The 52,530-nt window shown below is 42.5% G+C and overlaps 1 protein-coding gene across 2 annotated transcripts; it reads right to left on the reverse strand.

Moving 5' to 3' along the window:
• Positions 1–7,621: 7,621 nt before the first annotated feature.
• Positions 7,622–47,771, reverse strand: LOC117345546 (FXYD domain-containing ion transport regulator 7-like). 2 transcript variants are annotated; one of them, XM_033914353.1, is made up of 6 exons: positions 47,606–47,771; positions 34,220–34,255; positions 23,519–23,593; positions 12,744–12,777; positions 12,557–12,594; positions 7,622–9,827 (listed from the first exon to the last, which is right to left on the reverse strand). In XM_033914353.1, the coding sequence occupies exons 1-6, from the start codon at positions 47,634–47,636 to the stop codon at positions 9,766–9,768; spliced, it is 276 nt and encodes a 91-aa protein (XP_033770244.1). In that variant the 5' UTR covers positions 47,637–47,771; the 3' UTR covers positions 7,622–9,765. The 2 variants fall into 2 exon arrangements, with proteins under 2 accessions (XP_033770244.1, XP_033770242.1); XM_033914351.1 differs by having other exon boundaries at positions 12,557–12,597.
• Between the last annotated feature and the right edge of the window lie 4,759 nt (positions 47,772–52,530).

The following is a 52,530-nucleotide window of genomic DNA, read 5'->3' on the forward strand; positions in this document are numbered from 1 at the left end:
TCCTGGAATCTTCCATTCAGCCCTGTCCAGACTCACATTCTGCTTCAAGAAGGGCACTAATTATTGAAGAGATTTCTTAGTTGTCTGTAACACTATTTTGATGAAGATATATCATCTCTATGATTTTTCAGCAGGCTTCTGAGGATTTTGATACCAATTATCTTGAGGTTTACCTTGGCTCGGTAGATAGTACATGCAAGGAAATTTCCACTGATCTCTGCATATTGTCTCACACCCAACCTGTGATAGCTGGCCACAAGAGTTCAATTGAGAGCATGAATCACTCACTCTGAACTGTCCCAGTTCAAGAAATTTCTAAGAATACAAATAATAGTGACAATATGGCCACCAGGATAACAGTTACCAGGATTCCGATTCAATGCAAATTGAACATAACACTGATTCTGTCAACATAAGAGGCAAATGAAGGTTCATGAGATTCTCGCAGGAAGTGTTGCCCATTGGGAGTCTCCAGAAGACATTCATCTCAAGGAAAATATCTGTTCTACCCATCAGTAATGCACCACACAGAATAGCCAGGGACTGGGCACTATTACTATAGAAAGAAAACTTGGCTAGGGTTACCAGATTTTTCATCAGTAAAATCCAGACCCCTAGACCTGCCCCCAGGCCCGCCCAGTTCCACCCATCCCTGTTCTGTTACACCTCAGCTCCGCCCTCAGCTCTGCCCCCTGCTCCACCCCCCCCCCCCCCACTGCCTGTTCATTGCAAATGCCCAGATGTGATGCGATGACATCACGTGAATCCACACATGCATGTGGCATCACCGTGTTGCATCCACTCATTTGCGGATACCCCCTCCCGATGCAAATTCTTTTCAAAATCCAGACAAACTGCCGGATTTTGAAAAGCCATCTGGACCCCTGGACATGTTCTCAAAAGGAGGACCATGTCCGTGGAAATTCGGACATCTGGTAACCCTAAAATTGGAGATAATTTTTTAAGATGCTCTATGTAACATTGTGGGGCTTGTTAAACAGAGTTATTCTGGGTGGATACAGCAGAAACATCTTGCTTTAATCCTCTTTTAATGGTTAGAGGAGTACCCTTATCTACCCCTCCTCCACCCCACATGAGATTAAGAACCTTGAGGTCATAAATGATGTTACGCTGACCCTGGAAAGCCAGACTACTGCAGTTGTCAGGATAGCCTTCTTAAAGCTACATGTAGAAATACAGTTGAGGTCTTGTGTGTATAAATCTGACCTCAGAACTAGGATACAGATGGTGTTTTTGTAACTTCTGGATTGCATTAATGCACTGATTCACAACCAGTGTGTTGGGACACACTGGTATGTCCCCAAAAGATAGGAAGTGGGTCACAAAACATTGGGTGTGGTTAGCAAGCCTGTGCTTCTTTTACAACCATCACTATCTGCAAGTTGGGAAGACCAGCAATTTTGAAGGTCAACGGATTGCAATTCCCAGCAAGTGGTTTATATCATTCATGGTCGGTGTGACCTCCTATATGTAGGCTGCACCACTTGAAGCATTAAAACTAGGATAGGGAAACACATAAGTAGAATTCGATCTGGTATACAGGAAGCCCCTTTGGTATCTCACTGGCATAAGTATCATCACGATTTAGCAGATATAAAATACTCAGTATTGGACACAGTCATTAGTACCAGAGGAGGTGATATAGCACACATACTATGGATAAAAGAAAGAACAGAAATGGATTTACACTCTTAATACGCTTCATCCATATGGACTCAATAATGAAATTGAGTGGCTGTCTTTTCTTTGAAACATTTTGGAATGTCACCATTGGATGTTTCTTTGTATGTATGGTTTTTCGTTATTCTCCTCTTACCACTGTTTTGACAACTATGAATGTCTGATACGCTTCCCCTAGCCTTCACAGCAAACGTCTGATGTCATCACGTAATACCACATAAAGGGAGTCTCCTCCCCATTTTATGAAAAACGGAGTGGAGGACAGCGTTCTCAGAGCAAGCATCGATACTTAGCAGTGGTATGTACTGGTTTATGCGTTCTTTTTCACATGGTGTGCCAAATGAAAATTGTTATATTGCATTGCAGTGTGGTTATGCAGTTTTAATCCACACAGTATATGTTGATTGAAAATCTTTTTGTATTATAGATATGACTGCAGATCACGGAGATTTTCTAATTTGTTGTAGTTCTTTGAATTAAGAATTTTGAAAGTTTTCATCGGGTCTCCTGAAGCAGATCTCGAAATGGGACCACATTGGGACCCTTAAACTCGCTGCCAAAAGCTATGGGGGCTCATAATAAAAAAAATTAAAAAAAAAAAAAATCTAAAAAGTGGCCTAAACAGGTACTTGGACGATCAAAAAGCCTGATCGTCCAAGTACCCATAATCAAAGCTGGTTTTAGACGTATCTAAAACCAGCTTAGGCCTTTCCCCTGCCTCTAAACCCATAGAGTGAAAAGAGGCATTTTTAGAGGAGGGTAAAGGGTGGGAGGTGGGCTGACCTAGACATAGGCATACAGCAGGTATAACCAAAAGTTTAGGCAGGTTGCCTAGTTGGCACTTATACATTTTGACTTAGACCAAGTCAAAACAGGTATAAGTGCCGATGGCGGCCCGGCAACTTACCCACCCCCACCACAACCATCGGGGCAGGAGAGATACCTCATCTCCCCTGCTGCAATAGCAATACCACCAAGTGCCACCAAATGCGGCACTTGGTATCCCTAAAGCGGCAGGAGAGATGACCCATCTCTCCTGCAGCGATACACCCCTCCCCCCAAGCGGGCCAGGAGAGAGCCCAAGCCCTCCTGACCCAGCCGATTATGATCGGGGCAAGAGGGAGCCCGAGCCCTCTTGCCCCGCGACCCTCCCCGACAACATCGGCGCAATAGGGAGCCCAAGCCCTCTTGCCCTGCCAGCCCTGAACTTCCCCAACAACATCAAAGCAAGAAGGAGCCCAAGCCCTCTTGCACGAGCCGCGCCCTCTCCCCGCCAAAGATGATCAGGCCAGGAGGGACCCCAAGTACTCCTGGCCAGGCGACCCCCCTACCCCCACCCCCACCCCCACTAAGATCCAAGCAGGAGGGATCCCAAGCCCTCCTGCAACCCCCCCACAACCGCCCCCCCCCAAACTCCTGATTGGCCCGCTGAAAACCTCTCCCCACCCGACAACCCATGAGACCCACACCGACCCCATCCCCGACACCCCCGTACCTGAGAAACTTTGGCCAGACAGACGGGTCCCAAGCCCATCCATGTGCCTAAGGGCCCGCTCACAGGAGGGGCCTAAGGCTACTGGGCCAATTCTGGTTGGCCCAGGCACCTCAGGCCCCACCTGTGGGTGGGTTTTGAGCCGCTTGAGCCAATCAGGCCCTAAGGTCAGCCATTCGGGGGATGGCTGGCCTGCCGGATGGACGGGTTTGGGACCTGTCTGTCCGGCCAACATTTCTCAGGTACGGGGGGGTGTCAGGGTGGGGGTGGGGTTGCGGGGTCGGCGGTCAACACTTAAGGCCTTAGGCCAAAAGGGGACTTACACGTTTTTTTTATTATGCCCCTCTAAGTGAATTGCTTATTACATTCAAATGATCCAGTGATGTTTTGGTTTATTTGCAAATCATGATTTACACAAAGTATTTAACAATATGAAGACAAGAAATGAAATATTTTGAATAATTGAAACAGTATGTCATTTTTTCCATCAAGTCTCAGAGAGTGATCATATATATATATCTATATATATAAAATCGGAGGTATGTATGTGTGTATGTATGTGTGTGTGTATGTGTATGTGCCGCGATCACGCAAAAACGGCTTGACCGATTTGAACGAAACTTGGAATGCAGATCCCTCACTACCTGGGGTGATATGTTCTGGGGGTCTCGCGGCCCACCTGCACACGTGGGCGGAGCTACAAACAGAAAATCAGATTTCACCCATTCATGTCAATGGAAAAAATGTAAAAAGCTGCCATTATCACTATAATTCAAAAACGGCTTGACCGATTTCAACGAAACTTGGTATGCAGATCCCTCACTACCTGGGGTGATATGTTCTGGGGGTCCCGCGGCCCACCTGCACACGTGGGCGGAGCTACAAACAGAAAATCTTACTTCACCCATTCATGTCAATGGAAAGGATATAAAAAGCTGCCCTTCTCACAGTAATTCCAACTATTAACCCCTTTATATGACACTATAACCACTAGGGACATCTTTTCTATTCTACCACAGACACCATACATATAGAGTTTGTATGTTCTAACTGTGTTTGTAACTGTTTCCTTCATGCACCCCAGTTCATAATGTTATTACATTACATGAGTACTCACATATGCTGAACTAGGCACACAGGTTCCATTCTGAACCGGGAAAAAACTGCATGGAGTTTCTTTTCAACCTGAGTTTCCATATATTGAGTTGTTTAAATCAATACTGAAACTTTTGGATGCCACTTATTCCAACAGATCTTCCTTTTCAGTTTAAGAGATTGCTAATTCCAGTGAGACTTGCATTCATTCACCACTATAAAGTATCTTTATTTGAATCCATTTACAGTGTTATTGCTATAATTAAATACCCGTGCAACGCCGGGGCATCAGCTAGTATATATATATATATATATATATATATATATATATATATATATATAATGTATATACAAACTCGCAATGACTGGAAGGTGAACTCTGTCCGTGAGGGTGATTATTCACCTCTCTTTTGGAGTTTCATATCTCTGAGCGTATCACATAATACTGATTACTCTCTGGAGATAGTTTTATTACTGAAGTCAGTCTTTTTCATAGATATAAAGATGGATGCAGGGCAGAAAGTGAAGGAGAGAAAAACAACAAATGGTAAAGAAAGCCCTTGAAACAGAGTTAAGAGGAAGAACAAAGAGAGACTGGGAAAAGATGAGTAGAAAAAATAAAATCACCAGACAAAGATAGAAAAAATGATTTTATTTTCAATTTAGTGATTGAAATATGTCAGTTTTGAGAATTTACATCTGCTGTCTATATTTTGCATTGATCAGGAAGAACTGTCTGCTCTCCTTCAGACCTTTTGAACCCCCAAATGGCCCTTGCTTACAAATTAGCAAAGACCACTGCAGTAGAAGATTTCAACATATTGCTCACATTAGACCTAGATTCTTTCCCTGGGAGGTGACTTCTAATGTGGAACCTGTAGCCATAGTTTCAGTTATTCTCCTCTATGTATATCACTTTTACTCATTAAGTTGGGTCTGTTACTAAGGCGTGCTAGCCGATTTAGCGTGCGCTAAATATTAATGCGTTCATAGAATAGTATAGGTTTCTACCGTGGCCCGGAGCACTAAATATTCTGACACTGCTCCAACACTCATAGAAATTCTATGAGCATCAGAGCATTTAGCATCTCTCCTCCCTCACAGTGTAACATTTCTCCCTCCTCTCCATCACTATCATGTCCAACAATTCTCCCTCTTTCTTCCTTTCTCCATATACATCTCTTTCCCTCTCACGCCAAACACTTATGTCCAACAATTCTCCGTTCCTTTACCCTCCCCCACCAGAGCATTTATTTATCTCCCTTCCCACTACCCCAACTGTGCAGCATCTCTCTTTTCCTCCTTTCCTACCCCCCTCCCGCCCATTAATTTGTCCTTCCTTACTCTCTCCCAGTATGTACAGTATCTGTCATTCTCAACCCCCTGCTCATCTGTCCTTCCTGACTTCCCAACTCCCTACCCCCTGCACCCAGCCCCTCCCTGCCAGACACTACACCCAGCCCCCTTCCCTCCCATCAGGCACTGCATCCAGCCCCCTTCTCTTCCCTGTCTGGCTCTGCACCAAGCCCCTTTCCCTCCTCCCTCCCCTGCCTGGCTTTGCATCCAGCCCCCCTCCCCTCCCCGGCTCTACACCCAGCCCCCCTCCCCTCCCCTCCTCCCTCCCCTGCCTGGCTCTGCACCCAGCCCCCCGGCTCTGCACCCAGCCCTCCTGCCCTGTCTGTGTACCTCCTCTGATTCCTGGTGGTCCAGAAGTGCAGCGGTCAAGGGGCCCCCGAATCCTCTTCTAGCCCACAAAAAAATCTTCCCTCCTTCCCTCTCTCCTCCCCCCAGCTCATCGCCATGCAGAGCACCCTACCCCACCTGCAGTCTAGGTAGGCCCCACCTGGGTAGCATACCTGATGTTGCTGGGGGTTCATGGGGTGGTTGAGGACAGAATCAAAGCCCCCTAATTTCTGCTCCTTGCAGCATCCCTAAGAAAATACTGTGAGCTGCTATAGCAACTATTTTCTTAGGGAAGCTACAAAGGACAAGAGCAAGAAGGCTTTGCGCCTGACTTCACAAACTACCAGGGATATTAGGTAGGCCTAGGGGTATCTACCTAAACCACAGGGGAGGGTTTGGGGGATATTCAGGGAACTGAGTTGGGATTCTGCATGGCGGCAAGCTGCAGGGAGATAGGGGAGGGAAAGAGGGAATTTTTTCTGGAACCAGGAAAGGGATTGGGTGGCTTTAAAAAGAGCAGAAGGGTTATGCAGGTCCTGGCCAATATTCAGCCAGGACCCAGATAGCAGTCTTATGTGGGACCCCAGTTGAATATCTACTGAGATCTGCACATAAGCTCCGGTGGCCAGCATTGGTCGTATTAGCCCCAGATATTCAGAGCCGGGGTCCGAACACTAACTGCCACTGATAGAAAAGCGGCCAGTACATGTTTATATTTTCCATGTTTTGCAGTTATTGAAACATAGAAAAATAAAGGCAGATAAAGGTTATATGGTCTATCTAGTCCAGTGATTCCCAACCCTGTCCTGGAGGAACACCAGGCCAATCGGGTTTTCAGGCTAGCCCTAATGAATATGCATGAGAGAGATTTGCATATGATGGAAGTGATAGGCATGCAAATTTGCTTCATGCATATTCATTAGGGCTAGCCTGAAAACCCAATTGGCCTGGTGTTCCTCCAGGACAGGGTTGGGAACCACTGATCTAGTCTGCTTAACCATGCTACCTACTATCCCCTCCTATCCATAAGAGATCCAATGTATTTGTCTCAAGCTTTCTTGAATTCAGATAACTTTTTGTCTTCACCACTTCCACTGGGAGGCCATTCCAAACATTCACCACCATTTCCATGAAAAAGTATTTTCTGAGGTCCCTGAATCTATCCCTTTTAACCTTCATCCTATGCCCCCTCATTCCAGAATTTCCTTTCAATTGAAAGAGACATGCCTCATGTGCAGTAATGTCATGTAGGTATTTAAACAATCTATCATATCTCCCCTCTCTCCCCTTTCCTCTAAAGTATACATATTGAGATCTTTAAGTCTGTCCCTGTATGCCTTATGATGAAGACCACTGACCATTTTAGTAGCCTTCCTCTGAACCAACTCCATCCTGTTTATATCTTTATGAAGGTGTGGTCTCCAGAATGGTACACCGTATTCTAAATGAGGTCTCACTATAGCCTTATACAGGAGCATCAGTAGTCTGCATTTTTGCATAATTGTATTAAAGAAATTGCTTTAAGGTTCTTTGGTCAGTAACTAGTTATAAGCTAGTGTAGGATTACTAAGACACCAAAACAACAGAATAATATAAGCTTTTATTAAATCAAATTTGAAAGATTTTGTGAAATAAAACCTGCCACCTCCATCAATCCTCCTCTTTTGTCTTTGTGCATAAGATGATAAGGGACACGTTTGATATACTTAAACAATTATTTGTTTTTGAGACAAAATTACTCTAAAACTAGAGCAAGCTTTGCAGCCAAAGAGAACATTTTGTTTAATACTGTTTGCATTGTTATAAGCACAAAAGCCTTACAGACAGAGATAAGATATGTGCAAATTCTTGCAGTGCATCCTACTGATGCAATAGTCTTATAGATGCAAACATGCAGTCAGCTCAGTTATCCTATTCCTGGAACAAAATTTTTCTTCCTCCCCTCGCTATCAATTTTACTACATGCATACTATACTGGGATAAAAGAATGACAAAGGCCTTCTCTGATGTGAAATGAAACAGCCAAAGCCAGCATGGAAACACAAAAGATTGGACTCTGGTTTCTGCTGAAATGCCCAATTCTACAGTGATTTATGAAGATCAGGGCAGTCACATAAGGCAAGAGTTGCTCTCAATACTCTCCCTCTTCCATGAGCTTCCAACACCCTTCCCCTTCTATGAGCTTCTTAACTTGCTTGCTCAAAAGAGCAGTGTGGTGCCTAGGACAATTGCATTTCTTACCCATTCTTTGCAGTGATCCTGGTCCTAAGGAATGCTTAAGGGTAGGATAAGAGCACTGGGGGAGGAGGAATTGTGGGTGAGAGATAGGAAGGGAATGGATAGGGCATTAGGAGGGATAGGGAAATGTGGGGGAAAGATAGGCAGATACTCAAGGACTGAAGAGTATTTGGGAAAGATAGGTGGAAGATGGGGAAGGCTAGGTGAGTATGGCTGAAAGAGACAGGGAATAGTGAAAAATTGGGAGAGGCAAGGGAGTATGAGTATAAATTAGGCAATACAGAGTAAGGACCAGGAGGGATAGGGAGAAATGAAAGTGCCCTAGCCAGGGGAACAAGGGGTGGAATGTGAGGCATAATCTGGATTTGATAAGTGCACTTGTTTTGGCTGTCCAGTATTTGCTAGTTGTAAAAATAAAATATTTTCATAAAAACAAAGAGAATGAACGTACAAAGACAGGCATCTAAAGAGATGTGAGACAGTATAGAGCCCAGGGAGAGAAGGTACTATATACAGATTGATACTATAGGTATACATACACCAAAGATATTATGGGATAGATACTGTACATAAAAAGATAACTGTAGATTAATATCATGTTGATAATATTGTTAGATAAGATACCATAGACATTATAGAATAAGTTGTACAACAAAGTTACACAACTGTGGACCTCAAGGGTCACACATGGGTCCAGTTTTCAGGGTAATAAAACCCTTGAAGTTACCCTGATCCTTAGTCAAAAGTATGTTTTGTAGATATCCTGAACACCATGTCTGTTTGTAACCCTTAGTTACTGTATGCACCTCTACTGTAGATAAATACAGTGGTAGACAGATATAAATATATACATTGATATTAAAGCAATATATAGTAAGAATTTATAATTAAGATAGATAATATACAAAAGAGAAAATATGAGAGATCCAGATATATAATAAATTAAATAATCTTATAACCACTTTTGTATAGCATTTTAAAGAGCTCCTAAAGTGTTTCCTGGATTGTCCAAACATTTCATGACCACAGATGGACCCATCAAACTAGCCAAAGAACAAAGATCTTAGGTTGAAATAATCAACAACGGGGACAGAGAGGTGAGAGACTGGATGAATAGGGTTGAATGCTAGTAAATTACATAGCTCAGGACAAAATGTGCCTCCTAGAATCAACAGGAAAGTTGAAATGATACGTGGCCAAAGATGGTAGCCAGGAAGTACACCTACCTATGCAATGGTGTTCCTTGGATAATCTACTGCAGAATTTTGATAGCTGTAGTTTTGTGGCACAACTCTTCCTTTGCAATAGGTCACGCATGGAGCCATCCTGTTGGTTGGCTGGTGGCCCCATGGGTTGTCATACATTCTATTTCCCTTTGCAGTTGAGAAGTTCATGTGTGTAGAAAGAAATATTCCAATGAAGAAATAGTGAAGATGTCAGGAATCCCACCCATTCTCTAACCCTTCACTGACATCTTCACCCATACCACCAAAATTAGAGCCCTTATGCTGTTAGAAGGACTTGGTTCTGTCCAGGTCCAGTGATCCAGCCCGTGGTTAGTTCGTAACTTCAGCAGTTCTACAGCAGCCTCGAGCTTCAGGCAGGGCAGTGCCAGGAGCTGAGTGAGGAGAGAAGACGGGAAAGCAGCACAAGGGAACATAGAGAAAAAGAGAGAAAGAAACAAACAGAAAGAAAGGGAGACATAAAAAAGATGGAGGGTGAAAGCAAAAAGAAAATGAAGGGATGATGAATGGACATGAAGAAGTAGGAGCAGTGAAAACAAAGAAAATAGGGGTTGGAAGAGATGCAGAAAGGACAATGAGAATAGCAAGAAAGTGAGACATGGGTAGATATGCAAAAGGAGAGATAAAGAATGAGTAATAGAGGTGAGGAGATAAAATGGGAGAAGCCAAAGACAAAGAAAGAAAAAGTTGAGATATCTGTTTTCTTCCAGTTAATCATTATTCCACAATTTCCTTTATCTTATTCCACACCTTCCATAACCCATTACTGCAGTGCATGCTATCTGTACAGAAGTGTGAATTGTACTGGCATAGCACCTCTTTAGTGCATTTTCTTTGCTGTCTGTGGCTCAGTTAAACTAAACATAAACTTCCATTTGTATAGAAATCGATTATTCTAATTTATTTGAGTCTTGGCATGATTCGATTTATTGCAGTCTTAGAGAACATACAAGGTAGGCAAATGTTAATATCAATGTGTTAATACTAAACACAGGGAAAATCCGCTGAAATATATTTGTTTCAAACAAAGAATTCACACCACTGGGTCTTGCACTCATTCCACCCTATACTTTAAAAAAAATCATGGGGAAAAGGCCTCAGATTCCCACAATACAACCTTATCTAAACACATACAGTAAGAGTTGGCACAGAATGCACTTCTTGTACCTGTTTGGGCTAGCATCAGTCATTGACCAGATAAATTCCAGATAAATACATCTTTCAAGAGTTGAAGCTAAGAGGTAAAGATAGCACAATATCACAGTTGAAATGAGCATATATTCTCAGAACAAGTTCCAGTTGGGATAGCTCACAGAAGATAAGTGCTTTTTATTTTTCCACATTATTATACACGACATAAGGACCAAGCTTTATAGCTTTTTTACCCTTATCTATTATTTTTCTCCTTTTTACGGTGCTCTTTTCCTCAAAGATTGTAGTTCTTGCCCTTCTTCCCCAACTGTGTGAAGTTAGTCCATATATTTTGTTATGTGTTTTATTAACCTATCCTGGTTTTGTTTAGTACTTCTATTTTTAATTTGTTTTTATGTAATTTTTAATATTGTAATAATAATAATAATAATAACTTTATTCTTATATACCGCCAACAATCTTGCGACTTCTAGGCGGTTTATAATAAAGAGAAACTGTACATACAGCGAATTACAGAGTATAGCAGTGTACATCTGATAACAGGAACATTAATGATAATAACAACAGTTCGTATGCTGCAGGGCCTTGATGTGCAATGCGTCTTACAAAGAATTAGAAAAATTCCATAAATTGAATGGGATATTCATAGTTTGTGATTGGGGTTAGCAGTTTACAAATTCGGTTTTGGGAATGATATTACGAAGGGGGCTATTGCGAAGGGGGCTATTGTCCTGGTTCATTACCTAGGTGTTTCGAGAACAGGTACGTTTTTAGGTGTTTTCTAAATTCTCCATAGTCATTTGTGTGAGTAATTAGTTTTTCTAAGTCTTTGCCCCATAAGGCTGCTTGATACGATAGAAGTTGTTGGTGGTATCTCTTATATTTGCATCCTCTAGCCGGTGGGGAGACGAACTTCAGGTGTGTACTTCTCTCATGTCTGTTGGATGGGAATGAGAAGAGGTACACCGCCTAGGAACTTGATTAAGTGGTATAAAATTTTTTTAATAAACTTGAATTTAAAGACTGGAGGACATTCATAAAGATGTATTTATCTGGGTGTTTTCTGGCCAATCAATAATGCAAGATTGCACAGATATAAGAAGTGAAATCTGTGCCAACCTTTGCCCCCCCCCCCTTCTTTGTGGAACTCTTTCAAATGTACCTACGCCTGGAACAATCATACCCTAAATTTAGATCTGCTGTGACCCATGGCAGGAGAGATGCCCAATCTCTCCTGCCGCGGTTCGTGCCAGTTCGGGGGGAGGGGTGATAGCCATCGCGATCACAGCAGGAGAGATGCCCAACCTCTCCTGCCGAGACGCGACCCTCCCTCCCACCTCTGAACCAATATGGGCAGGAGGGAGCCCAACCCCTCCTGTCCACGACGACCCCCCCTAAGATACCTCATCTCTCCTGCCGCAATCCTCACCTCAAAGTGTTGCGGTTCATGAGATGAGGCATCTCTCCTGCCACAATCGTTGCGGTGGGGGGTGGGCAGGTTGCCGGGGCCGCTGAGTTGATCACAGCAGCCGCGATCAGCTCAGCAGCCCCTTTTCGGAACTTATACCTATTTTTACTTGGTCTAAGTCAAAATGTATAAGTTCCGACTAGGTAACCTGTTCAAGGTTTTGATTATACTTGTTGTACGACTAAGTCTAGGTTGGCCCACCTCCCGCCCTTTCCCCTCCTCTAAAAATGCCTCTTTTCACTCTAGGCGTTTAGAGGCAGGGGAAAGGCCTAAGCTGGTTTTAGATACGTTTAAAACCAGCTTTGATTATCGGTACTTGGACAATCTGGATTTCTGATCGTCCAAGTACCGATTTAGGCCCTTTTTTGGACTTTTTTTTATTATGAGCCCCATAGCATCTAAATCCATGCACCTAAAACAGTCAAGAGTTAAACCTTAACCTGGCTGCTAAACACATGGTTCTCAAGTCATGCCTTGGCTTACTTTGGGTGTGCCCAAGCTGTGTGTCATCCATCCCACTGCTACTACAAGACAACAGACGGAAGAGGGAGAAGAAGAGGAAGACAGAGAGAGAGAGAGAGAAGAGAAATGAAGTAGTACTATTAACTAATAAAACAATAAATTCAGTATCATGAAATAGAAACGCAAGTCTAGTTTTAGAGATACATACTTCAAATTATTCTTTTTGCACCTCAGTTTGCTACCTAGAGAGAGACAGAGCCAAAGAGAAAAATAAAGAGAAAGTTGCTTATTAATTTCCCCACACTGGGAAGAATTATTCACAAATGACACCATTTTTGTATCAGTATCATTTAACTGCCTGCCAAGTGTAGACTCTTTAGCAGAGCAAAAAATCACACAAGAAAGTAGGGGGAATATATAATAATTTGTGCTAAGAGCTAAATGCCAAAGTGCCAAGGGTAGCACCAGGTTAACTGTCAACAGGGGTGTAGCCATGAATGGGCCTGAACGGGCCTGGGAACAGTGATACACCTTGATAGCGTAGGCTCCCACAGTCCTGCCTCATTCCTTCAACGGGTCAGCACCCATGCTCAGCAATTCTCTCTTTTCTTCCACACACCCCCATGCAGCATTCCTCCTTCCCTCCTTTGTTCCGCTCCACTCTATTCTTGCTGTAATGGGACAACAGCAGCTATTCTCACACGTTGCCTGCCACTAATCCAGAAGTCGAACTTCTGCCTTGTCCCGCCCTCTGTTGCAGTTTCCTGTTTCTCTATACAGCAGAGGGGCGGCTTCTGGGCTTTGGGCAGGCATTGTGTGAAAATTGTTGCTGCTGCCTCATTGCAGCAAGAAGAGAGTAGAGCAAGATGAGAGAGGGAAGGAAAGATGATGCGTGGTAGAGGGAGAATTGCTAGAAATGGGGTGGAAGGAACTGGGGAGGAAGGGAGAGATGCAGCAGTGGGGTATGGGGGAAAAGAGAGATGATGCATGGGTGGGGAAGATAGAAAAATTGCTGGACATAGGATGGAGGGGACTGGGGAGGAAGCAGAGATGCAGCAATGGGGTGGAGGGGAATGAAAGATGTTGAACCCAGGGCACAAAGAAGGGGGGGGAGAGAGATGGTGGACAATGAGAGAGAGGGAAAGATGTTGGACATGGGGGTGGATCAGAGGGAGGGAGAGATATATAGAAGGTGGAGAGGGGAGAAAGAGGAATATGTTGGATCCAGAAGCTGAAGGGAATGATGGAAAGATGCTGGACAATGGGAGTGAGAGAGGAGAGAGAGAATGACGGTCAACTGGGAAGAGAGTAGGAAGAAAGAGTGAAGAGACAAGGAGATGAGAGGCTTTGAGGATGGGGAGGGGAAAAAGATGGAGCAGATGCTGAACTAGAAAGATGGAAGGAGGAAGACTTGGGAATGGCGTAACTATGTGGGAGAGGCCAAAAGGAGGAAGAGTAAGTGTCAAGGAAATGAATGAGAAGATATTGATTACAGAGGGTAGAAATGTGGTAATGTGGAGTAGATTAAAGATGAAAAGGAAGGAGTGAGATGAGGAATGGGAGAGCTAGTGCATGAGATGGAATTTGATAGGTAGCCGAAATGTAAAAAGAAGAAAGGTGAGAAAGAGGAACAAATATAAGTTGACATGCAGAAAAGAAAAGAAAAAAGAGAGGAAAGAGCTAAAAAGGAGCCATAAATATGTCAGAGGCAGGTGTAGTGAGGAAATAGAAAAGATAAATAGACATCAGCCACTTGAAAGAGAATTAGCAGACAACAGACCGGAAAACAGAAAAGAGAAACTGAAAACAACATGATTGAAAAATAAAATGTCCAGTCAAGAAAAATACAAACAAAACTTTTTATTTTGAATTTTTTAAATGGAATGTGTTAGCTTTGGGAAACGTGCATAGCAGATGTCTGTATTGTGTTCAGTAGAAAGGGAAATGCATTTCTGTTTTTATTTCTCCAGTGTTGCAGTACATACTAAGCTTAACTTCTTAGGGTTCTCAGTTCATCTTTTATTTATAAGAAATATTTTTATTTCTTATTTCTGAACCCTTGTTCTATATTTGGTGAGTCTATTGGTGTGATAGTAATAGTAGATGGTGAAATTGGAGGTGATCAGCAAGGAAGATCCTTCTTTATTTTCTAACCTGGGCCCTAGCATGTCTAACACTGGTCCTGACCCTTGCTATATAGCTGGTGAGGATCCACAAGCATCCCCAACTGATGGCCTGCTCAAAAGAAGGCCAGAACACCCTTCTATCAAGCTCTGCAATTGGTGACAGCATCCTTGAGCCACAACCAGTGCCCTCTTCTCTGCCCCCCTGTTCTTTCCCTGCTCCCCTTGCCATGCTTCCACTTTCCCTACCCCACCATACATCTTTAACTCTTCACAGAGCACGAGCAGCATCTCTAACCTGCTGCCAGTGTCAACCTCTGCTCTCCTTCTGATGTCACTTCCTGGTTCTGCAACCTGGAAGTGATTTCAGAAGGAGAGCCGAGGCTGGCAAGAGCAGCTGGTTGGAGATGCTGCTCATGCTGGCAGAGTTAAAGAGGTACAGGGGTTGGAGAGGAGGAGAGATGCCGGCACCCCCATGCTCCCCTTACTATGCCACTGTATGTCAGCATTAGTGGCTTAGGGATGTTGCTGCTGCCTTGCCAAGCTTGATAAAAATGGAGTTCTGGCTGCCTTCACAGAAAGTCTTCAGCTGATATAAGCTTGGGAATCCTCATTAGCTAAAATATTTATATTTAGAGGTGTTGGTAGAGCGTGGCAGAGAAAAATGTGTGCCCATCTACCATGGGATCAGGCCTTCCCACAGTGGCTGTCTGGCTATGCCACTGACTGTCAGGCAGTGGAAAGTGATGGTGCAAATACAAACAAATATACATGTATATATAAACACAGTTTAATATTTACAATATGACATATTAATGTTCCCTTTTATCAAGCCATGTTAAGGTTTTTTATCGCTGGCCACTGTGGAATAGGTTCCAGCTCTATGGGTGCTATGGGTGCCTAAGCACAATATTTTTGGGACCTCATGTGACCAGGGCCAGAGTGCAGTCCACCTCCCTCCCTTCCCCTCACCTTCCTGCAGTGGTGTACCCTAGGTTCAGCCCATAAGGGGATGTTCCGAGGCCGGCATCATAAACATCTTCCAGCAGCAGAAATGCTCACAAATCGCTGCTCTTGTTGAATTCAGGCCTTCCTCTATGCCGGGTTCCACCTACTTCCTGTTTCTGCAAAGGCAGAACCCAGCAGAGAGGAAGGCACAAAGCCAATAAGAGCATCAAGTTTTGAACGCTGCACTGCCAACCGGGGAGGGGGTGACAAAGAGAGGGAGGGGAGTGGAGCAGGAGAGAATTGCTGCACCAGACTAGGGAGAGGGAGGGAGAAGGAAGAGTAGAGGAAGGGACAGAAAGAAATGAAGAAGGAAAGGAGATGACAGATCATGGAGGGAGAGATGCCAGGGCATGGAAGGAAGGAAAGGAGACAGGTTCCAAACCAAGGGAAAAGGAGGGAATGAGGAAAAGGAAGGAGAAGAGATTCCAGAGCATGGAGGGGGAAGGAGAGATGGAAGAGAAGGCAAGGAGAGATGCCAAGACAGTGGGAGAGAGAAAGGAAGGAGACAGAGATGCCAGACCATGAGGTGGGGTGGGAAGGAAGGAAGGAAAATAAGAGAGCGGTGAAAAAGTATAGGAGAGGGGGTGGAGACAGAGAGATCAAAATGGAGAGGGAGTGAAGCAGGAATAAATAATGTCCAAAAGAGAGAAGCTTATGGATAGACAGCTTATGGAAGGGACATAGAAAGAAGGAAGATGCCATATGGAAGAGGGAGAAGGTGGACAGTGGATGGAAGGGGCAGAGAGAGAGGGTAGATAATGGATAGAAGGGGTAACGAAAGAGGGCATACAGTGGATGGAAGGGACAGAGAAAGATGGCAGAGGCTGGATGAAAAGGGCAGATGCTACATGGAAGGAAGAGAGAGGACAGACGCTGGATAGAAAGGAGAGAGTGATGAGAAGATGATTAAAGAAGAAACAACAAAAGGTAGAAAAGATACATATAAACACAGATTATTGTTGTATCTCTGTTTATATGTATGCTTCATTGATTGTACAGTCCTTCTTTGAAGTGAACCTCCTGGAACTTATGGTTGGGTGGTATACAAGAATAAAGATTATTATTATTATTTTGTTGTTGTTGCTTTAGAATAAAATAGTATTGTAGTTGTATTGATAAACATTTATAAACAGAATACAGAAATAAGGTAATCTTTTTATTGAACTAATTTTAATAAAATTTTTGCTAACATTTAGAGTTCAAATCCCCTTCCTCAGGATAGGATATCATAACAGCAGTATACTGTACTGTCCTGAAGAAGGAAGTTTTGGCCTTTAAAAGCTAATTGAAAAATGGATTAGTCCAATAAGATGGTATTTTTTTATTTTCCATTATTGTTTTATTTCTATTTGTTAATTTGTAAAGTGGTGATTGTTATTTGTCAATATTTTCAAATTTACATCTGTTATCTTTATATTTTGCACAGTATTAGGGGCCATGTGTCACTGTTTCTGGGGTGTTTCACTGTATAGAGCAGTGTTTCTCAAATTCTTCAAGCCAAGTACCCCCTAAGTCTAACAAATATTAAATAAGTACCCCTGACCACCCAAGCTCTGCCCCAGACCTGCCCAAGTGCAGCCCTAGACCCCACCCCCATTACTAATTGTAATACAATTTCTTCTATTCCTTTTTCATATACGCACAATATACACAGCAGATATAAATTCTCAAAATTGACATTTCAATTACTAAATTGAAAATAAAATAATTGTCCCTACCTTTGTTGTCTGGTGATTTTATTATTCTAATAATCTTTTCTCAGTCTCTGGTTGCACCTCATTCTATCTGTGCTCTTAACTGTGTTTCCAGGGCCTTCTTAGCTATTGACTGTTTTTCGCTCCTTCATTTTCTGCCCTGCATCCATCTTTGGTATTAACCTTTAACATTCAACTTTTTAAAAAGTTTCTGCTTTCATCTCCAAATCTGCTTTTCCATGTCTTACCTACACTTCCTATCTCTCTCCTTCCCATGGTCTGGAATTCCTCTCTTTCCCTCCCCATTTCCGTGGTCTGACATCCTTCCCTCCCTTCCCCCCATCATGGGCTGATATCTCTCTCCTTCCTTTCCCCTCTTCCTATAGTCTGGCAACTCTCTCCTCTCCATCCCACAGTCTGGCATCTCTGTCCTCTCGTTTTCACAGTCTGGAAACTATCTCTTCTTCCCACAGACTGGCAACTTTCTCCTTCCTGCAGTCTGGCAACTCTTTCTCCTCTCCTTTCCTTCCATTCCCTGGTCTAGCACCTCTCCCTTCCTTGAGTCATCTATCCTCCCCCCCAGTGTAACATTTCTCACCCCTTCCTCCTTTCTACCCCCTGCAGTCCATCTCCCTTCCTCCATTGCCCCCTCCCAGCCCAACATTTCTTCCTCGTTTCCCTCCACCAGTCCAACATTTTTTCTCTCTACCTCCTGCACACTTCCTCTCGTCTGCTCCTTATTACATCCCAACATCTCTCTCTCTCCCTCCATGAGTCCAAATTTTCACTCTATGCCCTCTCACCCTTCCCCTGAGCGTGACATTTCTCCTTCCCTACTTTCTGCCCTCCTTATCCAAAATCTCTTCCTCTCTCTCTCTCTTCATGAATCCAACACTTTCTGCCTCCTGCAAGCTTTTTTTCTTTCTCCTTGCCCTTTCCGTCAAGTGTGACATCCCTTCTTCCCATCCATCCACCCCCAGTTCATCTCTCCCCAATCCCACTCACAGTGTGCTTTCTCCCCATGCATCATTTTTCTGTCCCCTCCACTCCAGGTCCATTTCTCCCTCTCTCATCATTCACCCCTCCTACAAAAATTTTCCTTCCTTCCTTCCCTACCCCCAACCTTACTCAAAGCTAATATGAACCATCTCACCCTCCCCTCCAGAAAACAGAACCTCTCCCTTCCCTCCCCTTCAAACCCAACAGCACCTTTCCCTTCCCTTCCCCTTCTGCCAGGTCCAGCAGCACCTTTTTTCCCTTCTCTTTCCTTCCTTCCTGGTCCTTCTCCCTCTCTCATGTCCAGGAGTACCTCTTTTTCCTTCCCTTTCCCTCCTCCCCTGTTCAACAACACATCTCCCTTCCCCATGTACAATAGTACCTCTTCTTCCTTCCTTTTCCCTCCTCTCCTGACAAGCAGCATCTCTCCCTCTCCCTTCCCCATGTCCAGCAATACCTCTCCCCACCCCCAGCAGCAGCTCACTGTGTGCTTTTAACTTTCCCACACAGCTGCCGCTACTGTTAGTTTAGCCACATTTCCATCAGGCAGCCTTGGGGCCATTGCAAACCTGGCCCGCCTTCAATGATTAGAGGATAGTAGACTTGGGGGTAGGTCAGTAGAGTGGGCAGACCTGATGGGCTATGGCCCTTATCTGCCGTCATCTTCTATGTTTCTATATGTTTCTATGTTTCCTCTTTCATTGGAATGGGCTAGCCTAACAAAGGCCCCGAGGATGCCTGATAGAATTGTTGGCTAAACTAACACCAGTTGCAGCTGTGTGAGGAAGTTAAAAGCACACAGTGAGCTGCCACTGCTAGTCTCAGGGAGGGGGGCTGGGGAGAAAAGACAAGATTTGCAACAGCAGAAGGCATACAGCGCTGAAGCTGCATACCCCTTGACAATGGTATGTGTACCGCATGCTGAGAACTTCTCTGGTATAGAGTATGGCTTCTTGGCAGTTAAGTTTAACTTTTATCTACATATTTCTAGTTTTAGTTTGTGATTACTTATTCCATACTGGGTGAGGGTGTTTCTGTGTTTTGTATGTATGAAAAAGACATTGTTTTCTGTTAGCATTGACTGTGCAGGATTGATCTATATTAATCAGGTTTGTTTAGTTTTACAATGCCCACTGCAGTGTTTGATATGTTGTCTTTTCCTCATGGATTATTACTAAAAATATTTTTTTTCATTTAGGGGAGGGGGGTATTAAAAAATGATCAGCCCCGGGTGTTGAATATACTAGGTACACCAATGCCTTCCCAGTCTCTTTCAAAGTTGAAATCTTATTTTCCAGCGGGCCCCAGCATGGCAGTTATTGTCACAGGTTACCAGTGCTGCCTCGAAGCTTTCTGAATACTGCAATCTGCCTCCCTCTCCAACTTCCTGTTTCTACTTGGGTGAATAATGGCAGAAGGAAAGCTTTGAGGCAGCACCAGCAGCCTATTAGAATGGTTGCTGTGCCAGGGCCTCTCTGAAAAAGATTTCAACTTTGAAAGGAGACTAGGAAGGGATGAAGGAAGAAGGATAGAAGGTGAATAGATGCCTGGCCCATGGAGCCCCTTGGAGCTGTTTTAAGTTAGCCCAAGGGTGGGGAGGGATGAGAGCAGAGGGAAAAGCAGCAGATGAGGTAGGGGAGAAGTTGCATAGCAAGGGGCATAAAGGAGGAAGGGATGGATAAATGTTATACTGGGAGGGAGGAGAGATTACTCAAGGAAGGGAGAGATGTCAGATTCCAGAGATGGGTGATGGAAGAAAGGAGAGATAAGATGCCACGCCAGGGAATGGAAAGGAAGGAAGGGACAGAGATATGCCAGATTGCAGGAAGGAGAGGAGAGAGATACCAGACTGTGGGAAAGAGAGGAGAGAGATGCCAGGCTGTGGGAAGGAGAAAAGAGAGAGATACCAGACCAAGGGAAGGGGGGAAGGATGGCAAGAGATGTTGAACCACGGGAAAGGGGAGGGAAGGACAGAGAGATGTTAGACCATGGGAGAGGAGAGAGATGCCTGGGTGTGGGAAGGAGAAAAATGCCAGGCTATAGGGTGTGAGGGGGGAAGACAGAGATTGCAAACTATAGAAGAGGGAGAGAAAGGGAGGAGACTGTGCACAGGGATGGAAAGGAAGGAGAGAGACAGGGAGGATATGGTGCACAGCGATGGGTGTAGAAGGGAAGATAGGTAGAAGAAATGCTTCTTATGGATGAGAATAGGGGAGAAGAAAGAGGGAGGAGATTGTACACATGGATAGATGGGAAGGGACGGTAAGACATGGAAAAGTAGATAGATTTTGAGAAAAATGGAAGAAAGTTGAATGTTAAAAGTTAATGACAAAGATGGTTGTAGGGCAGAAAGTGAAGGAGAGAAAAACAGCAAATGGATAAGAAAACCCTGGAAACACAGGAGAACAGACAGAAGGAAGTGCAACCAGAGCCTGGGAAAAGATGATTAGAAAAATAAAATCACCAGACAACAAAGGTAGGGAAAATGATTTTATTTTCAATTTAGTGATTGAAATGTGTCAGTTTTAAGAATTTATATCTGCTGTCTATAATTTGCACTGTTTAGGAAGAAATTATTTTCTTTCTATTTCTCTGGTGTTCTAGAGTCTGGCATCTTAGGGTTTTGTTTGTGTATATTAGTACTTTTAGTTTGTGGTCCTGTATTTGCATAGAGGTATCTCTGTTCTGCATGTGTGACCAAGGCTAGGTGTTCTGGTAGAATGAATGTTGAGAAGCATACAGTGTAGTTTAATTTTGTAGTTAACCATTATATATTGTTAATATGATTATATATTGTGTGTATATACATGTATATGAAAAATGGAAAAAATAACATTACAATTGGTAATATTATTATGGGGGTGGGATCTGGGGTGGAGCTTGGTTGGGGTCTGGAGAGGAGCTTGGGTGGGTCTGGGGTGGAGCTTTTGAGCACCCCCAATCATTTTGATAAGTTGGCTCCTATGCACTGCGGTAAAAGCTCCGACTCTCATAGAACCACTTTGAATTGACTCCTCAGTCATTAGTAGGAGTATAGAAGTTTTTAATAAACAAACATAATTACTGATGACATGAATTACCTTCTCATTTTTGGAAATTTGTGGATGTAGAAGCACTTGAAAATTTTGTGGAACTAATGATACCATGGTCCCATGGGTTTAAAGTAATAAAATATGCCAGTCAGTGAACAGAAGAGAATATAGGAACCAATTAATGCCCATAATAGAACCATGAAGACGTCATACTTCAAATATTAAACTTCATACAGAACAGCTTCTTTCCCTTTCAGCAAAGGCAGATCGTGTTTGACAAACTTGTTGCACTTCTTTGAGGGAGTAAACAGACAGATAGACAAGGGCGACCCGGTCGACATTGTATATCTGGATTTTCAGAAGGCATTTGACAAGGTTCCACATGAATGACTACTTCGGAAAATTGCAAGCCAAGGAATCGAGGGTGAAATACTCATGTGGGTGAAATACTCATGTGGATTAAAAACTGGCTGGAGCATAGGAAACAGAGAGTGGGGATAAATGGAGAATACTCAGACTGGAAGAGTGTCATCAGTGGGGTGCCGCAGGGCTCGGTGCTTGGACCGGTGCTCTTCAACATCTTTATAAATGATCTGGACATTGGTATGACGAGTGAGGTGTTTAAATTTGCAGACGATATGAAGTTATTCAGAGTAGTGAAGACACAGGGGGATTGCGAAGATCTACAACGACATAATCAGGCTCAAGAAATGGGCATCAACAAGGCAGATGAGGTTCAACATGGATAAGTGTAAAGTGATGCATGTAGGTAACAAAAATCTCAAGCACAAATACAGGATGTCCAGGCAAGAGACTTGGGAGTTATGATTGACAAGTCGATGAAGCCGTCCGCGCAATGTGTGGTGGCGGTGAAAAGGGCAAACAGAATGCTAGGAATGATAAAGAAGGGTATCGTGAACAGATCTGAGAAGGTTATCATGCTGCTGTACCGGGCCATGGTGCGCCCTCACCTGGAGTACTGCGTCCAGCACTGGTCGCCGTCCATGAAGAAGGACATGGTACTACTCGAAAGGGTCCAGAGATGAGCGACTAAGATGGTTAAGGGTCTGGAGGAGTTGCCGTACAGCGAAAGAGTAGAGAAACTGGGCCTCTTCTCCTTCGAACAGAGGAGATTGAGAGAGGACATGATCGAAACATTCAAGGTACTGAAGGGAATAGTAGATAAAGACAGGTTGTTCACTCTCTTCTAGGTAGGGAGAACGAGAGGGCACTCTCTAAAATTGAAAGGGGATAGATTCTGTACGAATGTAAAGAAGTTCTTCACCCAGAGAGTGGTATAAAACTGGAACGCTCCTCTGGAGTCCGTCATAGGGGAAAAGACCCTCCAGGGATTTAAGGCACAGTTAGACAAGTTCCTGCTGAACCGGAACGTACGCAGGTAGGGCTAGTCTCAATTAGGGCGCTGGTCTTTGACCAAAGGCCGCCGCTTGAGCGGACTGTTGGGCTCGATGGACCACTGGTCTGACCCAGCAGCGGCAATGCTTATGTTCTTGTAATGTTTGAATCAGTTAATCAGTTGTCATGTTCCAGCATCTGCAGTGCTGAGAAGTGCAACTGAGTCACTTTCTGCTAAATGGACACCAGGGGTGTCTGTCAAATCATACCACTGGATTTCCCTAGACTGTGAGTCAAGAACAATGAAAAGAATCTAGCTCCATAGGTATCATGAGTTTCTGAACATAAGGTCGCAAGATAGTTGGCGGTATATAAGAATAAAGTTATTATTATTATTATTATTATTAAAGTTTCACTATGCTCCCTTTCAGAGTTCTATTTCAAGCATTGACCCTCATAGTATCTTGTATATTTTATTATATTTCTGACACAAATTCCACCCAATTTGCAGGTGTTTCTGATCTAGAGATTTCCAAAAATAAGATGGCTTCCAAAAGATATGCAACTTCTCTGCCACAAAATGCTTACATTATGATATTTATTACTTTTGACCTACAAAAGTGAAGATAATTCCAGAATGTACCGCCGTGCCTTGCCTAACTTAGCCCAGCACTTCTCCCAGGGTATTGTGGCTGTAAACTCCAGGTGGGGGAAAGGGAGAAGGTGGAGGAGTTCTGTCAGTGCCAAACTAAATTTAGTTGACTTAGTACTTACTGAGCGCTACTACAATACCAAGGAAACACAAAACAACAGCAAGGATTAGCCCTATCATCCGGAGGGTCTCGTAATCTGCAAACCAGAGAGTACCACATTCAGTATGGGGAACAAAGACATGGCATGCATAAAACATTCACTGTTCTTCATGGTCTCTTTGCTTTGTTTCTCTGAATCATTGCTTCTTGCCTTTCTTTTCTCTATATACTCCTACATCCTTCATATCTCTGCTTTACTGAAGGAGGTGAAACCTTTATGTAAAGGAAATCAGCCCACTACCCACCCTACTCTATAAAACTTACACACCCTATAATGGACCAAAAACCTCTAAATGAAAATTTAAGTAGGTAACTATTCCCATCCTATTGTTTTAACCTTTATGTTTTTTTATTTGTTTATGAATTGTAATTAAACCTGTCTTCCTCTTGTGTCCTGTAGTGTCAGAGTTTTAACAATTATGTGGTTTGTTGTTTTTTTATTTTTATTTTTTTACCCTGATTTTATCATTATTTGTAAATCTAATCTAATCTTCATTTTATATACCGAATCTATTCCCTAAGGACCTCGACTTGGTTTACAGTTCGTTAAAAAATGAAACATAACAAGTAAAAACTGTGGGATAAAAACAGAAATTGGTTAGATTAGATGGATGGAAAAAGTTAGAAAAAGTATGTTGAATTGCTTATAATTGCTATACGACAGCTAAAATCAAATTAACTACACTTCCGCCTTCGTATTTGCGGGGGTTAGGCGCAGAGCTGGCCCACGAATATTAAAAAACCGTGAATAATATTTGGGCCGGTTTTGCCCCTAACCCCTGCTTCCCCCGGCTATTTTAAGCCCTGAAAGCACCCCCTTAAGCCTTACCTTGTTGTCTAGCGGATTTACAGGCAGGAGCGATCTTACCACACTCCTGCCCCGTGCAGATCGCTCACAGGAAATGGCTGCCTTGAGCTCCCGTAGTCTCTCGAGCCATTTCCTGTGAGCGATCTACATGGGGCAGGAGCGTGGGACGATCGCTCCTGCCCTGAAAACCCGCTAGACCACCAGGGGGGGCTTACAGGGCTTAAAATAGCCTGAAAAATGAAAATGAATTTTGTAGTTTAAAACCACGAATAAGCGAATCTATAGATACGGAATTCGCAAATACAGAGGGGGAAGTGTATTGTGAAAACAACCAGGTTTTTAAACGTTTTCAAAATTGAAATAATTGATCTACTAGTCTTAGAGAATCTGGAAGTCCATTCCAAATTCTCACCAACTTAAAAGTAAAAAATTTACTATGCTTGCAATCAAATCAGATTTTTAAATAAACTTGGAACTTACATACATTAAGGGGTCCTTATATCAAGGCGCAGTAGGGGTTTAACACGTGGAATACTGCACGTTAAACTGCCTGCCGCGCTAGTCGCTAATGCCTCCATTGACCAGGCATTAGTTTTTTTGCTTGCCGCAGGGATTAGCGCGTGATGAAATGTCCGATACGCTAACCCCGCTAGCGCGGCTTGATAAAAGGAGCCCTAAAGGTTTCATCTACTTATGTGCCTAAAATTCACATTCAGAAGTACTTCTTAGATTTAAAGACAGACATTTTTCTATTTTTTTGACTATACAGTAATATTCATTCCTACAATATAACTTGTGAAATACTGGTACATTGTCACAGTTGCAAAAGTGAGGATGTCCATCTCTTCAAGCATCCATCTCTTTGGTTTATGTAGTTCTGTGACTTGTCTGATATATTACATCAAATGTATATTTTAAGTCTCTGGTTTGTGGATTATCTAACATCCTGTCTGATCTGGCAACACATGCTGGTAAATATCCCTTTTTTTATATATAGTTCAAACATTCTATTTTATATAATTGACAAAGGGAATACATTATCTAAATGTAGATTATGAATCAGTATACATTGCTTGAAAATTTAACAAAAAACAAAGGGACCATTTTACAAATCTGCAGTAGAGATTCCCATGTGGCAAATGCAATGCAGCCCATTCAATTCCTATAGGCTGCATTGCATTTGCCACACCAGGACTTGGTACTGTGACTTTGTAAAAGGGGCTCAATGAGAACAAAAACAATACTCACTAAGAAAATACAGTAAATGAAAGGAATCCAAGTCAGTCCAATAACAAAAAAAAATTGTAAACAAAGGGAATGTCATGTGTTAGAATTATTGTAAAAATTTAGATTTGAGGTATATATATTTGGTGGAGTCTAGGGAGTTAACTTTCCTGCAATGCCCTAGGGCACGCCCAACTTATATTTTGGTGTCTTTTAAGGATATTTTGTCTTGGGGTTTTTGCTAAAGTGTTAGAATTAAGACAGATCACCACAGGTTTCCATATTTTCATTATAGTCAGATGTTTTCTTGGTCTTTTTTCCAGATGCTTTCATTTCAAATTTATAAGCTAGTCAAACAAAAAAAGTCAAGGATGGTGTCTTTTCAACCGGTAATCAAGTTTTAATAAACAATTAAAAAGTCCCAACAAGGATCCCTGTTTCGGTGTGCAAGAACACCTTCCTCAGGGGACACTTGAGTAGTTCACTCAAGTAGCAGGTAACGAAGTCTCACTAAACATACCGTATTCCACAAAAAAAAACCCTGAATTTAAAGATAATGGGTTCAATTCAATCACTGGACGGATAGCATTTTACTCACCACTGATAGCATTAGTCCCAAATACAATGTAATACGATATTTGTTCCTGGGCAACAAGTATAATTTCCTAAAAGCTCATGCCTAAAGAGTAAAGTGAATGTCTTTTATTTCCATAAAACTTTGCTTTTGTGACCAGAAGAGTCAAATTATGTAATTTACCTGAAAAGCTTTGTCCCCGTAGGTAAGCGCACCCGCTTCTTCACTACCATAATTTGTCATGGCATCATCGTCGACTGGTCTTCAAGTTCTAGCGGCCATGTTGTCTGTTCTCTGTTGTCTTCTCTTTATTGCTGACTTGCGTTGTTCTTCCCTTGACTCCGCCCCCTTTAGTGTACTGGCTTCTAATTGGGACTTCTCCTCCCGCTCAAGCAGTGAGGGAACCAATCGCTACTGCCACACATGAGCTTGAAAACCCTAGTTAATGGGTTGTAGTGGTGTAGCAGTAGCGATTCGGACGGATTTTGGAGCCATGGATTTTGGAGCCGTGAACAGGAGGACGGGTTGCTGGAGTGGAGTCACCCATAAAGAAACTTCGGAGCTGGCAGGGAAAGTCCTAAGGTAAGGCGGGCAGCGTCCCCACACTTTCCTTCTGCTTGCCAGGCCAGTGTTCGGTTGGGGGGAGGGTATTTCTCTTTGCTCCAGAGACCAGTTGAGCTAATTGCAAGGGAATCAATGATCAGCTAAGCCGGCAAGACTTCGTGAAGTCTTGCTGGCTCAGCTGATCGTGATTCTCTTGCGATCAGCTCAACTGGACTCCGGAGCAAAGAGAAATAACCCCCCCCACACACACACACACACATACACACACCCCTAAATCCAACTCCCCCTCTTGATCTATTATCTTTTTTCTCTCTCTCTCTCTCCCTCCACTCTGCGTCCTACCCGGTCAGTGACTCACAAGTAATGCTGCCCGATTCATGATTGAATTGATTCACCAAATCAAATTGGCTGAATTGATTCAATTCGTTGAAAAAAAAAAATCAGACTCCAATTCATGCTTGCTCTTGGGCTTTTCCTCTGCTGCAGATGGGGAGACTGGGGAGAATGGAAAAAAGAGGAAGAGAATAGAGATGCCAGGCCCTGGAGAGGGGGAAGACAGAGTGTGAGAGAGAATCAGAAAGACCCCTGGAACAAAGGTGGGAGAAACTGTCCTGAAACAAAGGGGAGGCAGAAAGTGGGGGGACAGATGTTGAATTTGGGGGTATCTAGAGAAGAGAAAGAAAGAGAATGCAGAGAGGTGGAAAGATTCTGGTCCAAGAAGGAAGGAAGGAGAGAGAGAGGCAGAGAAAGACCTGGAAGAAAGAAGAACAAATACTGGACATAATAGGGAGGGGGGTTGCTGGACTATGGGAGGAGCAGGCAGAGGGGGAGAGTCCCTGAGGAAGATCATAACTGAGGAGGGGGAGACCTGGAGCAAAGTCTGATGGCAGTTAATAGTAGTACCTAGGTACAAAGGGGAAATGACACTGAATCTGGATCTTTAAGTTGTAAAGAATGTTGTTTCCTTTGTGGGACGGTGGTCACGGGAACGTGGCGATGATGGGGACGATGGTCGCGGGGATGGGCCGGTAACGGGGATAAAATTTTTCCCCATGTCATTCTCTAATCTGTGGCGATAGTGTCTGCCTGGAGACAAGTGTGGAGTATGGTGTGTTGGGTGCCTCTTGCTTAATTACAGTGTGCTTAATTGGGTATGGCTGCTCAGTTTTCTCTTGAGCCAAGTTCCTGTATGGTGCCAGAGTCTTTACCTGAAACAAAGCATTTCTCTTGGTAAGTCTTTCTGGAACCAGAACCTATGGCAGTGCATCTGTATGCGTACATGCATATGGATCACTGCAGTAGTGTTTTGTCTCTACAGTGTGCTTCACCTCAGATTCATTTCTCTCAGGCAAGCTGGCCTCTGCTGCAGAGGAACATGTTTTTCTTGAACACAATAGTAATATAGTCTAGAATTTTTTCAAAATTCCATATTAGAGGAAAGTGTCTGAAAGATAGAAAGATACTCCCTTGAGAATTTTGCCACTTGGAAGCCCCAAAAATGATCTTTTTGTTTAAAATGTTTTCTTCCCTTTATAGTGGGGAAAGGAAATAAACTTATAACAAATCATAAATCTTTATTTATATACCACGAAAGCCTTTTGGTTTGAGGTGGTTTACAGGAAAAAATGGCTGAGGAGAATTAGCGAGCTACAGCAATGGAGAGAGGACTGAAAATTATATACTGTAGATTGCATAGAGGGAGGTTAAGCAGGGTTATATGCTAAGATCCCTTGAAGGACTCCTCAACTTTAGAAAAGCAATACAAACAAACCTGTTCACCTAACCCCCCCTCTCCTTCAACCGATAGATTACAAAGAAATGTATATTAATACAAGATCCTCAGTATGTGTCACATTAGGATAAAAACTTGTATTGCTAAATCTTGTACTGTAACTGTGACAATATTAACCTGTAAACTGTATATTACAGATATGGGTATTTGATCCCTAGTATGTGTCATGTTAGGACAAAATCTTGTATCAGAAAAAAAAAAAAAAAAAGTTGTACTATAACTATGGCAAATTGTAACCTGTTAATTGTTTATTATGCATGTTAACCTGTAGCCCAACTTGAGCTCTTTAGGTACAATGGGATAGAAAACAAATTTTAAAAATAAATATAAGGAGGGAGATAAATAAATAGGTAGGAATGTTCATAGTCTTAGAGCAACAAGGAATAGAGAGTCAGTGGGTTGAAAGTCTTTTCATGGATCGTCCTGTTTGGGGAAGAGGAGCATTTTTAGGAGCTTCCTGAAGTGCATGTAAGAGGTTAATATTCTGACCAGTTGGCTCCATTGGAGGCTGCTTGGTAGGGTAGGAGTCCATTGATGAATCTCTTATGGGTACATCCTTTAATTGAGTGGAAGGTGAAGAATGATTGAGGTAGAGTAGATCGTCAAGGTCTGGCGAATGTGAACTGATTGGTAAGGTTGTTGGGCAGTAGACTGTACAGAGCTTTGTAGAAGAAACATCTGAATTTGAAAAGTACTCTGCTCTCAATTTTCAGCCAATGAAATTTTTGGTAGAAAGGTGTGATGTCATTGAATTTTTGGAGGTTGAATATGAGCCATACTGCAGTGTTTTGTATGACACTTAGTTTCCGTAAGTGTTTGTGTAGTCCTAATCTAATATTTGTCTAATCTAATCTAATAGTTGTGTGTCGCGCACACCTAAACAGGCTCTAGGTGACTTGAAGAAGGAAAGGGAAGGGAGGGTAGAGAGGGAGGAAGGAAGGGAAAAAGGACAAGAAGATCCTAATCATATTAAGTAAAATGACAGGTGTGTATGGCGATCTTTGTAGAATTAGTTGTCAAAGAGTAAAGTTTTCAGTTTCTTCCAGAATAGGGTATGGTTGGCTTCAGTTCTTATAGTCTGTGAGATCATTCCAGATTTTGACTCCAAGGAAGGTGAACATGGATTGGAAAATTCTTCTGTACTTGAATTTTTTTGTCCAGGGGAGGTTCAATTGAATCCTGTTGAGAATTCTGCGTGAGGTGGACCATGCATCAGATAGGAGTTTGATGAGTGGAGTGGCCGACTTGCCATAGATAATATGATGTATGATGCAGGATGTTTTGAATTTTATTCAGGATGAGATGGGGAGCCAGTGGAGTTGTTTGCGACATGTTTGCGAAATGTTGAGATGGAGTCATATTTTTTCAGGCCGAAGATTGAGTCTTATTGCTAGGTAGATGATTATGCAGTAATCTAGGATGCTTAGGACTAGTGTTTGGACTAGGAGTTTGAAAGGCGCTTGGTCAAGGTATTTTCTGATGGATCTGAGAGTATGTTGAATCCTTTGTGTGTGACATAGTTGACTTGGGCAGACATGGACAGTTGTCTATCTAGATGCATGCCCAGGATTCTGATGGTGGAAGAGATGGGGAAGTTTGTTCCCTTTAGGGTTATAGGAGTTTATTGAAGAACTGGTGACTGTGGCTTTTGAAGACTTGTTTTCTCGGTGTTCAGTTTTAACAATTTTTTAGTAGTCCTACCACAATCAACATGGGAGGAAAAGAAAACATGCTCATAAATACAGTGGAACCTTGGTTTACAAGCATAATTCGTTCCAGAAGCATGCTCATAAGCCAAATTCAAAGTGTTTCCCCATAGGAAATAAGGGAAACTCACTTTGATTCACTTTGATTCGTTCCACCTCCTCCCCCCCTCCCCCCTCCCCCCGAGGCTACCGGAGATAATGAGAGCCAGAAGGCCTTGAGCATGCACAGATGCTCAAGGCCTAGCCCAGGCAAGAGGTGGGATCTTTCCTTAAATAGCTCTGGCATGCAGCAGATGGGGTAAGGAACTTGTTTGGGTGGGCAGGCAGGTGGATGCCGCTTCCAGCACAGGGGTGCGATGCGGTCTTCATGGGGGGGCGTTTGCAGGCGGGGGTGCGATGCTGGTTCAAGCAGGGGGGGTGCTTGTTTAGCAGGACAGTACTCGTTTTGCGAGTTAAGGTTTGCGGGAGTGTTTTGCTCGTCTTGCTAAACACTCGCAAACTGGGTTACTCGCAAACCGAGGTTCCACTGTATATGATAGTACAGAACCCCATAGCGTTTAAAAAAAAGAAAACAAAAACAAGCTAATTAAACATAATTGGAGACATCACTTTTCTTCAATTAAAAAATTAAACACACAGCCATGTTTTGTATAGAATTGTGTACCAGAACACCCTAGATAAATTAAATTACAGTAATCTAACTGGGTTAAAATTAAAGCTTGTACGTTCAATCTAAATTGATCTACTTGAAAATATTTATACATGAAGTGCAACTTACGTAACATAAGAAATGATTTAGAAATAATCTGATTTATTTGTGGTTCAAGTGAAAATGTAGAATCTATTAAAACTCCAAGAACTTTAATCAGTGGTGAGAAAATGTATTCCTCATTATTAACGTAATAGATTTCAGAATATTGATTACTGTGGAATCTGCAAATAAAAATTTCATTTTATTAATGCCTAATTTTAACTTGTATGCTACCATCAATGTTTCTAAAATGCAAATACAACTGCAACCCTAAAAGTGTTTTATCTATGATTGAAAATTCAGTCTATCAGAGCTTGAACCTATTCTCCATGAATGTCAGCAGCAGCTGTTATAGACCTAGGGTTGGACAGCTGATGATATAATCTCACAAAGCTCAGAGCTATCAAATAGGTCAGTCTAGAATTTCTCACAACCCTATCTTACCACTCCCACCCCCCTATAACAAAACCGCAATAGCATTTTCTAGCGCAGGCCGGTATACTGAATGCTCTGTGCTGCTCCCGCATAGAGTTTCTATGAGTGCTGGGAGCAGCACAGAGCATTCAGCATGTCAGCCCGTGCTAAAAACCTCTACCGCAGTTTTGTAAAAAGGGGGGGGGGGTTAATTATAATATCATCAATACTAATTGCAGCGAGCAAAATCATGGACTGCAAATACCACACTGCACTAGGAAGTAAGTTGAAAACTAGGGGGAGGATTCTCAAAACTCACTGGTAAAATCCAGTGAGTTGAAGTAATGGCTGTAGTGGGAGCAATTTTTATTTTACGGGTGATTCTCAGCACAAGAGCATGCAAATTATATGCACGCTATTTGTTCTGAGAATCACTGATAAAGAGCTGGAGAAACTATGTCTGATGCATGCTCAAAAGAGCAATCGCTAAGCACAGCGGTTCCCTTCTGTCAAAGCTGCTGTCCTTGCTCCAATCAACTGAGCCACACATCTCCCTGAGTCCTGCAGGTTCAGCTGATTGACTGGCAGGAAGAGCAGTAGAGGGAAATATTCCCCCTCCCGATGACCCCCCCCATCTTCCGCTGCACAGCCCCCTCCAAGATTGGCAGGAGGGATGCCCACTCCTTCCCGCCACCACCACAACTGGGGTCCCCTGACAACCCCAACAACCTCCTAACACCCCCGTCAGGAGGGATGCGCACTCCCTCCCATGGCCTGGGACCTCTGCACCCTCTATAACCCCCATACCTCTGACAACCCCTGTCCCCTTACCTTTTGGATTAAGGCTGGCTGGAGAGATGCCTACTCCCTCCGGCAGCAGGACTGTCTCTTCAAAATGGCAGGCCTTCCCCTTGCCGGTGCATCCTGGGATGTACCAGGGAGGGGTCTAAGGCTCTGATTGGCCCAGGCACTTAAAGCCCTTAGGCGCCTGGGCCAATCAGAGCCTTAGGCCCCCTCCCTGTTGCATCCCAGGATGCACTGGGCAGGAGAAGGTCTACCATTTTGAAGAGGTGGGTCTGCTGGATGGAGAGAGTAGGCATTCCTCCGGCCGGCCTTCGTCCAAAAGGTATGGGGGTGGGGAGTTGTCAGGGGTAGGGGGGGTTGTTGGGGAGGTAGGGGAGCCCAGTGGCAGGAGGAAGTGAGTATCCCTCCTGCTGGGGGTGTCGTGAGTTTGTCGGAGGTGTCGGCAGTGGGCAGTGGCAGGAAGGAGTAGGCAACCCCCCTGCTGGGGATGTCAGTGGGTTGTTGACCCCCTGCTGGGGTGTCAGGGGTGGGAGATTGTGGTGGCAGCAGGAGGGAGTGGGGATCCCTCTTGATGGGGGTGTCAACATGTTGTTGGGGGGTACTGGGGAGTGGGCAACTGTGGCGACGGTAAGCGTAAGTATCCCTCCTGCCGAGGCTGTTGGCAGGTTGTCAGAGGTGGCAGGGGTGAACGACGGCGGTGGCGAGAATGAGTGGGTATCCCTCCTGCTGGGGAAGTCGGCAGGTTGTTGTGGGTATAAGGGTGTTTCAGAGGGTGGGTGACAGTGGTAGCGGGAGGGAATGGGCATCCCTCCTGCCGGGAGTGCTGGGAGGTTGTCGAGGATGTTGGGGAATCCCAGCTGCAGTGGTGGCGGGAGGGAATGGGCATCCCTCCTGCCAATCTTCGATTTGGGGGTCTTTTTTTGGGGGGGGGGTCTGAGCTGTCAAACCTTACTTTCCTATCAGTGCTTGAGTAATCAGTTAGGCTATGACAGCTCAGTCCCTGCCAGAAAATTTTGCTCGCAAATGTGGCACAATGAGGTTAGGGAATCACCCGGCGATGATAATCGCCCAGAGTGCTCCTTTAAATATTAATGAGTTCATTTTACTACCATTTTAATACTAATGTCTCATTGTACTACATTTGCAAGGCAGAGTCAGAGACTGCTAGAAAGCTCGGAAAAGACGTTCTGATAATCGGCTGGTAAAATATTGCCCTGCTAAACCAGCTGGAGCCAGTTTAGTGACCATTGTTAAAGGCATTGTAAGTTTTGAGAATCCTCCTCTAGGACTAGTCTACAATATCTCTACTGGAGTTGGGAAATTTGTCCGTAAGAATTCTGATTTACATAAAAACTAGAATTGAAATCTAACTCCATGTCATAAGAAACAGACTAATCCAGTTCCGTTTTCCCTGTACCATGTAGAGATTTGTAATTTTGGTTTTCTTGAGAAACTCAATTAGACAATTGGAACTCCAAGTCCAAGCATAAAGTGAGGTGAAACCAGGCCTGGATTACCCTAATCCACATGGCATGCATTCAAGAGGCAACCCTAATGAAAACATAAGCAAGAACAAAGAGGAGGATTACATTTTCTTGCCTAAACTCACTCCAAATCTGACTCCTCAGTCTCTGCTGACATGGCACTAAGGGCCTCTTCTGCGCTAGCAGTTTTTAGCACAGAGAGCTGCGCTGAATAGCCTGTGCTGCTCCCGATGCTCATATGAACTCACTGAGCATCGGGGGCTGCACCGGCCTTTCAGCGTGGCTCACCATGCTACAAACTGCTAGCGCAGGCCCTAAGTGATTACTCTAGAGGAAATTTTATAATTATTTAGGTTGAAGGTAGGATGTGCCTTACAATCTGATCCGGTCCTGGTTTTGCTCTGTGGTACGTATTGATTAGTTCAGACATTTCCATCCATTGCTATAAGTAAAACCTGAACTATTAATCTGTGTGCACCATGGGGCAAAACCAGATCTGGATCAGCCTGCCCAGCTAACTTAGTGAGAGATTGATGACTTACCATAGAGAAAAGGGTCTCTCTCTCCATAAGGGCTGGCTAGGAAAAGAAAAACATAAAAAAAAACAACCAGTTAGCATTTGACTATTTTAATTGATTTTCTGTGGAGGGAAATGAAGGCATTAGAAAGAAGGTGCCTAACAGTTCTAGTGGAGGAGGGAGTGAGGAGTACTTGCAGAAGCAATGAGCTGCCTGGGTTACTAGAGAGAGAGACTTTAATAGATAATAGTAGTGGAATATGAGACCAAGAAACTTGGCAAACTGAGGAGGCAGGCTGTGCATGATGCCCCCCCCCCCCCTGATAACAACCTTAAGGAAGAATAAAGAGAGCGATCATATATGATGAGAGTAAGGTGAGAAGTTGGCTGGGTACAAGGCTCTCTACAGTGGCATAGTAAGTGGGTTGCAGACCGCTCCAGGCACCAAGTCGGGGGTGCTGGCACCTGTCCGCCCCAGCCTGCCACACCATGCCACCCTTACGCCATCCCTTCCCCCACCCCATACCTCCATATTATCTTCGCTAGTGCGAGCAACTTCTGCTTGTTGTTCACGCCAGCCTTGTTCCCCTCTGAATCATTTCCAGGTCACGGAGCCAGAAAGTGATGTCAGAGGGAATCCAATGCTGGCATGAGGAGCATGCTTACAGAAGCCACCTACGAAGATTAAGAGGTAAGGGGGAGAGGGAGAGTGCAAGTGTGGAATAGGGGAACAGAAGAAGCGGGGAGGGAGTGTGGAAGTAGTGGGGGTGAGGAGAGGAGGGGGCGCAGGGGAGCGCCACCGCACCGGGCGCCTCCTACCCTTACTACGCCACTGACTCTCTGACAAGAAGGAAAAAAGCGAGAGAGAGGCTGTGTGCAATGTTCCATTCATATCAGACAGATACAGAATACAAAAGAGACAAGATGTAAGGATCCCCTGATGAGAAGTGAATATGAAGATAATTCAATCAGAAAGAATAAGGTAGGCAACACACAGTAACACAGTTCACGACATAAGAAAAGCAAGCAGTCAGCAATTCCTGTTCATTCTGCTAAGGATACAGCTCAGCTACTCACCACTATGCATGCCCACTTGTAAGCCATTCCTCCATATTCAGGACAGTTTTTATCCTCTTCCTCCTTAGTACCTCCACTATCTTATATGGATTTGCACACAGGATCCCCTATTTAGTTCATTCTCTAGCCCTTTCTTCCCATGACAAGTCACAAAGATATTGCTCAAATATTCAGCTGGAGACAAAGGAAGAAGGAAACTATCCGGTTAAGATCTGGGCAACAGCATAGCGAGGATATAATACCAAAACAAATAGAAACTATCAAGAACCATGGTCTGTGAAAGTTTTTATGAATCCCAAGAGATAATTTAATGTAATCTGACTCAGCCATAAAAATAGTGAAGTACAGAACTGAGCTCAGGATTAGATTTAACATGACTGTGTTTTGGGAATCATAAGCCTCCTATCAATGTTACATGAGCAATGGAATGAGCTGCTTTTTGTATTAATTCAAACCACAAAACACTAAAGTGAGCCTTACTGATTCTCTCTACATGCCAAGAATATGGCTCACTCTCGTGTTTTGTGGTTAGGATTACCATGCAAAGAAGTTTATTCCATACTCTTGTGAAATTGATAACAGATTTATGATTCTTGACGAGGCATCACCACCAAAATATGGCCATGTTGAGTCTAATCCTGATCTCAGTTCTGTACATCATTGTTTTTATGGTTGAGCTAGATTACTTTGGCTTATCTCCTGTTTGGAGTAATAAAACTTTCACAGTACATGGCACTTGACATTCTCTATTTGTGTTTGTACTTGATCCTCACTATTATGCTTGCTGAAATATTCAGTTTCACAATTCTCCCTGCAGAGCCAACCAGACAGATTCAATGAGGTGGGCAAGCTATCACCATACTTGAAATCTGTCAGACAAACCAGCTGCTACTGTAATTGTACATATCCAGCTTTGATCTGCCTCCTAGACAGTGTCAGCTTTTAGGAAGGCCAAGCTGAGTGGATGGCTAAGACAAGAGGCACCACAGCATCCTCTGGTGGGTTGGTCAGCTGGAGAGACAAGGCTACCTAATTGTGGTCCTGTTTGTCTGTCTTGCCTGTTTAGATTGTAAGCTCTTTTGAGCAGGGACTGTTTTCTTATTCTTTGTGACTGTGTAGCGCTGCGTGCATCTGATAGTGCTATAGTAATAATTAATAGTCGTAGTGACACTAGAATCACTGCTGGCCTATGTGCCCTACATAGTAACACAGTAAATGACTACAGATAAATGCCAGAACAACCCATCCGCTCTACTAAGAAAGGCAGCCAAGGTTGTATGTGCAACTTAGTGTATTATAATACCCCTCCCTCATATTATTTTTAAAAATTCTTTGAATTATGATAGTTATTTAAGTTTTACTGTGAGTGAAAATGCTATTTTTATTCCATCTTAAGGCTAAATAAAGAGCCGCTGTGCTATATAATAGACCTCTTCTCATTCCCAACTAACAGACATGAGAGAAGCACACACCTGAAATTTGTTTCCCCACCGGCTAGAGGATGCAGATATAAGAGACATCATCAACAACTTTTATCGTACCAAGCAGCCTTATGGGGCAAAGACCTAGGAAAACTAATCACACACTCAAACAACTATAGCGAATTTAGGAGACACCTAAAAACATACCTGTTCTTGAATTACATAGGTAACGAACAAGGACAATAGCCCCTTTCGTAATTCCACCCATATCAGATCTTGCAAACTGTTAACCTCTAATCTCTAAACTATGAATGTCCCAATCAATTAATGAAACTTTTCTAACTCATTGTAAATAGCACGGAACTTCCCGGTCCGGCAGTATATAAACTGTTGTTATTATTAATGTTGTTAATATCAGATAGTCACTGTTATACTCTGTAATTCACCGACTGTACGGTTTCACCTCACTGTAAACCGCCTAGAAGTCGCAAGATTGTTGGCGGTATATAAGAATAAAGTTATTATTATTATTATTTTTGAATTCCATCATTGTTTTTGACTCCCCTTCTCACAGAATAGCTTTCCAGGCATCTACCACTTTCTCCATAAAAATAAAAAAAAATCCTAATATCGTTTATAAGTTTCTTTCATTGCAACTTTATCTCTTTGTACCTTTCAGAGGATGGATTCAGACGCAATGCCCTGCTCCTCAACAGTGTCAAGAATAGGACAAGAAAAGTAATAGCCAGTATATATTGTGAGCCATAAAGAGTAGCAGCTTCAAGCAGGGAGCAGAGCAGCTAGGCAGGAAAGTTAGTAATTAGCATTCGAAAAAGGCAAGCCAGAAGTAGTGGTCAATAGTAAGGTGGAAGAAAGGAGCTACATTGGGTCCATCTGGACAGCAGAAGGGTCACCAGAAAGAGATTGGAGGAAGGGGAGTAGAGAAGCCCACAAAGCTGCCACCAATGTTGCAGAGGAAAAAGGAGCCTGGGGAGCCCACAAAGTTCCTGTTTCTATCTGATAGAACATAGGAAGGAGATGGAATGCCTAGAGAAAACTGAAGGGAGGTAGAGAAGGGTGTCTGGAAAGAAGGATAGAAAGCAGAGAGGAACTTAGAGGAAAGGAGGGTGACAGAGAATACCTGAAGAGAGGAGGAAAATGCCTGCAGCAAGTGAAAGAGGAGAGAAAATGAATGGAGGAAGAAGAGACAGAGAGGGGCAGATTTTGTAAAGGACATCTAACTTTAGGTGTCCACAATATGGATGTCCATCGATTTAGGTGTTCAAATAAAGTAGATAATAAGCCCAATTAGCCACTTTAACAAGCAATAATTGGAAGTTAGATGACCAAAGGCTGGATGCGATTCACAAAATATGTGTCCACAATTTTGTGGATGCCCATTGGAAAAAGCTGTACTTAATGGGATAGGCCTGGGTATGGCATGGGCACAGCTTCGATATAAGCATCCATTTACAGAATTGCATGCTGCCAGCATCCTAACATGTAGGCATTGCAAAACCAGGTCTACTTTTGGGTATTAGGTGGATGCGAGTTAAGTGGAAGTGACTTAGGCATCACTTAGGTATGCTGAAGGTTATTGTTTATTCCCCCCCCCTATTGTTTTTTACCATAATTGTCCTCTTTTCTATTAAAAATTTTGTATTTCTTTACCCATTCTTTCCATTTGTTTTTACTGTTTATATTGTTAGTCAATAATTTGTTATGTTTGTTTAGTGTCTATTTGTTTTTGCTATCCCCTGTATTATTTGTAATTTTAAAGATATGTTCATCGCTTAGAAATTTGAGTAAGCGATTAATCAAATATACAATAAACTTGAAACTTGATATAGGTGAATGGGGCTTTATTTTTTGGGGTAAAGAGGACTCCAGTTTGATATAAAGGTCAAAAGCTGTTTAATAATGCATTACATAAACAAAGCACATGAAAATATATATATTGCATTCTAAACCTTCGATTTTGGGGGGTAAAGAGGACTCCTATTTGATAATAATAGAAAAAGATGTTTAATAATGCATTACTCAAGCAAAGCACATGAAATATATATATATAGCATACTAAACCTCATTTCCAAAAGGTTAAGAGAAGAAGAAGAGAAAGGCTATTCACAATGGCTGTGGTTCAGAGCAAGTGGACTTGTCTGATGCACAATCTTGACATCATCAATATGCACCTAGATGGCAAAATGTCACTAAAAAAATAATAGGAACCCCTCTCTTAAAGTAATTTCCTGTAGCTCAGTGGTTAAAGGCACTTCTTCCATCTTCCCCAGATAATGGGCTCTAATCCACAGGATTCTCAACAAGATCCAGCTGAACTTCCCCTCGACAAAAAAATCTCAAGTACAGAAGAATCTTCCAGTCCATGTTCACCTTCCTCAGAGTCAAAATGTGGAACGATCTCACAGAGACTGTAAGAACGGAAACCAACCATACCCGATTCTGAAAGAAACTGAAAACTTCACTCTTTGACAGTTAATTCTTCTAAGATCTTCTTAAGCACCTGACCTTATTTAAACTGCCTAAGTTTATTTTTCCTGTCCCCTCCGCTCTGTCCACCCTAACCCTTTTCCCCTTCCTTTCCTCAAGTCACCTAGAGCCTGTTTAGGTATGCGCGACTCACAAATATTAGATTAGGAAGCTGAAATAGGGTCAGGTGCCACAGCACATATTCCTATTTTTTTAGTGACATTCTGCCATCTAGGTACATATTGATGATGTCACAATGATGCCAGATTGTGATGATCGCATGATTGATCTAAGAAGAGAGAGAAGATATTATTATCATCTTTTACTTTTGAATCGCTAAGAGACTTTAAAATCAAGTTATATTATTTACCAAAGTCTTTGAGTGTGATCAAAATTTTATGAAGTTGCAATGGCTGGAAGGTGAACTCTTACCATAGGGTGGTTTTTCAGCCTTCTGTTCAGAGTTTCATCTCTCTGAGCATTTTATATATAATTTTTTGATCACCCTCTATAGATTTTTTATTCCATATTCTACAAAGAGAATTCTACGTTCTAGCGAACAAAATCTGCTATCTATCCCTTCATTAAAAATTATCAATACAAGGAGACAATTTATTTTTTCATGTACTGCACCGCAAACATGGAACGCCCTCCCTATTTTTTTACGAGAGGAAAAAGAGCTTGGAAAATTTAAAACTGAACTTAAAACCTTCCTTTTGAAAGATGCTTTTACAACATAATTTTAGTTTCAGTATTATGTTTTCCTATATGATACCTGTGTTAACTATTTCCCTTTGTGTTTTCCCTCAATGTTTCTTCTTTACTTTATGAATTGTAGTTCATCCCTCCTTTCCCATGTTTATCAATGTTAAAATCAAGAGTTCTTACCCATTTTTTAAGTAATTGTATGTACTGTATTGTTTGTTTTATTTTTTTATATTTAATAATTGTAAATTTTAAAGTGTACATATCTTAGAATATTTGATTAAGCGATTGATCAAGTCACCTAATAAACTTGAAAACTTGAAACAGGTTACCTACCTTTAGAGGTCAGTTCGTTTTTGTTGTATTAAGATTGTGCATCAGACATGTTTACTTGCTCTGATCCACTGTAAGGCTTCTTTTCTTAAACTTTGGGAATGAGGTTTAGTATGAAATATATATTTTTTTTCCATGTGCTTTGATTGAGAAACACAGAGGCAAAAAGGTGTGAGAGTTTTTTGGAAAACAGCAGAGGAACTGGCACACATTTGATATGTATCCTAGAGAAATGACTACTTCTGAATCAAGAGAATATCATCTTGGCTTCTGAATTGATATATGGGGGGAGATGGATCAGATAACTGGTATCTTTAGAGAGCAAGCCGGTGAGGAATGGCTCAGTGTAAGAGCTCACTGAAAACTGGTGCAGTGCTTAAAGTCACTTAATCCCCTCATTGCCAAAGGTACACTAGATAATAGTTTGAGCCCATCAGGACAGAAAGGGAAATATAATTTTAAAAAATCACTTAGAATATAAGTGATATATAAATAACTAAAAGATAAATAAATAAAATAGTGGTGCTTCTTGGGGAGGAAGAGCCAGGAGCCTATACCTAGATAGCAGAATGTCACCAATTGCACACAGCAATCCAAGCAGTATATATGGAGCTGAAAAGACACCCAAGCGGGTTTGGTTGGAAAATACCCAGTTCCATTTCTTTTTTTTTGCTGGAAAAATGCTCAAGTGATGTCCAATCGGTTCAAGTTTTTTCAGCGTCACATAGGCGTTCTTATTATTAAAAGGACTCAGGTGCAGCTGCCTCTTTAAGACTCCCAGAGTGCGTTTGTGCTTCTGGTGATTCTTGGCACTATTGTGAGATTTTGCTGTGTGCTGTGACATATTCATATCCTTTTCCTACTATCCTTGCTGTTCCTGATTTGTCTTTTGTCCCCTATATCCCCACAATTCTATTCATTCCATTTACCCTCTCCTGCTTTGTACCGTCTCCCTTTTGGACCCCAAGTTTATATATTTGTTCTGTGTTTGTGACTGGGTGTTTGTCTGTTTGTTTATGTTGGGTGTCTTTTGGAGGTGTTGTGAGGGATGGCTGAGTTTTTTGCTTTGTTGTTGAATGCGGACGGTCATAGGTTATTGAGGAGAGGAAGGGGCATGGCCAGGTGAGATGCAGAAGCCAATGCCAACGCCGACAACAGGTCCCCAGGGTATAAAGGCCCAGGGTGAACTTCTTGGATATGACAGAAGAGTGGTGTATAGGTCTCTATCGCTTTAATTGGGAGATCATAGTTCATCTGTGTGAACAACTGTAGGAGGACCTGGAGCACACCACTCTCAGGAGACAGGCCCTTCCAGTTTATGCACAAATAACTACTGCCCTTGCTTTTTTGGCCACTGGAATATTCCAAAGGACTCTGGGAGCTGGAGCTGGCATTAGCCAGCCTTCTGGCTCACATATCATTAGTCGCTTTCTGTATGTCTTTCTGGTTATCTCATGTCTTGATTACAGTAACGCATTATATGTTCAAATGTTTTTATTAGGTTTTAATCGTAACACATTATATAAAGAAATTACCCAAAAAGAAATACGGCACTTACAAATTGTACAGAAAACTTCAATCAAAATTATAACTAATGCAAGAAAATATGATCTTGTAACCCCATTGCTGATCAATGCACATTGGTTACCAGTAGAGCATCAAATTATATATAATTGCTTGTTTGTTTTTTGCTTCTTTTTTTTTTCATTTGTCCACTACCAAAATGGATGTGAAGGATGTGTTCCAGTGTCTGGCAAGCCAGTCCAACAGCAGCAGGTGGAGATCCAAAAGTTGTACAGGATGTCCTAGAAGCTAGCTGACAGCAACAGTAGTCTTTCCTGGACTTATTGCAGGAGCATCTCAAGGCTACCAAGAAACTGCTGGAAAAAAGCTTGGGAGAAAGTAAGCCTGCTGCCATGGAGGATGGACTTGGTGATTGGGCAGTAGGAATGTCTGGTTTTTGACCTTTTCTTTGGGGAAAATAAGTGATAAAGATTATGTGGATAATAACCTTTGAACATGTAGAGGGCCTTAATCGAAAGAAACGTCTAAGTCCAATTTGGAGACAGAATGCTAGTCGCACATAGTTGGCAGCCACAAAAGGTCCATTCTCGAAAAGTACGTCCCCAATTTTTTTTTTTTTTCAATAATTGTCTACTTCTACATCCAGCCGTTTGATCGTCCAAAACGCCAAGTTGTCTAGCTTATACCCCATTCTCATCCAAAAATTTGTCCAAGTCAAAAACGCCTAGAATAAGACCTTTTGGAAATGGGAGGGGTCAGCAAAGTGATGGAATGGCCACCCAGACGTGGCAACAGAGTAGTGGGGCACCTTACAGGGCACTGCTGTGAACTTTACAAAAAGGGTGCCACATAATATCTCATCATAACTCCCTTATAGGTCATGGTAAGACCCCCAAAACACCCCTCAAACCTACTATACCCACCTGTCTACCACCCCGATAGCTCTTATGGCTACAGGTGCCACCTATATGGCAGTACAGTAGGATTTGGTGGGTGTACATTTTTCAGCATGAATGCAGTGGTTAGAGCGGCTTATGAGCCTGGGTCCTCCTCTCTATGGTTCACTAGCCCCCCCCCCCTCCCCCCAGACTACTTAAGACACCTCTGTGCAGCTCTAATAGGCTTTCTACACAAGGTGCTGATGTTCTGGAGACAGGCATGTTTTTATTCCGATCTTCATGGCAGGAGGGAAGTGATCACTGGGGGAGTGTGTGGGGGTCTGTACTTTGTCCCTGCAGTGGTTATCTGGTCACTTTTGATACCTTCTGGGCACTTAAAACCTATTTTTAAATTGCCTAAGTCACAACATATAAGTTCTGTCTAGGAAGTCTCATTAAACTTTCAATTATCGCTGCAGGATGACTACGGTAAGTCTAGATTGACCCACACCCTGCCTACTGTACCTCCCGCCCTAATCACTCCTTTAAAATGCCCCTTTTCACTCTGGGCGTACAGCAGAAAGGAAAAAGCCTATGCTGCTTTTAGATACATCTAAAACCCATTTCAATTATCGGCACTTAGATGACCTGTCTTTTTGATCGTCCAAGTGCCGATTTAGGCAGGTTTTTAGACATATTTCCGTTTCGATTATGAACTGAATTGTATATGTGTATCAAAGTTCTGGTGTGTTTGTGCAAAGTGGAGGACATACAAATGGGCATGCATTGCTGTCTATTTTATTTCATCCAAAGTAAAGTACTGCCTTCCTTTTCTGCTCAAATTTTGATTAGAGCGAGAAACTGTGGTTTCCTACCACTTATTGTTTGCACTCCAACTGAAGAGAAACAAACTGTGTTGGAAACTGGATTTGCTTGATCTTGCGCTAGGACTACCTTTGTTTGACTCCAGATGAAGACACCTGTATGGTATTGAAATACTGGTCATGTTGAGATGAAAGGACCTGTATAAGACAGTGTCAAGTGGATTTGTATGATACTATTTGAGAACTATTAATAAATGCGTAGCATTTTTTTGTTCCTATATTTTTTGTTTTATATAGAAAACCTGTCACAATAATACAAATAGAAACTGAAATGTAAATTATCAGAGATATATATTTCCCAAAAATGATATATTACAATTAATAAAGTCAAAATAAAATACATTTTTCTACTTTTGTTGTCATTGCTTTGGTCCTAGGGTTTTTCTGAATTTCAGGGTTTTGTATTTTTTTAATGCTCTATTTTCAGGGTCCCAATCCACCATCCATCTTTTCTTCTGCATCCTTTATCCATCCTATCCAGGATTACCCCAATGTGGCCCTATCTGGATGCTCAGAACAAGCAAAGAAAAACTGCAGACAAGAGTACAAGATGCAGGCTAAGTTTATTAAAACAAATTTATGTTGCGGTTAGTGTCACCACCTTTTTACAAACCAGGGGAACCCGAAACGGTCTGTGTTTCAGTTAACACGCCTTCATCAGGGGTCCCTAATTAGAAAAGGTAGCGAGTAAAACCACAACTGAAATAAACTTAGGCCTGTGTAAAAAAAAGCTAAATAAATCGCCATGGCAGTAACTCCGTGCAGGATATTGTAGTAGCCATGGGATGCTCAACGACTCTTCCTTGTTAGGATTACCAGAGGCCTGGATTAACCCGGACATGTCCACTTTGGGTTTTGAAAAGCTTCCCGCTTGGGACTGCATCGGGAGGGCATCTGCACATACGCAGAAGCAACACGGTGCGTCATCGCGTCACTCCTGTGAATCTGCAGATGCCTTCCCTACGTGGCTTCGAGTGTGAGAATAAGTTGAAGGGGCAGGGCTGGGGGCGGGACCAGGCGGGGCTTGGGCAGAATGAGGCAGGGCTGGGTGGAACTGGATGGGCCTAGGAGCAGGGCCATAGGTCTGGATTTTACTTTAGTAAAATCTGGTCATCCTATTTTTTGTGTCCCTGTCTCTCTCCGTACCTATGAGTATATCAAGCTTCTCTCATTAGTCTTCCTTTCCTCCTTTACCCACTACCCTGAGACAAGCATTTCTTCCTCTCTCTCCTGCTACCCCTCCCTTCCAGTTGGCAGGAGTCTGTCCTTCCCACTTAAATCACTTTGAATATCAACCCATATAAGTACTGTACATGCAGACAAAGGGGTAAAACTAGGGTCAGCTCAGCTTGACCCTGATGACCTGGAGTCATCTGATAACTACACAATTATCTATGTCTCACATATCCTTCCTGCTGGAGTCCATAGGGTTAACAAACAGTAGGGATCCGGGCAAGCAAAAATGTTCAGTTTATTTTCTTTTTTTTTTTTTTTTTTTAATTGTCTTTATTAGCAACTGCAAAGGGACATACAACCAGGATCAAAGTAAGCATAAAAACATAGCAGGCAGAAAAACAGCACTCTGTCTAGTTTATTTTCTAATAGTTTCAAATGTTTCACAATATACTGGTGAATTTTTTTTTTTTTTATTCATCTCACACATTTGTTTTTATAAAATAATTGAACATGCATTAGAACTTTTTAACATTCCCAGGGACTGTATGCATTTTAATAGGTTAATGTGCCTTAAAAATAGAAACAGAAAAATAAAGACCATGTCCTATACAGTCTGCCTAACCATGCCATCTATTATCCCTTCCTCTCCCTTAGAGATCCAAGGTACTTGTCACAAGCTTTCTTGAATTCAGATACATAATTTTTCTCCACCACCTCCACTAGGAAGCTGTTCCATGCATTTAACACCCTTTCCATTACAAAAGTATTTCCTGAAGTTACTTCTGAGTCTATTCCCTTTCACTGTCATCCTATGCCCCTCATTCCAGAGTTTACTTTCAATTGAAAGAGATTCGCCTCATGCACATTTATGCCACCTAACATCTCTATCATATCTCCTCTCTCCTTAAACTCTGGAATTCGTTGCCAGAGAATGTGGTAAAATCAGTTAGCTTAGCAGGGTTTAAAAAAGGTTTGGATCATTTCCTAAAAGAGAAGTCCATAGGTCATTATTGAGATGACTTGGGGAAATTCCTAGCTTAAGCAGACTAAATCTGTTTTACTACTTAGGATCTAGTTAGGTACTTGGGACCTGGGTTGGCCACTGTTGGAAACAGGATGCTGGGCTCAATGGACTTTTGTTCTGTCCCAGTATTCTTATGTTCTTATATTTAGATCTTCAAGCCTGTCTCCATATGCCTTGTAAAAAAGACCACCAACTATTCAGTAGCCTTCCTCTGGACCAACTCCATCCTGTTTATATCTTTTTGAAGGTGCAGTCTTCAGAATTGTACACATTGATTATATTGATTTTGCACATAGGCATAATAGCTCATTGAGGGAATTCTTGGCTCAAACCTGTTCTTCTCATTGATGCACCTTGTGATTGTGGAAAGTCGCTTCACTGCCCATTGCCTTAGGACAAACTTAGACCCTCATTCACAAAAGTGTGTTAAATACAGTTATTTTCAGTGGGGCCTATTTATTAATTCAGCAAATAACATATTAATTTGCATTAAAATGTTAACACAAGTTAGTAAATGAAGCACTTAAACTGTAAGCCCTATGGAATATCTACTATATCTGAGATATAACCGGTGTTCTTACTCTTGCCTTCTTTATTTCCCATCATTCTGATCTGGCGTTTGGGTTAAATCTAGAGATGCCTGTGCTGATGTTTCTGGAATCTGCGAGCTTTATAAAAGGCAGGTTCTTCTGTGCAGTTTGCTAAATTATTACTCTTTTTGGCTTGTAGAAGGTTTGAGTGCTATGTGCATGCATGCATATAAGGTTTTGAGGTAAACTGGTGAAAAGTGAGTTTGCACTTTGCATAGAGGATTTGCAAATTTACTGAAGACCTGTGGGAGTGGGTTTGCTATCCTTTGCTGTGGGAGATTAGGAATGGCAGTCCTTTTCCTTGGTGTATGGTCACCACCAGCTAGTTCCAGGTCAACCAGTTCTGGCATTATCCTCAGTGGACTTGTAGTTCCTGTCTTTCTTCCACACCTTGGAGCTACAAGTCTATACATCATCAGAATTTAGTTCCAGCCCTGCAGGGCCACAAATGGGTTGGGTTTTTAGGTTATCTCTAATGAATATGCATGTAATAGATTTGCTTACAGTGGGAGCTTTATGCATGCAAAACCATCTTATGCAATCATACTACATCTATTATATCTGATTTAAGGATCCTTAAATCAAATATAATGGATGTAGTATGATTGCACGAATTCTGTCACCAGTGTTTGAACCTTAGTGCAATTAAAGAATTAAATGTCATGGAATTTAGCTTGCAAATCTATCTTATGTATATTCATAAGAATGCCTGAAAATCTCACTTGTTTGCAGACCCTCAGTGAATACTATTGTCATAAGGCTGGATCAGACCATTTTGGATGTAATTATTCACCCTTACATGCCCAAGCGTAATGGAAGGCCAGGAGAAGTTTTCTTTAATGCATGCAAAGTTATTTTATGCATATCCATTAGGCTTATCGGGTAAAAGCCTAATTAGCTAATAGACCACAAGTAGAGAAGTGTTCACTCCTGCCCACTCCTTCAGTTGGCAGACTTGCTAGAAAATTAATGCATTTGATTATTGTTCTTATTTTATTGTATATGTGTAGTTGTAACCCCCTCAGATCTGAAGATGGCTAGGGATATCAAATTTATTTTAATTTTTTAAAAAAAATAAATAAATAGGGGCAAATACACAAAGGGATACAGAAATGTCTCCGTCTGTTCCTAACGCTTGGAACTTCTTGGCAGCCTTAATATAAGGGTTGGATGAGACCAAGCACAGGACTGCAGCCTGTAAGGTGGGTACACTACAGTAGGAGGGTGGAGTCTGCAACTGGTGCATAGGGGGGCAACATCGTGAAGCAGCAGAGCATGGAGGTAAAAATGGCTACGAGCAGGTAGAGCTCACCTTTCTCGGTCCTCTCCGTTGGGGTTGCCATGGTTGAATCCTGTCTGTGCCGAGCTCCTCGGCTCCTGAGTTCTGCTTGCTTGCTGCCCCCGTCTAGGTGTGTTGCAGAAGAAAATGCTGCAGAGTTGGAAGGAGGGGAGAAAAAAAAAAAATCCCCAGCCTACAAAAAAAGCTGCTTCTTTTTTTTTTTTTCTCCAAACTGCAGCATGTGTCTTCGGCTGCAGCCAATGAGGATTTCCGGTAGGGCTGATGTGAATGGGATATGCAGCAGAGACTCCTGGAATTAGGAGGGAGGCGAGGATTACAGTCACTCCGTGTTTGTCACTCACTGTCTCTCCGCAAGCACTCTTCTATTTCCTCCCCTCCTTTTACTCTGGTTCTTTCAGGTCCGTCCCTCCCCCCCCTCCCCCCTTGTAACTCTCCACACGGGCCTTTCATTAGACTTGCTAGATTTAAAGACTGCTGCAGGACAGAATTAGGATGTATTGGCAGAAAGGTGGAGGAGGGATCTCTGTACTGGAATAGCAGGGGGGGGGTGCTGCATAGCAGCACTGAAGTGAATTGATAGAAATGGAGTCCATGGATGTCCCTCCCTACTGGTATTGCCAGGGCAGGACCGAGGACTATTGACAGAACAGACTGTGGTGGGGAGAGAGAGGGAGAGATCTATATGCACCGAAATAGCAAAATTGTTCCAGGGCAGGGTTCAGTATGGATTCTGGAATTCAGGTTGATTCAGGGAAGGCATAAAGTGCAGAGCTGCAGGAAAACAGTAAGGTGCCCGGGTAGCTCACTATTGAAACAGCAGGGGAGCTGCAAGTGGGTGAGGTAGGCTGGCAGAGCTGTGTGTGTTGGGGTGGAGTCTCTACTGGAATAGAAGGGCAAGATTAAAGATTGATGGAGCTGCTTGTGTTTGTGTGTGGGAGGGAGGGAGTAGGAGATAGCTGTACTGGAATAGCAAGATATGTGAGATGCATGGGCAGAACTCTTTATAAGGACTGCAGTGCCGGAATGGCCAGTTTGCTGCAGAGTGCAGAAGTACTACCAATATTGGCAGTCTATATGTGTATTATATTGCTGGAACAGGAAGGGGTGCTTGTGTGTGGATTGGAGCAGCAGGCAGTGCCAATATTGGGATCACTTCTGCACTCTGCAGCAACCTGGCCATTCCGGCACTGTAGTCCTTATAAAGGATCCAGCTGGCAGCCCAAAAATTCCTTGATTTGGAGAGTTGCTGGAAATATCTGAGGCAGAAAGTCCTTACCACATTTTCAGCTGCATTCAAAAAATTTGTAGGCAGGCACCAGCAAAGAACTGTGAGTACAGCCCCATTTATTCCAATGGGTGAATCAGGGTAAATCTGAAAATCCCAATTTTGAGGGTTTCTGGGATTAGGGTTCAGGTCTCCCACCTCTAAAACCCATTTTTCTGTGTTACTTTTCATAAAGTCTCCACAGGCTGTTTTTGGCGTGATTTTACTGGCGGCACCATCTTGGATTTCAAACGATCTTGAAAATTTTTTTTTTTTTTCAAAAGCCCCTATCTGCATCAAAACCCCTCGATTATGCTCCCAATCAACTGGGATGGACTTCTCAGTGGGTGAGGATGCAAATTCATGTAAAATGTGTGCTGATCTGCCAGCAAATGAGCCATCCTTGTACCGCATAGTGCATGCAAGGAAGGGGTGGGAGCTTCCGGCTTAGCATCATCCTCATCCTTCAGGGCTGGTGAACTGTTATGGGTCCATAACATGGGTAGAAAATACTACCCGGGACTCTTTTCTCACGATGATGCAAAGCAGAGGAAAAGGAGGACATATTGGGACATTCAGGTTTTATTTCCATTGAAAACAATGGAAGTAAAACCAGAATGTCTCAATCTGTCTACCTTTCTCTGGAGCCATATGGTAACCCTAACCTCGCAAGAGGCCAACCAGAGGACTTGCAGGCTTCATTTTACTTCTTCTGTACCAGGCTTTCCCCAGAATTTATGAATCTCATGTATTGAGCCTTTCTGGAATGTCCAGAACAGGTGGCGTGGCCTATGGGCACACAACCATCAATTCAGGGAGTGTCTTCTCCACCAGTGTCTACTTCTCTTGTCTGCAAGCCAGCCCTCGGCTACAGGGACCTTTCAGATTAAGATGGACAGGATGGAATGTCAAATTTCATACAAAAGTCAGTGTTACTGTCAAAAATAAATATTAAATGTAAAATTTTTACTTAACAGAATGGTGTTTAGCTGAGATTATAAATGGGAACAAGAACCATTTAACTTACTTTTCTATCCTGTAAATGTTTTATGGGTTCTTGGATGAATTTGAAAAAAGGTTTTAATAATGATACTGTTAGTTAATGTTTTATTGTGTTTGTTCTGTCAAAACATGTTTTAGTATTTTTAATATGTATGCATGTAATTATGTGAACCGCATAGTTTTAATGCGGTATATAAATTTTTAAATAAATAAATAAAAATAAATAGGAACAAGAACCATTTAACTTACTAAATGAGCCTCAGAACCATCTAGCTGAGACGACTAGTTCAGCTAGAGCAACAAGGGCTCCAAAAGCTAAATCACAGGCTCCTCTGACCGGGAGGGGAACCAAGTAAAAAATTCAAGGGATCCAAGGACCCACTGAGAAAAACCTGTGTTAACCCCAAGTGAAACTACATTCAAAATTTGTCCCCAAATAATCAAGGCAAACACAGTATAATAGCAAGTACAACCCTCCCCCCCCTAAAAAAAAAAGGAAAATATAAGAAAAAAGCTCCTGGCGTTAGACAGTTGCAACCGTGCTGCCAGAAATCCAAAGGTAAAAATCAACACGCTGATCTCACATGTATATTTGTAATCCAGTCAAGCATCGGAGCTACGTCTGATCTTCCTGCTTCAAGAGCCTTGTTTCGCCAAATTATGCTGCTTCAGGAAAGAAGGACGGTAATCCAAACTGCTGTAATGAGGTGTTATGCAAACTGCTACACCCAAAGATCAGAAAGAGAAGGTGGTTTTAGCAATCAATGGACCAATCAGAATTCAGCAAAATTGTGACAAGTCCTCACAGCTGGCAGAGTTTAACTAAAGAAAACCTATTTTGGCGTGGATGCAAGGAAAACCACTAATAGAAAGCTTGCCATTCAATCGAGTTATTTAATACAAAGGGCCCCAGCGAATGCAATTTAAAAATCCAAAATTGTTCTCTTTGGCGTAGCTTCTTTTGAACATAGATCATGTATCAATACTAAAAAATTGGAAGCTCCAATGGTACAACATTGTGTTTCCTTTGGACATCTTTTTACTGATTTAAAGTTTATGATCATTGAACACCTTTCTTTGGGTAAGAGAGGGGGAGATTTGAAAAAGAAGTTCTGTAGATGGAAAAGGTCCTCTGCCTGACACCCCCCCCCCCCCTTTTGTCATCTGAGCAGCAAGGAATTTGGTGGCATGCTTCCATCTGCCAATGCGAGCACTCCCATGCATGCTCAATTTATGCACATGAACTAAGCATGCATTGGGGAGGGTGATGGCATCAAAACAACAATTGTTAGCATATGACTAGTTATTATTGGACATAGCACATATTAATTTCCACATTAGCTGCTTAATGGACATGGGCATGGACTGTACCATGCAGGTAATATAATGCACCTTTAAGGTAGATTTTCATCATACCACTTCTTCCCTTCAGAAATATCTTGTGGGGTCTGTTTTATCAGCTTTTTTACTTATCATTTACTTAAGTCCATTAGCTACAATTGTTCAAGAGACTGACATCTCTACTTACTATTATGCAGATAACATTCTGCTGCTATGTACATTCTACTGATTCTCACTCTTCAGATATCATGCCTCTTCCATAATGTTTTCTGAGCATATTTTAGTCTCAAACCAATCTAAATAATGGCAGTTTTGTTCTCACCACTGTCTTCCACCTTCATCCATCTAGGGGTTTCCTTGGATACACATTTACTGTTAGATATCTGTGAGAAATGAAAATACTAATATATTTTCTGATGGTGTTAATTGTTGCAAGATAATGCAAAGGTGTGAACACATTAAATAATATACCACTTACATATAATACATCTAATTAGGTGTGATAAAACAGAAGTAGGGAAACTACAAAAACTAAAAACACTAATGGAGGCTATAATACATAATTTCTATTTGCGCACATTTGTCTAACACTGTGCATTTAGGAGTAAGAAACACTAGCTGAGTCAGGAGAAAGGAGGGGAACATTCCTGGGATAATATTTGTTACTAAATACAATGATTGTAAAGTGAACATTGAATTAGAGTTGTCAGCAGAACTAACCATAAGGACTATTGTTCATAAAGCTGCAGGGCCCTACTCAAGGGCACAGTGCACGAAGCACAGAACCTGTGCATCCCCAAGTACAGGAAAGGGTGCAAAAAAAATAGAACAAAAAACCCAGTGTGGCTAACAAATGCAGTAAAAAAGGCGATAAGTGACAAGAAAGCATCATTCAAAAAATGGAAAAAGGACAAAACAGAGGAGAACCAAAAGGAGCATAAAAAACACCAAAAGGAGTGTCACCGAGTGGTTAGGAAAGCAAAAAGAGAATTTGAAGAGAGACTGGCGGGGGAAGCAACAAACTTCAAATCATTCTTCAGGTACGTTAAGGGGAAGCAACCAGCAAGGGAGGGAAGTGGGACCCTTGGATGATGGGGACAGAAAGGGAGTGGTAAAAGAAGAAAAGGAGATAGCTGACAGGCTAATAAGTTCTTCACGTCAGTCTTCACGAGGGAGGACACAACCAACATTCCGGAACCTGAGGAGATCGTAAAGGGGGAGCAGGATGAAAATCTGGTTCAACTAGAGGTAAGCAAGGTGGATGTCCTCCGGCAGATAGACAGGCTAAAGAGCTACAAATCGCCAGGTCCAGATGGCATCCACCCAAGGG

This window comes from Geotrypetes seraphini, chromosome 11 (genome assembly GCF_902459505.1).
Source record: "Geotrypetes seraphini chromosome 11, aGeoSer1.1, whole genome shotgun sequence".
Lineage (NCBI taxonomy): Eukaryota > Metazoa > Chordata > Amphibia > Gymnophiona > Dermophiidae > Geotrypetes > Geotrypetes seraphini.

What these genes read in the sequence shown, in the direction of transcription:
- LOC117345546 (XM_033914351.1), bottom strand. Translation starts at nt 47,636, where the DNA reads ATGGCAACCCCAACGGAGAGGACCGAGAAAG. An exon ending in AACGGAGAGGACCGAGAAAG is followed by an intron (nt 34,256 to 47,605) that starts GTGAGCTCTACC and finishes TTCTTTTCCTAG; the next exon opens with CCAGCCCTTATGGAGAGAGA. An exon ending in ACAGCTTGGGCACACCCAAA is followed by an intron (nt 9,828 to 12,556) that starts GTAAGCCAAGGC and finishes CTCCTCACTCAG; the next exon opens with CTCCTGGCACTGCCCTGCCT.